Genomic DNA, 72,089 nt, shown 5'->3' on the forward strand with positions numbered 1-72,089 from the left:
GTTATATTATGTTTGTTTTTAACTGTTTATATTACGTTCACATATGCAACTTGAGGTAGATGGAACCCAGTTGGATAGCTTGCTTGGCCCCCATGTGGCAAATGAGGGTCCTAATACCAAAGTGAGCCAATTTTTCATTAGCACAGTAAAGTTGGGATAACTGCTATGATCCCTTTCAATCTGTTTGATAGCATTTCTAATTGCATTATTTGAACTTTCAGATCAAGATTGCCCATCTTATTTCCCAGCAAATTAAAAGAGTTGCATTGATGCTAGTATCAGGTGTGGTAACAGCTTTAAATTGGGCTACGTTTTTTTCTTTCAGTGCAAACCCAACTCTCTCCCCTTCTTTGTGCCCTTTTGCAACCTCTCAATAGGAATGACAAGAAATAGAACTATCATCTGTCTATCAGAAAATATTGATGGTATATCGATATTGAAATAAAGTTCATAATTAAGAAAGATAATATTGAAACAAAATAAGACCCCACCATGTGGAATCAAATAAAAATATATATTGTCAATGATCTAATCTAATCGGCTTATAAAATTAAATTTGTTAAGGGGACCGTATTATAATTAGGCAAGGCTATAAATATATATACATATATATATATACACACACACACACACATATATATATGTTTACTTTAAAGGGTATATATGCAGGCCTCTACATGCGTAGCTAGTTGTGACAATTGCATTGCAATTGATCAGAATTGAAAATGAGTTATTACTAGTACTACTACTACGTACATAAAATGCATACATGCTAAAAGTAATTATGTGAACTAATACATAACTGATACATGAACTAATACATAACTGAGTACTACTGGAACTATGTGATACATTGAGTTGGTCTCGTATCAACCTTCATAAAACTAAGTAGCCTGATTTTTATCACTTATCTGCCAACTTTTCTTTTATCAGATTAGCAACCAAACTAAGTAGTCTGATCTGGTTGGTTACATTCATTGTTTCGTCTGCAATATTGACATATAAGACATACTTCCTAAAAATGTTGATCCCTTCAAGTTTTACTTTTGTTCTCCTGGATGAGCTATGTGTGTCAATGAAGAAGAGTTGAAAAATGAAAAATCAGTACATACCAGTTCGGTCCTAGATTTTGTCCAAAACCAGACCGGACTGAACTGGTTACACCCTACCAGCCAAATAGCTTGTCTAGCCCCCAGTTTGGCGTTTCAGTGACTGCGACTCAAGAAAGTGTAGTTGATCTTGGTTTATTCCATCAGTTTCTCTAAAGTGATTGAACTTGTTATATTATGTTTGTTTTTAACTGTTTATATTACGTTCACATATGCAACTTGAGGTAGATGGAACCCAGTTGGATAGCTTGCTTGGCCCCCATGTGGCAAATGAGGGTCCTAATACCAAAGTGAGCCAATTTTTCATTAGCACAGTAAAGTTGGGATAACTGCTATGATCCCTTTCAATCTGTTTGATAGCATTTCTAATTGCATTATTTGAACTTTCAGATCAAGATTGCCCATCTTATTTCCCAGCAAATTAAAAGAGTTGCATTGATGCTAGTATCAGGTGTGGTAACAGCTTTAAATTGGGCTACGTTTTTTTCTTTCAGTGCAAACCCAACTCTCTCCCCTTCTTTGTGCCCTTTTGCAACCTCTCAATAGGAATGACAAGAAATAGAACTATCATCTGTCTATCAGAAAATATTGATGGTATATCGATATTGAAATAAAGTTCATAATTAAGAAAGATAATATTGAAACAAAATAAGACCCCACCATGTGGAATCAAATAAAAATATATATTGTCAATGATCTAATCTAATCGGCTTATAAAATTAAATTTGTTAAGGGGACCGTATTATAATTAGGCAAGGCTATAAATATATATACATATATATATATACACACACACACACACATATATATATGTTTACTTTAAAGGGTATATATGCAGGCCTCTACATGCGTAGCTAGTTGTGACAATTGCATTGCAATTGATCAGAATTGAAAATGAGTTATTACTAGTACTACTACTACGTACATAAAATGCATACATGCTAAAAGTAATTATGTGAACTAATACATAGCCGATACATGAACTAATACATAACTGAGTACTACTGGAACTATGTGATACATTGAGTTGGTCTCTTATCAACCTTCATAAAACTAAGTAGCCTGATTTTTATCACTTATCTGCCAACTTTTCTTTTATCAGATTAGCAACCAAACTAAGTAGTCTGATCTGGTTGGTTACATTCATTGTTTCGTCTGCAATATTGACATATAAGACATACTTCCTAAAAATGTTGATCCCTTCAAGTTTTACTTTTGTTCTCCTGGATGAGCTATGTGTGTCAATGAAGAAGAGTTATATGTGTGTGTGTGTGTGTGTGTGTGTGTGTGTGTGTGTGTGTCAGTGTGTGAGTGTGAGAACTCATCATAAATGTGTCTTTGAAATTTTAATTTGTAATAGAAGGTACAAATGGTGGCATATGTGATATGTTTGACATTTACTGCAAATAGATTTATATATTTTTTCTTTTACAAATAATGCCAAGTGGTGTGCCATGTGTAACCTATTTGACATTTACCGCTGAGTGATACTTGTATAATTTTCATTTCAAGTATGGGGTCTCTGAAGTCAGATCTTTCTACAAAGCCCTTCATCCCCATTCTAACATTTCTTTTCCTTGGAAGAGTATTTGGAGGAATAAGACTCTACAGAGAGTAGTTTTTTTAAACTGGCTGCTCTCGGAAAGAATTTTAACGGATAATCTAATTAAGAGCCAGGTATTGGTGGTGGATCGGTATTGTATTTACAAAAGTATAGGAGAATATGTTGACCATCTTTTACTACATTATGAATTAGCTAGTGCTCTCTGGAATTATATGTTGTATCTTTTTGGAGTAGATTGCTTGAAGAGTGGTACTGGACCTCCTTGGGTCTTGGAAAGGGCAATTTGGTAGCCACCCTTGTGAATTTTTGTGGAAATTGACTCTGTCTTGCTTAACGTGGTGTATTTGAAGAGAAACAAAAAATTGGAACTTCTAAGATTGTGAGAAACCAGTGGAACTTTTGTTTCAGTACATAGTTTTCAGGATTTTCTTATTCATTTTCCTTTTGTTGCTTAGGGGTAGATCTTCTATGCTCACTGTGTACATGGGTTGGATCTTCTTGAATTTTGGTAAAATCTCACTGTGTACTGTGTACATGTCTACCCAAATCATTAGTGGCAAAGAGAGAGGTCAAATTTGCTCAAAGTGAAGCAAATTTCCCTTAATGCAAATAGTCCAATGCAAATTTCTCCATTCACCATCCACTGCTCAGAAAGCATTTAAATAAATAAGTATTTATAAAAGAGTAGGAAAATTGATTAATAATAACAGTTGGGGATTAAAGCTCAAGCACCTGAGACTAATGAAATGAGGTTAAAAGGTGCATTTCAAAACAAAAAGGAAACCCAATGTTCTTACATATCAAAATGCAATAATGTAAGGGGGTAGTGCATCACAAATAGCATTTATGCAAAATTCATCAGTGACAATTGTCAGCTACCTTAATTTTTTGGGATAAGGAAAGTTGATGCAGTAACGTATAACAATAATGTAATAGCAAAAAGTTTTTTCATCCTTAAGTCAGAATATAACACAATTCACCTTTTCTATACAGAAATTAGGGTCACAGTTATGGTTAATGAAACAGCCCAAATTTTCTTTGCACATGCATCTATTACCTGAAATAATGGAAATCATGAATGACTGATAATCACGAGAGAGAACTTAACTATGCAATTTTATGCACAACGTGATGCAGATCAAGATATGAATAGCTAATGCCAATAGTGATTATCGCAAAATCACGTCGAGAGAGAGAGTAAGAGAGAGAGAGAGAGAGAGAGAGATACCGAAGGGGAAAAGTTGGTTTAGCTTTCGTCTTTCGTTCCCGGGAGGGAGGAGAACAGATGGAGTGTTTCGTTCGCGGGATGGAGAGGAGTAGACGGACTGGGCAGTGGGCACTGCGATTTTTGTCTTCTGCTCGTGGGATGGAGAAGAGCAGATGGAATGGGAAGGTGACGGGGAATGGCTAGCTGTCGATTTAGGAGAAGGAAGAAAGCGGTGCCCACTGCCGATCATGAACTGATCGATAGTTTGAAATTTCTTCCATCATTTCCTTACAATTTCGTCTCCCGCTAGCAATGACCCGCACCGTTTCATTTTCTGCTGGCATGCCAGGTACGGGGTGCGCAATACGAGTGCGCGAAAACTTTAGATTTTTCCTTTTTTTTTTATAAAAAAAATATATTCATTATCCATTTTCATACATTTTATGATGTGACATTAAATAATAAATTTATAAATAAAATATAATAAATAATTTTCAATTATCTAATATCACATCATGAAATTATGAGAAGATGATGAATAGCATTATTCTTTTTTATAAGCACGAAAGCAAACACCCCCACCTAGCTTTTGAGAGTAGAGTAGGGCTAGTACAAATTCCACATCTTATTTTTCCTTTCTTTTCTTTTATTTTTCATATTTTTAAAACATGTTTAAATATTTTTAAAAAATAATATATATATATATCAATACATTTAAAGTCTCTTTTTTAATTATTAAATAAAATAAATTTAAAAAAATTTAAATACATGATCAGTCAAAATGAATGAATAAACTCATGAGACATAATAGCATTTTCCTTTGAAGGTATGGGTGCTGCTACACCCACCGATCAAGAATCTCTACTGAGACAACCAATTTTGTTTTTGTTTTATTTTTCTTTCAAATACTTTTTTAAACTCCTTAAATATTTTCAAAAATAAAAAGAAAATCACAAACTTATTAAAAAACACTTATTTAACTACTGAGAGAAAAAAAAAACCAATCGGTGGCTTTCGTAAGTTGAGAGTATCAGTGAGAATATCATTTCTCTTGAGAGTATATATATATATATATATATATATATATATATATATATATATATATATATATATATTGGGATATGAAGTTTCTAATTAGTTAAATTCACATTAAGATATGGAGTTATAGTTAGAGATATTTTTGGTATTGTTTGAAAGAAAATATTGAATAGTTAAGGAATTTTTATTATCAACTTAGGATAATTGGAATTCTATAACAAGAAAGAATAAAATGTGTGAGATTTACTAGGTGAAGCCAAACGCTCTAGATCTATTCTTATTATTTTTAAAATCTTAATTCTAATGTTCTTTTCTTCAATTTAATTTAAATACTCCACTCTTCAAAATTCGGTGTTCCAAATATTAATTAATTTAATCAATTTCAATACTCAATAGCATAATTATTCCCTGTGGGTCAATTTCTGTTTTCTTTAAAATATTTTACTACTTGTTACGATTATGTGCACTTGCAGATATATTTTTATGCATACATTGGCCCCTATAAGCATGAGAAACTATCTAGTGACCACAAGAATCCATGAGTTGCCTTGCATCTGCTATCAATAGTCCTCCCAAGCTCAATTAGAACACTGACTCTATAGTAGACCCACCACTTGCTTTGTATCACCTTCCAAACAGACCTGCTTTAGTCCTAGTTCCTTTTAGAATACAGGTGCTAGTAGGAGGCCATGTGCTTCAGCATCAAAAGGACTTCCTTTTAGACATCTGGAGGCATGGAGAGCTCCTATAACTTGGCCTTTATGATCCTTAATAATCACTCCCACCCCAATTCTGCGTTTTCATGCAGCATCCCAATTTACTTTATAAAACCCTCTACTAGTTTTGACTATTTGTGCACCACATGTGGTTACTACACAGGATCATGCTGAGAAGTCTTGTTTGTCTTTTCCCCTCTATCTCAGACTCCAATTCTCTATGTACTATTTTTAACTGTGTACTAGCCATTGTTGGTAATCTGCCAAACCATTTTGTCTGCTCTCCCCTCTAGACTGATAGGTATAACTTTAATCGCCTCAATCTCTTGAGTAGAGAAAATTTCTTGTAGGATATCCTCCTTCCACATTTTCATATTAAGGTCACTCACTGTTGCACACCAACAATCATCAACTCTAAGATATGAGATCTGATAGAATGGGAGAGTAGGAACCCATTTATCAGTCCAGATATTAACACTGTGACCATTCCCCACTCTCCAAATAAGGCTCTTTTTAAGCAAGGACAAACTTGCATGGATACTTCACCAAGCATAAGATGGCCCTGAACCTAGCTTGGCCTCCAACAAACCCACCTGATTAAAGTATTTATGCTTGAACACCCTAGCAACCAGAGAAGAGGGATTCTGTAACATCCTCCAGCTTTGCTTTGAAAGCATAGCTAGGTTAAAGTTTCGAAAGTCCCTGAAACCAAGGACCCCTGACTTCTTAGCATGGTTGAGTTGTTCCAAGTTAACCCACAGGATTTTAGATGAATCTTTATTATAACACACCAAAATTTCTTTAGCAACTGATTGAATTTTCGAGTAATAGATGTTGGCAAGAGGAATATCCCCATTGAGTATGTTGGGATGGCTTGAAGAACAGCCTTGAGGAGTATTTCTTTACTTGCTACTGATAGATGCTTTGTCTCCAATTCACTACTCTAGCCCAAGTTTTGTCAATGAGGCTGCAATTTTTGCTCTCCCCACAACTGCAGGCAATCCCAAGTACTTTTCAAATGTCCCTATTGATTTAATCCCAGCTAACTGCTAGATCTGTCTTTGTACCACCTACTGAGTGTTCTTACTGAAAAAAACTGAAGACTTCTCTTTGTTAAGTACTTAACCTGATGCCTGTTCATATAAATCAAGTATCTTGAGCACTCTAGTCAGTTCCTCAGTGTTAGCTTAGCAAAAGAGAAGGTTGTCATCTGTAAAGAAAAGATGACTAACACTGGTAGGGCCTCTCCCAATAGGAACATTGGTTATGTCACCACATTGCTCAACTTTATGCAAAGGATGAAAATGTAGGGGTATAAAGGGTCACCTTGTCTAAGGTCCCTAGATGGATAAAATTTCTGTTGAGGCTCACCATTGACTAGAATGGAATAAGAAACTGAGTTTAAGCAATTCTGGAAAAGGGACACCCAATGCTGAGGAAACCCAATCTTCTTCATCACAACCTCCACAAACCTTCATTCTACCCTATCATAGGCCTTGCTCATATCCAACTTAACAGCTATGAAACCTTTCCTCCCTTTCATCCCTGAAATCATAGAGTGTAGGACCTCATAAGCCACCAAAGTGTTATCAGAAATTAGTCTCCCAGGCGCAAATGCGCATTGGTTCAAGGAAATTAACTTAGGGAGGATACCTTTCAACCTATTAGCAAGTGTTTTTTACACTATTTTATAAAGAACATTACAAAGGCTGACAAGCCTATACTCAGCAACTCTCTTAGGGTTCTTAACCTTGGGTATAAGAGAAATGAAGGTGTCATTAACCTCTTTAAGGGAACCACTCTAATTAAGAACCTGTAAAACAAATCTGCATACCTCCCTACCACCTCCCAATGCTTGTGACAAAATTGAGCTGGAAAACCATCAGGACCAGAAGAAACTAAAGGATTCATCTAAAAAACTGCAGCTTGTACTTCCTCATGTGTGAACTACTTCATAAGGCTAGTTGACATCTCAGTAGTAATCTTGGGACTCAAAGCATTTAAATAGACCTCAATGTTAGTAGGCAAGGAAGTAGTGAAGAGAGAAGGAAAAAAAAAAAAAAAAAACCTGTGAACACAGCTCCAATATCACCCTGCACAGACACCACCCTTCCATGTATATCTTCAATACTCTTAATAGCATTTGCTCTCCTCCTTTGACTTGCCTGCATATGAAAGTATTGAGTGTTTTTATCTCCATTATTTAGCCAATATTGTTTAGCTCTCTGTCTCCATTTCATTTCAATTTTTGCTAGTGACACTTCCACAGCTTCTGCATGTGGGCCATGTGAGAGCCATCACCAATATCTTGAAGGTGACTAATAGCAGCCAAAAGTTGATGTCCCTTTGCTCTTGTTGTTTATGCTTCTGTTTCCATTACATCAATCCCCTTTGACACTGCTGAAGTTTGGTTCTCATTATAGATGCCCCAGTCTCACCCAATTGCACCTTGTTCCATGCCTCTTTCATAATACCCACACATTCCTACTTTAATTCCCAAGCAAGATTTTGCATGCTAACATGAAGGGGAGAGTGGTTAGATTTTACAACAGCCATAGCATTACATGATGCATTATTAAATACCTCATTCCACTCCTTGTTTGCCAGTGCTCTATCAATTCTTTCCTTAGTAAACTCCCTTCCATTTCTGTTATTAGACCACGTGAACTTCTGCCCTTGAGAGGGGATATCACAGAGACCACACAATTCACTAACCTGTCTAAAATCTTCAATTTGCTTGTAAGGTTTACTAGCAACACACATATTCTCCCTTTGATGCAGGATTTCATTGAAATCACTTGCATACAACCAAGCCATTGGAGTAAAGGGTTTGAGCATCTTGAGAAGCTGCCAACTGCTACTTCTTTTCAAAGTCTCTGGGTGGCCATAGAACTCTGTGAACTTCCCAGTAGGTTTGTCTCCCCTTCCTCCACAAATGCACTAATATGCCATCGAGTATAATTGATGAATTTCACACCCCATCTGTCTTTCTAAAGCAATGCAATACCTCTACTAAGCCTCACACTATCGACAGCAAAACAATTGTCAAAATGCAAAGACTTTCTCACCTCATCCATCCTATTATTACTGCACATAGTTTCCACAAGGAAGACTAAGTAGGGACACTTTTCCTTAGTCAATCTCCTAAGAATTCTAACTGTCTGAGGATTCCCAAGCTCTCAACAATTCTAAATTAGAAGACTCATTGATATTGGCAGGGCTGGAACCCAGTCACTGCCACTGAATTTTGGTTCTCAGTCCCCCCATCACAGCCCTTTGACTTCTTAGGATTAGACTCAACACCCTTATCACCTCTATTGTCCCCTCTTGCAACCTATTCTTTGCTGATTATTAGAGATGTCAGCAAGAATCCAACCTGAAATACCCCTTCCTCTAGCCCTTCTTTTCCACTTGCCAGCCTTAGGACCCCATCATGCATACCAGGAATGTTAACATCTTCTGTGCCAGGTAAGCAGGTAAAAGATTGCACAGAATTGGGTTCTCCCTCCTCATTAATACATGGACCCCCTTCACAGAAAGACACCTCAGCAGTTACACTATTCTCTCGAGTCCCAGCAGGTAAGGAAAGTATTGCTTGGTGAGAAAAACTTTCCAAATTAGCTAGGATTGGATCTAAGTCCATCCAGCAAACATGCTCAGCTTTACCATGCATATCAGGCTCACAAAAGGAAATATTTACCTCATTAAGACTTGAGGCCTTATTAGCAACAGAATGTTGACTCTCAAAACTTTCCTTATGGGATAACCTAGGATTAGAGGAATCCTGCATAGTTGGAGCTGCACTGATTGGGATCTCTTCCTGTGACTTAACTCCATCATTCTCTCTAATTGCCTTAACCAGCTCCTCCATCGAAGGAAACTCCTGCACTTAGCCTTAACATCCTCCCTCACCACCTTCTTTCCTAAAACAACCTCTCACCTCCCCTCCCTTCTACTTGTTGCCCCCTCTGATGGTGGTTATGGCTAGAAGAGCCACCATACTTACGACCATCAAAGATATTAGTATTCATAGGTTGTGCTCTAAGCCAAGGGCCACACTGTTGGGATTTCAGATCATCCTTTTGTTGTTCAAATCTTGGCCTTGAGCAACTCTTCCCCTTTATGAAACAAGAAACCACACTGAAAACAGAAGTTTTGCAGTCTCTCATATTTTAAAGATATCCAATACTGTTGTTCCTTGAACACCAACCACTTTCCTCGCAAGAGAGGTTTATGGAGATCAATTGCTACCCTGACACGAAGACATCTCCCCCATGCAGAACCATCAAACTCAACATCAACCCTTAGGACATGTAACGTCCGTCCTTGTGGTGAAACTTTTTATAAAATTTTTTTAGAAAGGACAACAGGAATTACCGTTCGATTTAAAACTTTTTACTTGCATACCCAGGGTGCAAGACTCTACGTTTATAAAATAAAATGTGCTTTTAGAATAAAAGAGGTTTACAGCAAAAAACATTAATCTTACAATAAAAATGTCTCTTGTACGATTAAAACTCATGCCTAGACTTCCGTGCTCTTCCCCATGGGCCGTGTCCATCCTGGTCATTCAGTTCCTATGGGGGAGGGACATGCATAAAAATTAAAATGAGTCAATGACTTGTAAGCATTACTTCATAAAGTTAAAATATAATAACATAGGTTTTCATTCATGCATTCATCATTCATACATACTATACGTACATGCGTACATGCATATGTGCGTTCATTTGAAAACATCACTGGACGGGGTTTTATGTTCAAATGGGTTTTCTTTTCGTAAAACGTGTCCCCCATCAGTGCCTTCATTTCTGCAAGAGTGCGTGCGTTCATGCATACGTGCGTTCATTTGAAAACATCACTGGACGGGGTTTTCTTTTGAAAATGGGTTTTCTTTTAGTAAAACGTTTCCCCCGTCAGTGCCTTCATTTCTTAAAAGTTCGTGCGTTCATGCATACATGCATTCATACATTCTTTATTGTCACTTTCATAGGCCAGTACACACTATTACACCCCATGTGTTGGGGTTAGCGGTCTTCCTTTGGACCCGGACTCCGCCCATGGCCACGGGTTGGGAATCCCTTTTCAATCAGAGGGCAGCACTGGGTGCACTTCCAGTACTACTTACCCGGCATTGCAATCTGCCCATTCATTGGTACCCTTTGCATTCATTCATGTGGCGGTTACGTATCTTCATACATTAAAGCATTCATTCGTTCAGTCCTTTCTTACAATTCAGTCCTTTTCATTTAACAGTTCAATTCATGGAAAAACATCGTTTAAGGCATGGACTTAAACTTTCAGTTCATTTCAGCTCTATCCTTCATTTAACAGTTCATTCGTGGAAACGTCATTTGAAAACATACATAAGCTTAAACATCGTCTTCATGGCATACATAAGCGTCACCTTAAATGTCGTCTTTCATGGCATCCATAAGCATCACCTCATGGCACTCATGAAAGTATCGGTTTGTAGGATCCATAAAAGCATTAGTTTAATCTCATCTTTCATGCATTTTCGTCAGTTCATGGATTTTCTTAGAAAATACATACAATAGATACAGCGTATAATCATCCATTCACATGCGTACAATTAATACTTTCGTTGCGTAAAAAGGGGTTGCCAAGGAGGGCTGTACATATGTATACCTTTGAACACTTAGCATTTTCTTTCGTAAAACGTCTTTCGTGTCTTTTCGTAAAGCATCGTAAGGAAAAGCGTTTCATTTTCGTTTCTTTATATTTTAGAAAACTCTAGAAGGGTATAAACGTAACAATTACCTGGACTCCATGCTACTTGCATATCATGCAATCCATTCATGTGCGTGTCAAATGACAACCTACATGCATACACATAACCTTAACGTCATTCTCTATCTAATGCATAAGCAACTTAAACTAGAAATAGAGCTACAAATCATTTGGAACACTCTTTTTCTATCTCATGGTCTTACGTGTACTTTACTATGCTAAACCCTTCGGGGACCACTTACGGTCACTACCTCTTCTCAATTCAACGTTCTTGCCTCAAGTGCTTATCTCTAAAATAAACCCGTGATCTACCTTAGGATTAAGATACTAAGACATTCATCTTACTCTTCTTACTAACCACATTTGACGCATGATTCCGACCGATGGAATCACGCATCCCAATCCTAAATAATACACCCATCACTACCTCCATGCACCTTAGCTCACACTAAATCCTCATTCTCATCCATACAAGCCACACAGCTCTAAGCCAACTTTGAGGCTTAAGCACCGTGTAACTGTGCTAAGGATAGATTACCCATTACATATGGTGAATCTGTCCAGCACATGTGTCTAACCAGATTACACATGTACCTTACCCCTTTATCACCTGAAACCAACATATAACATGTTGATCACCTGCTCGTAAGGACAAGGGCCATACTCCAATACCAACCTTCTCTTAACCCGGCTAGCATGACTTTTCATGCTACCCGTCCCTTTTGACAGTTCATCCCAACACTTAACACGACAAGACTCCGTTCACAACCACGCCTTATGTCACGTCATATAGCTTCAGACTACACCCAAGTTACACCATGACCTTGTCACGTCACCTAACATCCCGCTATGTCATTTCTACGCCAACTCCTAACTCATCACGTGTACGGTTCCTCATGCACTCCTGTCACATCGTGACATCTCATCTCGTTCCTACTACACCATTTCTACACTAACTCTTCACCCATCATAAGCACGACTACCAGTGATCATGTCACTTTGTGACATTCCCCAGTCATGCTTCCGCTATGCACTCTTACACTTGTTCTACTACTTCACGCATACTCCTAGACATAAGTCAATTACGGTGACACTTGGCACCTCAGACTATAAGCCACATCACAGCTACTTCGAGACACTGTTCCACAGTTCCCGACACTACTCATCACATTCCACGCCCATCAATCACACAACCATCCTCATCTCTGCGACACGCCACACGGAGTGTCGCTACCTCGTGGAGTACACACCACGTATACTCCTTTTACACACGCTACGACCCATCACCATTATGGCATAAGCGCCACATGGTGCATTACTCCACCACATGGAGTACACTCCACGTGTACTCCCTTCACACACACCACGCCACATCACCATTATGGCATACCTGCCATATGGTGCATCAGTCCACCATATGGAGTACACTACACGTGTACTCCCTTCACACACACTACGTCACATCACCATTATGGCATACCCGCCATATGGTGTATCACTCCACCACATGGAGTACACTCCACGTGTACTCCCTTCACACACGCTACGCCACATCACCACTATGGCATAGCTGCCATATGGTGCATCACTCCACCACATGGAGTACACTCCACGTGTACTCCCTTCACACACGCCACACCACACAGAGTACACTCCACGTGTACTCTTCCCATTCCACAATATGCCAGGAGGGTATATTTTACATATACTCTCTTTATCCCACACTACGCCACACACAAAGTACACTCAGCATGTACTATTCCCATTCCACATGCCACGTCACCAATACAGCACATACTCCACAACCACACTACACAGCACAGTCCACAACACTTCACAACACACTTCCCAACTACGCCCAACACTTCACAGCGCACTACACAGATATGCCCAACACTTCACTACACAGAACGCCCAACACTTCACTTCACTACACAACACATCACAATACAACGAACTCCACAATACTAACAACATAGTCCACAATCTAATTAACTAATCAACATCTAACATAAATAACGAAGGATAAATGGTTATACCATCGATGAGATAACCCGTGCGTTGCTTGCTAATCGTCAAGGTCGATGATGCCGGAAGGGTCGTACATGGCAGCTAACCCACGTACAGTGACTGTTTGGGCATTTGGATAGCTAAGTGTGGTCTTGGAAGGGCTCAATGTGGCCTTGTGATGGTGGCAAGGAGAGTAACACGGGGGATCTAGTCGTGTACAGTGGCGGTCAGCCACTCGTAGTGGCTACCCACCACATAAAGTGGTGGTTTGGACCTAAGGTTTGACCAAGGGAGGTCAAAGGAGGCTGAGGGTGGTCCCATGGTGGCCAGGGTGGCGGAACAAGGCAGAGCTGTGGGTTTCCAAGGGGAACCCGTGGGTCTTGAGGCATGGAGATGGGAGAAAAGCTTGGTTGGTCGTGGCTGACCATGTAGGGGCTGAGAGAGGTGCGGTGGAACTCGGGGTGGCGCTAGGGTGGCGCCACGGTGGCGGATCGAGTTTGGGAAGGAGGGAGAGTCCGTGAGAGAGTGAGAAAGAGTGTGCATGCATGGGTGGCAGATCGGGACCATTGGTGGTCGAGATGTGTCGGCGGTGGCTGAAGGAGGCTCATGAAGGTGGCTGGGCATCGTGGGTGGTGGCGTACGGTGGTGGAATGTGAGAAACCCATGCGGTGGATCTAGGGGAGGCTACCAGTCGTGGGTCCAAGGGAGGAGGAAGGGGGAGACCAGGAGGAGCTTGTGGTGGTGTCCGGTGGCCAAGGTGGCCGCCCATGGCGGCGCTAGGGACGTGCATAGTGAACCCGTGCATGGGTAAGGTTGTGTACGTGCAGGTGGAGAAGGTGACTGCATGAAGGAGGCCGAGCTCGCTGGAGGGTGATGGCCGGTGGGAGGAGGAGCTACTGTGGAGGTGGTGGCACCGGAGGACTGCGTAGTGCAAGCCGAGAGGGAGAGGGAGGAGAGAGAGAGAGAGTTGGAGAAAAGTGAGGGAGAAGGAATAGGGGTCTAGGTATTTAACCCAGTCCCTTCGTCTTGGGATCTATGCAACAATCTAACGACGGATCTCAAACACTGATTTAAAATGTCTAAACATTAACTTAATTAAAAGCACTTAGAGGAATTAAGATATAATATTATTTAAACTAACTTTAGTTTATAAAATAATATTCTTTCATCATTAATAAATGATGAAGTCTTATTTAATATATTTAAAAGGATAAAATCATTTAATTAATTAAAGCTTTCAACATAATTTAAATCCCGTAATATTTTAAATAACTGAAATCATTTTAATAATAATATTAAAATGATTTCCGACAATTATAATATTTTTGGAGCTCTTCAAGAATATTATAATTTTCGCATTTAAAATCAAACTTAGTTCAATAACACTGAAAATACTCCTTATAAATATTTTCAGTACATTTAAAACACTGGACATGCCTTAGAAGTCACCTAATATCTTTTGAAACACGCCATCATGGTTCGGCAGGCATGACGAGGCTCGCAGTCGTTAGAGAGAAGGACAAACTGTTGCATAATCTCATCCTTGGAATTTGCTAACGTACGTCAAAAGGAAGGAGCGGGGTTTTACATGACATGCCCAAGTCAGGATCCAAATTGTTCCCCCACCTCTTCTGTCATTGTTGCCAAAGGAACAAGTAATGTTGAAATTCTTACGAAGGTTTTGGGTCCACGTTTGGGCTATTGAGCGGTTTGAGTCATTGCATCAAGCCTTCTGCCTCGTCCTCATCGTCCAATAATGCCTCCAATACTTCTAGAGCATTAGAGGAAGCGAGACCAGAGATCAGAGAATTGAAGACAAAACAGCATGAGTTAGAGGCTCAAGTGGCCCGAGTTGACTTGGAGATGCAAATGAAACAACAAAAAGAGCAACAAGCGGAGTTAGGAGAGAAATGCAACTCCAAATACAGATGCTTATGCAACAATCCAGGCCTCCAAACAACTAGTTTAATTTATAGATAAGATTTTCAACTGTCTTTTGTATTATGAAACTACTGTTTTATTTTGTTGGTTTGCACCAATGAGACTACTTTTATGTTTGTTAAATATGTACTATTGTATTTTTAGATGTTATCTATGTGTATTTTGTTTTCTATTAATGGGTTGGAAAAAATATTATCTCATTCGATCACAAAAAATCCTTTGAACAGTTAATAAGTGCCAACCATTTGAACAGTTTAATAAAACATTCGAATGTAATTTGTAAATTGTGTTCAAACAACCATCGGATAAATTGAACATTACGTAACCATTTGAATAATATGTTAAATGTTTGAACGAATTTGAATAGTAAAAGGTTCGAACATCAAATAGTAAGTTTGAACTATCAATTACATATGTTTGAACATGAATATCTTTAGTTTGAACATTCAATTATATATACTTGAACGTTATAGAAAGTTCGAACATAAATTGTGATGTTCAAACAGACTCTCTTTTGAATCGAGTTTATTCAATCGAACAAATAATCTAATCCGTTCGATCAATTTTAGATGTTTCAACCGGTAAATTTGACCATTCAACTGTATTTCTGGGACGAAATAAAATCGTCCCAAAAAAAATTTCAATTTGAACACTATCAAATGATTTTCTCCAATTTCGTCTCAAAAAACCTTATGAGACAGTGATGTTGGGATAAATTTGGAACACTTTTTTCGTCCCAAAAGCTACTTTGGGATGAAACAGTAGTTTTTTGGGATGAAAATTTTCATCCCAAAAAGGTCATTTTGTTGTAGTGATCAGTCAATTTCTATCTCACCTTCTACACTTCATCTTTGCGCATGTGAAATGCTTTGATTTGGAGTTTAAAATTCGATGTCTAAGGCAAAGGTGTTGCTATCAAAGACTTCGACAGCAGCTGTGTCGCAAGTTTGTGTTTATTTAGGTGTCATGCTACGTGTGCGTTTTAGTCATGTAACATGCATTTAAACCTTAGGCTATTGATGCAATGAACATATATATATATATATATGAATAATGGTTTGAAAGTTCAAAAATAACCGATCACGCATGAAACTAGTCAAATTTTTGCTAAAATTTTCATCATGCATGCTGTCGATGTAATGGCAGTGAGTAAAATCTGGTTCTAAACAGGCATACTTCACCACACACTATCATGTATACGTGTATATACAGATTTTAATGTTTTTGGCATGCTAAAAAGTGCATGTAATTCATAAAACAGTGGTGCTGACAGCAACCCTTTCATGCATTACGAAATTTATGAGTTGTTTTAGTAAAATCGGTGCTTCCACGATGAAGACTGGGCCTGATCTATGGTCATTTGCGGTTGTTAACAGCACTCCTTTTTAAATTTTAATGAGATTTTGACAAATTTTTCAAAGAATTATGGTGTCAGGTTAGGGGCTTCGTAAAAAATTTCACTTTATGTCTATGAAAAACCTAAAACCTAGCCGTCACCTGATTCCAAAATGCTACACATGCTTGGATAATGATAAGCTTACTATTTCCCACCACTCATTTATTACTTTCTTTTTTTAAAATTTTTAATTTTTATTTAATAATTAAGAAAGTGGCTATTAAAGAAGTTATATATTTTTTTTAATTTTTTCTTAGTGATTAAGGATGTTAAAAAAATACTTAAAAGAAAATAATAAAAAAATAAAAATTTTAAATACACTATAGAGTAGTAAAGAGATGACATGAGGATAGTAAGCTTATCATTATCTTTCTTTACATACTCAGCCCTCCAAGTCCCTGGCAGTGTGATGGAGATGCAAGAATGGCCATTCGTAATGCCACTAAAAGGGCTAGGAGTGCCGAGACTAGGAGGGTGGCATTGGGGTGCATGCAAGGCTCGAGTGATGGGTCATTGGGCACCCAAGACAAGGTCAACTAGAGGAGGATCAAGTTGTTAGCCAATTCTTTGATTTTAGGAGTTGGTTGGCAAATCCCTTAAATTTAAGGGAGGAGGCAAACCCCTTGATTTTAGGGAATTGGGCGGTTGCTAGAGGATTGGCCGAATATCTCCTTCAAATTAGGGAGATTATCTATTTGTTAATTTGTTTAAGTTTGTTTCCTTTATTTAGGTATTGGATAAGATTGTTTCCTTAAACTTAAGAGTTTGATTTATATTTGAGATTAAGGTTATTAGAGGGAGTAATTAGGGCAAGGATAGTCGAAACCCTAATGAAACCCTACTATTAATTTCGATTTTTTGCTTGTAATTCATTATTATGTTATTTTGAATGAATGAAAATTTTCTCTTCCAATCTTTCGAGAATTGAGTGCTAGCTCGAGTTAATCTTAATTTTCACTATTATACCAAGTTGATCTTGGTGTTGCCTTGAGGTAACCCTAGATTCAATCACCCAACATGCCACAAACACTTGAGTGAGAGTGAGGCTTCCATCATTAGTGCTTTCATTGAGAGTGTCCAACCCAAGGAGAGGAAGCTATGGCCGATCGACAACCAACTCATAGGGAGCGGATTGAGAACTTTGAAGCCACTTTGGAAGCATAACAAACTGCCACCAATGAAAGGCTTGTAAGGATAGAGGTGTTCTACCAATTGGTGGATCAAATGAGGAATGGCGATGGGAGGCGCCATAGGAGAAGAGCCAAGATACATCATAGTCTTGAGGGCTCCGTGGGGTCTAGCAGAGGCCAACACCAGGAGAGGATGGAGGACTCGGATTCATCCACTCAAGATTCCTCAAGCACTAATGTGGAATCAATCGGGAAAAGTGAAAGGGAATAAGGGAACCGAGGTGAGAGGAGAGGTGCACGTGGGGGGAAGTTCTTAAACCAAAAAAAGATTTTTCCAAGTTCAATGGTGATGACCCGAGCACTTGGGTTAGTAGAGCCGAGCAATACTTTGAACACAATCACATGGAAGACCATGCTAAAGTGTCATATGCCGCCTACTTCCTTGAGGAGGAGGCCAACCAATGGTGGCAATCGATGAGGAAGACCTATGGGGCTCAAATGAGGGAATTGAAATGAATGAAGTTTGTCAATGACCTTTTAAGGAGATTCGGGCCAACCGAGTATATGGACTACTATGAAACTCTCAAAGATCAAGCAAACCGAATCTTTAAGAGATTATTTACCATGCAGAAAATGTGAGGTTGCAGCCCTAATTTAACAACTCAACCCATATTTCACCAATATTCCAAATAATTTAAAAATAAAATAAAATAATAATAACATAGAAATTACTGGCTGGCCCGTGGGCCCAAATTGAATTTTACCCCAACTTATGGGGCTCAAAAGGGCTCAGGGGTGACACCTCAGTATTTCTGTCTCTCCCATTCAGTTCTGAATATACAAATCTATGATCTCGAATACCACATGGAGCATGTAGAGTTATATGTAAAAAAGCATTTACTGAATAGCTGAGGCAAAACCAAGGAGCTCACTATTTCTTTGATTTGAGTTGTCTTCCAAGTAAGACAAGTCCTACGCTAGTAAAACCGGACAAAATGGTTGATGTGTAGCAGAGTGCAAGTAGAGCTCCCCTAAGAGACTGCATAAAAAAATCTTAGACGTTATGTAAAATTCTGGATAATAAGAGGAAAGTTCATATAACAGTCAAAATACATTGTTTTCAATCACCTTTGCCAACAACAAAGCATTATCATTTGCATACTGCAATGAACTCTCTGGAATATTCTGAATGCCCTGACTTAGGTTCCAAGAAAGGATCCTGCATTTAAAATTTTCCAGATAATTAAAGAAATATCTATCTGTTAGGCCTACTTAAGAATAAAAGTAGAAAAGAGAACTCACGGTTAAAATGATATAATTAATTACCCAAAAGCAAAGCCAATTACAGCACCAATGTTGGCTTTATCTGAAGTTAGTTCTACCTGAAGTTCCCCAAACTGCAATTGGCAAGAACATTATTTAATCAATATTTCATTGGAAGCGTTTACTGAGATTTCGACAACTACAGAGTTATAATCTACCTTCAGCATCCTGGTTTCCTCCTTTGGTTGCTCCTCATCTTCTGTAGATTCTGTACTTGACAGAAGCCTTCCAGTTGTAATCATCACTTTTGCAATCTATGATGGTTGAACAGTACCCAACAATACAACTACTCAGAGATACATAACAGCTAGTAGTGATATCACAATTATAAGAAAGAGAGAAGGGCAGAGAAGACAGATTGTTTCTTAAATTGTAAATCATAACTAGCAAGTTTGAGGCAATTATATGGGCATTCATACAATTCGGTCTCAAAATTTCTGCACATGGGTTTCCTGCAATGATGGCGACGAAGTGAATTTGTTTTCAGGAATGATAACAACAAAGGAAACTTAATTACATTTTTGAAGTAAAAGATGAAGAGAGAAGAAAATAAATTGGTTGAGAATATTTAGGTTGGCGAGTATACCAGGATATAATTGAAGTTTTTAGACCAAGGATCAAGATGTCAAAGCAATCACCAACAAAGCCCAATTCAGCTAGTATACAACTAATATTGGATTTAACACCTGTGTAACAACTCCACATTCCACCCATATCCAATGTACCACAATAACCCCCATTAAGTCCTAAACATTCTCCTCAAGCTATTTATTTAGTGTCACATGGTGTAACAAGTATGCTTTGCTATCATTTGTCACTCCCCATGGAAGTGTTAAACACATAAGCTCTATGCCCTAAAAGAATAGTCATAGGGTTACCAATAAAACCCTATTTCACCTAGTATACCAAAAATGTGGGACTTACCATCCATATAAATCCTTCACATCCACCCACCCAATATAGGACTTAACACAGGCTCTTCAGTGTAGTATAAGTTTAGAGTTTGAAGAAGAAATTTCGCATAGAATTAGAATAATAATACATGGTTGTGGTGATGAAGTAAAATGTTGCGAATGTTGAACAAAAGAACAAAAGCAATATTCTAGACTTCTAGGAACAAACAAAAATAAACAATGTGTATATAAATTCTCCTAGGTAAACTTATCTTCAACTATTGGTTAGAAATTTTTTCTTTGTGTCTGATACCTTGCGAGATAGTTTTTGTACTCAAACTCAGGATCTCTACTAACTATGATGGAGAGAAGCCTCAGCAGGGGATTATGCTTTGAACTCCCATAATTCTCACACTCCAATTTGTACTATAAACAACATCTACTTTCAATGAATGATTATTGTTCCATTACTAATTAGCTCAAAAGTTGAGCAGATAGGAAAGTGAAATTAATCATTTGATTTAGAATTAACACTCCCTTTCACATGGGAGCCTAGTCTCCCCCTCAATAAATAGTCACAATAATTGGGATGTTTAACTTAAATGGTATCAATAATGTGGATTCAAAGTTCAGACTTAGGACCACTATTATAAGTCTATACTAAATTAGTAATTGTCATAGTGATTTATGTTAACATATACAATTTAGGAGTTTATACAATTTAGGACTTCTCTATTAATATTAGCTGTATAGATATATTACCATGTATATAAGCTAAATATCAGGGATCAGTTAAATGTTTCCTGTGTATAGCATTTGACCTACTTTCCTTTGTATACGGTTTTTCATGTTGATAATGGAACTGACTGATACACAGAGTCAGTTTTTCCATAGTTCTCTTGGTTTTGACATGGTATCAAGAACAGGTTCGTAAGGTTCTTCTCTTGCTTGAGTTTATTTTTTTCCCTTTTCTCTCGGTTTCGTGTTTTGGTGTGTTCTGTGCTGCTCTCAGTGAACCCGACGTGTTCTGTGCTGCTCTCGGTGAACTCGACATGTTCTGTGCTGCTTTCGGTCTTCTCTTTCTGGGTTGGTGTTGTCGGCACCTCCTATTTCTGGTTTGAGAAGTTTTGGCACCCTCTATCTCGGGTTTGAGCAATTTCTGGTTCCATTCTTCCTATCGGCGCCTTCTGTTGCATCTCTTTGGTCTGATTCTTGTTTCGGTGCAGTCTGTTGGGGTTTTTGGATTCGACAGCGCACTTTCTGTTTCAGTTCTTGTTGGTTTGGTACTTGTTTCAGTGCAATCCTCTAGTTCAATTTTCTTTCGGGCCCTTTTGTTCCTAGTTTGACTACAATTTTGGCACTCTCTGTTGTGGTTTTCTGGTGTGGTAATATTTTGCCAACTGTTTTATTTTCTAGTCTGGGTTTTTCTCAGCACTTTTTTTTTTGCTTGTCGCAACACTCTTCTGGTGGGTTAATTTATTCTTGGTTCCATCATGTCATCAAATCAATTAGACTCGTTCCATATTCATTTTACTGGCAAAAATTTTTCTGCTTGGGAATTTCAGTTTCAATTATTTGTCAAAGGGAAAGAATTGTGGGGTCATATTGATGGGAGTGTTCCCGCACCTAAAGATGTAGAGGCATTGTCTAAATGGGAAATCTAGGATGCTCGGGTTATGACTTGGATCCTTAGCTTAGTTGAGCCTCACCTTGTTCTCAATCTGAGGCCTTATAAAACTGTCGCTGACATGTGAAATTATCTAAACAAGGTTTACAATCAAGACAGCACGGCTCGGCGTTTTCAATTAGAGTATGAGATGACTAATTTCACACAGGGAAGCCTCTCTATTGAGAAATATTTTTCTGCTTTTCAAAATCTTTGAGCTGATTATTCAAGTATTGTTTATGCTAATGTTCCCATTGCAACTCTCTCTGTTGTTCAAGCAGTGCATAAAACAAGCAAGAGAGATCAATTCTTGATGAAGCTCTGTTCCGATTTTGATATTGCACAATCTAATCTGATGAATCGTCATCCTATACCATCTCTGAATGCTTGTTTGAGTGAACTTCTTCGTAAGGAGAAACGTATAGTAACTCAGGCTGCCGTGGAACATCGGGCTAATGTTAGTGCACCTGTTTATGTGGCTTATGCAGCACATGAGAGGAATAAGGGTAGAAACATGCGTGTTGTCCAGTGTTTTAGTTGTAAAGCTTTTGGTCACATTGCTCGAGATTGCCCCAAGAAGTTTTGTAACTACTGGAAGAAACAGGGTCATATCATCTCTGCTTGTCTCATTCGACCTGAAAGGAAGCAGGGTACTGCTTATCATGCCTCCACTGGTGCCTCTAGTTCTGCTGCATTGCCTGCTGCCTTGCCAGTTTTTCCTATTCCTGCTCCTACAGCCTTAGCAAACTCGAACACACTCACTCCTAAAATGGTACAACAGATGATCATTTTTTATTTTTCTGCTTTTGGGCTCTCAGGTAATCATAACGTTTCTTCCAAGCCATGGTATTTTGACTCCGGAGCCTCTAACCATATAACCAATCCTATTGTTCCTCTTTCCAATATCAGAAATTATGATGGAAATCTGAAAATTCACACCGTTAATGGCAGTTCTCTGCCTATCAGTGCTGTTGGTGATCTTTCATCTTCCTTAACTGATGTTTTTATGTCTCTTGACCTCTCCACAAATCTTTTTTTTGTTGGTCAATCGGTTGATAATAATTGTAATGTCCATTTCTCTCGTTCTGATTGTGTTGTGCAGGATCAAGTGTTAGGGAAAATGATCGTGAAGGGGCCTAAAGTGGGACGACTCTTTCCTCTTCATGTTTTTCCTTCTACCATTATTCCTAGTTTTCATTTACTTTCATTTGCATGTAATGTTGTTGGTTCTGGAAATAAGATGTGCCATAGACGTCTAGGCCACCCAAACTTTGATGTACTTCATACTTTGTTTAATTTTGGTTTATTGGGAAATAAAGCATGTTCTTCCCTTGATCTTTCTTTTGATTGTACATCATGCAAACTTGGCAAAAGTAAAGTTCTACATTTTCCTCATCATGCATCTCGTACCACACAATGTTTCGATATTATTCATAGTGATGTTTCGGGAATTACACCTATTGTTTCTCATGCGCATTACAAGTACTTTGTTACTTTCATTGATGACTATAATTGCTTTACTTGGGTTTACTTCCTACGGGCTAAGGCCGAAGTTTTTTCAGTATTTAAGCGCTTTCTTGCACTTCTTGAGACTCAATTCTCTGCCAGCATCAAGATCTTGCGCTCTAATTCTAGCAACGAATAGTGTCTAATGAGTTTCATGACTTTCTTCAAAGCAAAGGGATTATCTCTCAGCGTTCTTGTCCTTTGACACTGCAACAAAATGGTGTTGCTGAAAAGAAAAATCGTCACCTTCTTGATGTTGTAAGAACCCTTTTACTTGAATCATCTATTCGTCCTCGTTTTTGGTGTGAGGCACTTTCTACTTAGGTTCATTTGATCAATCGCTTACCCTCTTCTATGTTACATCATGTTTCTCCCTTCTTTAAGCTGTTTGGCCATTCTCCTTCATATTCTGATCTTCGGGCATTTGGTTGTGTTTGTTTTGTGCATCTCCCTGCTCTTGAACGACATAAACTTACTGCTCAATCTGTTAAGTGTGCTTTTCTTGGTTATGCTATACCTCAAAAGGATTATGTTTGTTATGATCCCCAGGCTCGTCGTATACGTGTTTCTAGGAATGTAGTTTTCTTTGAAAATCAATATTTCTTTCCATCTCATATTAAGCTGCCATCTGCATCTTTATCTCTTATGCCTAGTTTTTATGATTCCCCGACAATTGTGGAAAGGTTCAAACCTGATTTTGTGTATGAAAGACGTAGACGACATGAGTCTGGTTCCACTTCCTCTGTGCCCCCTCACGTTCTTGACCTGGCACCTGATCCTGCTCCTACTCTTGCTTCCACCACTCTTCGCCGGTCTACTCGCCCTTCTCGACCCCTTGATTAGTATGGTTTCTCTTCCACTGTCTCTCTTGTGGCTACTTTATCCTCTATTTTCATTCCCTCTTGCTACAAACAGGCCATAGAACATGAGTGTTGGCAAAATGTCATGCCAACAGAACTTCAAGCACTTGAGGAGAATCACACTTGGGATATTGTTCCTTGCCCCCCTACAGTCAAGCCTATTGGGAGTAAATGGGTTTTCTCTGTAAAGCTTCATTTTGATGGCTCTTTGGATCGGTACAAAGCTCGCCTAGTAGCTCTGGGAAACAAACAGGAATATGGGATTGATTATGAGACATTTGCTCTTGTTGTCAAAATGATCACGGTTCGAACTATCTTAGCTATTGCCGCTTAACAGTCATGGCAACTGCATCAGATGGATGTGAAGAACGTCTTTCTTCATGGTGATCTCCAAGAAGAGATCTACATGAAGCTTCCATCTGGTATGACTGCTTCTTCTCCTCATAATGTCTGTAAGCTAAGGCGTTTTCTATATGGGATCAAGCGAGCTCCCCGGGCTTGGTTTGAGAAGTTTCGCAGTACACTTCTTACCTTCAGTTTTACACAAAGTCAGTATGATTCTTCTCTCTTCTCCCACAAGTCTGCATCGGGTATAGTCCTCTTGGTTTATGTGGATGATATTATCATTACTGGCACTGATTGTGGTTTGATTACTAAGCTTCAGCAGCTATTGCATGCGACTTTCCATATGAAAGATCTTGGCCAGCTCACATACTTCTTAGGATTGGAAGTACATCATCGGGCTAATGGTATTTTCTTAAACCAACATAAGTATATTCAAGATCTTATTGCCTTAGCTAGTTTGAAGGACACTTCTACTGTTGATACTCCTATGGAGGTAAATGTCAAATACAGGAAAGATGAAGGGGACCTTCTGGATGATCCTACTCTCTATCGACGCCTGGTTAGGAGTCTCATTTACTTGAACACTACTCACCCTGATATCTCCTATGCCGTTCATCAGGTCAGTCAGTTTATGTCCTCTCCTCTGCATCTCCATCTTGCTGCAGTTCAACGCATCATCCGCTATCTTCGAAGTTCTCCTACTCGTGGGTTATTCTTTCCTACAGGCTCATCTCTTCAACTTGTTGTCTATAGTGATGCTGATTGGGTTGGGTGTCCGGATACACGTCGATCTACTACGGGTTGGTGTATGTTTTTAGGTGATGCCTTAATTTCTTGGAGATGTAAGAAACAAGATCGTGTTTCTAAATCCTCTACTGAGGCCGAGTATCGTGTCATATCTACTGCTTGTTCTGAGATTGTATGGCTACGCGGTCTTCTTGAGGAGCTTGAGTTTCCTCAAACTACTTCTACCCCTCTTCATGCTGATAACACTAGTGCTATTCAAATTGACACCAATCCCGTTTTCCATGAATGCACCAAGCACATTGAAGTTGATTGTCATTCTATCCGAGATACCTTGGAGAGTCGGGTGATATCTCTTCCTTACATTTCTTCGGATCTCCAAGTGGTCGATGTCTTCACCAAAGCAATGACTCGACAGCGGCATCAATTTTTGGTTGGCAAATTGTTGCTGGTTGACTTACCAGCATCAATTTGAGGGGGGATGTTAACGTATACAATTTAGAACTTTTCTATTAATATTAGCTGTATAGATATATTACCATGTAAATAGGCTAAATATCAGCGATCAGTTAGATGTTTCCTGTGTATAGCATTTGACCTACTTTCCTTTGTATACGGTTTTTCATATTGATAATGGAACTGACTAAATACACAGAGTCAGTTTTTCCAAACTTCTCTTGGTTTTGAGAATTTAAACTAATGGGAAATGTATCCAGCATTACCACTATAATAGTAAGAACAAAAACTCTTTCAAGTAAGGTAGAATACCTTCTGTAGTTCACCTTGACCATACTGCCCCATGGACTGGAACCTCATCCCAGCACGTACCAACCGCTTGCCAAGTGCTAAAACAGCTAAAAAAATCCAAATAAGCTTTCAAACAATCTGTTAAGAATGTATCAAAAAATGAAGTTTACATATTATCTTGCCTGATTTGGCACTATCCGTTAAAGACACCTCCAACTCAGGGAGCTTTCTTAATAAACTATAGGAGGTTGATGTGTCAGCTGATTCCCAAGCTCGACAAAGATTTAACAATATCTCTCCCAACTCTTGGCCACACTGAAAGAAAATGCAAATCTAATATTTTTCTAGGGTTTTAACTACAAAGAACTGCATTGATTCCCATAAAATTCACGAACCTTGGATAAATAAACAATATATTTTTTCATAAGTAATTTGAATGACAAGTTTATTTATTTTTTTATACATACTCAAAGATTTTATTAAATCCACAAAAGGCCTAGCCCAAGTACACAGAACATATACAAGAGGTATACCGAATTATAAACAGTACCAAAATGGATAATAATATGCCAACAATATTAATGTCCACTGTTTCTTCTCACATTGTTAATTAGGAAAATCTGAGGAAAATCATGATACTTCAAGAAGTATTCTGAACTCAATCATCGCAATGGGTAGCACACCGGTAAAAGATAAATGAGCAGTAAAGATATTGACATTTTATTGGAATACGTAGGCAAGAAATCCAAGAAAATGTGATATCAATGTAAGCGTTATATACTTGAAATCCAGCTTCTTGACACTTGTTAATCCATAGTTTATGAACGTGATGTAACTGGATGGTTAAGACTGATAGAGATTATGTGCACTAGCCCACCAATAGCAGAAAGTGACAAACCACAAAACAACTATTGGAACCACCAATGCCTGAACATCACTAACCAACCAATTTAAGAATGCAAATGTTGTGTTTGACTGCATATATCCTTTGTAAATAGACAAGTTCGCAATTTAGCATCTTGAACGCGTCTTAAATATCACAGCTCTATTACCTATAAAAAAAAAAATATATCACAGCTCGATCTAAAACATCGGTGTCTATAATGATCAGGAAAAATATGCCTTCTGAAATGCATTCAAAGGAAACCATCAAAATCAAGATAAGTGATCCAGACATATAAGATACTGAGGACCATATATCATATAAGCCAAAGAAAACCAACACGCAAGAGAGATATAGAGAGGGCAGGGGTCAATTAGCATTTATGTTGACTGCACATCAACATGATTAAGATATTTAAAAATGTTCAATCCATGAGATTCAATAGAGGTTGCAGTGTACAAGATTGACAAGAAATTGAAATTTGGATCCTCTTATATTCACGTGTACAAACATGACTCATGCTAGCAAAATCTCAGCTATACATAAATATACCCATGAAGGATATTGCAGTGCCATAGTACGACCTATCTACGACCACATATGAGACCAAGTTGTAGTCAAAATCTCACCGTTCAGGAGTCATTTTGCGCCATGAACGTCATACCACCCAAATCCTAGGACACTATAGTGAGTCACATGAAGTGGCTATTCTAACATTTTAAGAAGCAATAAGAATAACTAACCTCATTGATTACAGGCCCACTCGAAAGATCGAAAGCAGCATCATTCAGCTTGGCCGTTCCCAAAGAGACAATAATTAAACAAAACAATATTCAATTCCAAGAGCAAAAGATCCAACCACACAAATTTGAATAAAGAAGAGTTAAAAAAAGCAATGCCTACATCTAGACGAAGATCCCGCGGAAGCTGAGCAAAATAGTCTTGGGGCAGATCAAAACTATCCTGCACAAACCCAAAAAACAATAATTAAGAACCAAATCAATAATAAAAAAATATATGGCGCCAAATTGAAACTGAAAGTGCGTTATGAAGGTGGTGGCTTACGGCGAGTTGTTTAAGGAGATATTGAGGGTTGTTGGGTTCTAGGGACTTGGGGGAGTCTGAAGACTCCGTGAGAGCAAGTGGGACTGTGGGGGATTTGTAGAGCAGGGGTTTCTTGGTGTTGGACGGTTTGAGTGAGGTCAGACAAGGGATATGCAGAGGATATTGGGGGAAGAGAGGGGTAGAAAAGGAAGGGGGACTGGAGAAAGGTTGGATGAGAAGACGAAGAGAAGCCATTTTGGAGGGTTCAGACCCAGCGCCAGACACTTAATATTTGGTGGCTTTGGGATGGGTAAGGTAATAGTAGCTGTATCGCGCCAGACAAGCCAGAAAATACAAACCAGACGCAGCCACCCTTTGCAGCTCCAAATATACATCTGTTTAGGCCCCTCGACTACCTCCTCTCATTGTTTCCACCCTCTACGAGACATTTTCATCTATATTTCTATAATATAATCTTATATAAAAGGAGAGAGCGGCGTAGCCACCTTGGAAATAAGTTCTACAAGCAGAATTAATTATATCGCTTGCTTTGAGATCGTGTCTAATTTTAAAGAGAATGAAATCCGTTTATAGAGAAGTGGTGGGTCCCATGACTCATTTCTACATTGATCGACCACCAAAAATACGACATAGCGTACCAAATATATTAGTCCAAAGTTCGATATACGTTGTAAATAGCTGTAAGAGTCGGCTATAAATTTAGTAGATAAATTTATTTACTTCTTAAGAACGTCGTGAATTCCAGAAAGATTTCACGAATTGAGGGTCGAGCATCACACAAGGGACCCAGCTAGGTTGGCTCGAGGGTCGGCAAGTCAAATGACTTGTGTCTAACTGATGTCTCGCAGCGAGTCAAGGGACTCGACTTTGTTGGCGCGAGGGTCGGCAAGTTAAGGGACTTGTGTCTGATTGTTGTGTCGCGACGAGTGAAAAGACTTGACTTTGTTGAAGAAGATGCTTGTCCGACTAAAAAAAAAAATAACCCGATCAGCGTAAATAACCCAAATCACAATGTGAGGTTTGCAAACCTAAATCGCTCCACTAGAGCTTAGCAAAGGTTGGAGGCATTTTGGCAAGGCCTATGGGCAGCCATATTTCGGCAATGGAGAAGATTTGGGTGCTCGCGATGCCAAACAATTTATTTAGAGAGTTTTGGTTGCTGTAGTCAATTCTTGCTTGACTGAAATTGGGTGAGCAAGGTTGGGCGAGCACGTTGAGCAAGCAAAGCATGTTGGGCGAGCATGGCTTGGTGAAGCATGTTGCATGGCCCATGCAACGTGTGTTGGAGGCTGCTCGTGTGATGGACTTAGCTGTCTCTTAGAAAACTTCTTGTCCAATTTCATTTAGGTGCTAGGGTTGTTCCCTGTTCTCCATCACGTGTATGGTGCCTGGCTCATGCATGGTGCACATTCCACATACGTAGCATGCGCATAAACACTAGTTGTTAACTGTTGGGAAGTTGCCCACTGAGTGAGGTGACTGTGCTCGCCATGCATGTGGCTGAGGAACTCTCGGAAGCACGGGATGTGCGTGTGGCGACCATGCATGTGATGCTCAAGGAAAGTGGTGCCCCCTCTGTCACATGCTCGCCCATGTGTGTGCCAGTAGCATGACCTAGATATACAAGACTAAGAAGAGAGGTTGCCCGCGTGCATGGTCAGGTAACTTCTGGCTCAGACTGAGGTGGATGTGGCCGAGCAGAGTTGGTGAAGAGCTAGCTGTGGAGTTGGAGTCTTGACCGAGGATGATGACCGAGTTATTAGTTGCGACCATGTAAAGTGATTGTCGAGATATTTTGGATAAAATATTTGCATACAAAGGGTAAATTGAGTCTGAATTGGTCCAAAACTGAGATTAAAAGTGAGATTTTTAGACAAAAGCTTTGACCTTTGGTTTTACAAGTTTAAAAGAACAAATCCATTATTTACCTAGCTACTGATGGGCCAAATGTTTTATCTACAAGTTAGAAGGCCCAGTTCCATGTGTTAAGCCCAAGAGGCTCATCAAACTTTCAGAGCTCAAAAGCCATCCAAGGAATCTGCTGTGGGTTTTCCTCACTACAACAAGAAGTATCGAGAAGGATCCCAGCCTCTAGAGGGCAGAAACAGGAATCGAAGAGAAACGGTTAGAAGAGAGAGAATGAATGAGATGATGAGAAAGGAGGATAAAAGGAGAGATGGCACATGAGAGAAAGGGGGTTCAGCACCACATTTTACAATCTTTATTATGTTTTTGTATTTTCAGAACAATTGTTGGAATTCTTTTTGTTTGCTACTAGGGTTTTCGAATCATCTATCTCATGATGATTCGTGGCTAATTTCTATAGCTAGGGTTGCAAAGGAAAGGGTTTTCTTTCACCATTGCGGATTGTGATCTGTTGTTGTTGCGTTTAACCTAAACTTCTTGTTGTATTTTCATGCCTTATCTGCTATCGGGTTAAAGGGATTTCTTGTTCTTAACCTGTTGTAGACTCTTGGCACAACAGGACCTTGAAATAATCAAGGATCCATCAACCTTTGAGTCTTTAGATGAATGTGGATGACAATACAGTGAGGGTTTTATTTCTTTCGGTGTTTTTAATCTGAGTAATAACGGGTGTTTTATTTCAAAGTGTTAATTTCTTGATTGAATTAGCATAAGCAGATGCACCCAGCAATTATAACCTGATGGAAGAGGAAACCCTAACCCTGTAATCCTAGTATTTACACTCTTTGATAAATACAGTTTCAGTTTATGAGATCTGGAAAGTTGTTTTGTATTCTTATTCACCTCGTTCTAAACATTAAGACTGCAGTTCTGGTTTTATACTAATGTTTTCTTTAGGTTAATTACCAACCCATGCTTAATTTGTCAAACCATTACATCATCCCACATTTTGCATAAATTCAGTGCTCTCAAGTTACCCTTGATCTTTCGGAAATTAAGAACAAATCAACTTCGAAAAGGAGATTTATTCCACCATACTCCAACTCCTCTTGATTGAATTCATTTTATTTTGTTGGAACTTTACTGAATTATGTTGATATAGTCATCCTTGTGGAAATGACCTTGGACACTCTCACTATATCCTAAATCTGCTTTTATACTTGGAAGCACTATCTTGGAGAGTATCATAAAGAAATGTAGCCAGGCAACTAGAGGCTCGGACACCGAGGTTGGGGAACCTCTGGCCGTGTAACTGTGTCTAAGCAAGTGAGGCTGAGTAATTTTGCGTCCAAGGAATCGTCACTATGGGTGAGCAACTTCGCCTCGACTAAGCATTTTACTGGAGCCATGCACCCCTTATGACCGAGAAGACTTGGGCGAGTATGTGAGAGGGGTCGAAGAGCTTTGTGTTGTGACCAAGATGGGTGACCGAGTGCATGGTAGAATGGTTTCCGAGCAACTTGCTCCGACCAAGCAGTTGCTCTGAGATGGAGCTCAGGCCGAGCAGTTGCTCTGGCCGAGGGGTTGTTCTGAGATGGTGAGATCATGATGCAAAAGGGCGAGACAGCTATTGGCGAGATGCAGATCGATGCCAACCACTGTGTGGCCGAGGAGCTTGTGACTGGGCAACTTGTTCGGTGAGCAGTTGCATGCGTGCCTTTAGGTGGCCGAAGGACTAGTTGCCCGCTATTGGTTGGCCAAGGAAGATCCTAGGTTAAGGAGGGATGCCCGCTACTAGGTGACCGAAGAAGATCTTGGGTTGAAGAGGGATGCCCGCCATTAGAATGACGAGGAACTTGGTCCATGGAGCATCCCACCGACGACAGGAATCGTCGGCATGCTTGTAGTTCCAGGTAGTGATCGTGCCAACTTACGGGTGCTATGGGAGGGGGCCCGATGCATGCACGGCATCGTGCTCCGTTGCCTGCTGCAACGCATAGCGTGCACATCCACTGTGGATGGGGGACGTCTGGACGGAAACAGAAATTGTCAACGGGCTACTTGGTAGCCACCAGCAGGTTCAACAAGCTCACGACTAGCTGACGTGAGCCTCCAGATGCACAGCGAACCGTGCTCAATATCCAACGGTGGGGATGTCACAACCCAGTTCCATTACTAGGATGGGATCGCGACTTGAGACCTATTCTTTCCTTATTAATATTAGTATGTATTTTTTTTTTTTTTTTTGAAAAGGGATAGGCGCGAACATGACATGCATGTACACTGCGTTCCTAATTTAAAAGCAAGCACCTGATAGACAATCTGTTCAACATATTACCCAAAGGACTCTCAGAGTCCATCACTCATTCATTTAAAACATTGCTAGTTCCAATAAAAAGGGGACTCTGTCCCCATAACACATACAAAAGGCATTTAACCTTCTTATGTGGGGTTACCGTCACCCCACTATAGAAGTTACACCATTACCATCACCCCACCATAGTACTTACATCATACCCAATGACATATTGTATTAAAGTCAAACCAACAAAACGTCCCAACATGGGACCCATCATAAAAACATAAAGACATAACCATTATCATTAAAATTGAACCGACAGGGAATTCTAAGCATCAGCCCCTCCCTCCTCAGCAGTGCCTAGCTCCCCAGCCTCATCATTCATACCTGGACATTTAAAACATAAACACAAAGTGAGTCTAATATTCAGTAAGCAGTACACCATGCCGTTAACTTATTAATCACATAATCCTTCTTTTGAAAACATGCATACATAGACAATTGCAAGTTCTTGACAAGGCTTTCATGCATAAACAATTTAAGGAATAGCTATACTTTCATGCGTAATATTTCTATGACATAACTTTACTTTCATGCATAAACATTTATTTGCTTTCATGCATAAACATTTTTTAGAAATGACTTTACTTTACATTTCACTTTTTTGACCCAGTACACACTATTATGTCCCGTGTGTTAGGGTTAGCGATCTTTTGGACCCGGATTCCGCCCGCGGCTTCAGGTTGAGAATCCCTTTTCATAGGGGGCAGCATTGGGTGCACTACCAGTACTACTTACCCGGCATTGCAATCTGCCCATTTATTTGGTACCATTTTCATACATGTGGCCGTTACGTACATTCATACATTCATGCTTTCATTCCTTTCCTTTTCTTTCTTTAGAAAATCGACGTTTTCATTATCTTCATTTAGTGCCAATGCATATGCGTTTCTTTTAAAAGAATGTTTCATGTCATGCTACATATAGGTAAGGCATAATTATTTAAGAGAGCATGCATAAAATCTCATGATGCATTACCTTACATACACACAATGATAATTAATAGGGTACTTAACAGGGGCTATCAAGAAAGGCTTATACATACTATACATGCATCTATTCTTTCATAAGAGAAACATTTGGAAGGAGAGAGAGAGAGAGAGACTTTTTCATAAGAGTGCTTTGTGTGTAAGGAGCATGGTCATAGCTACTTACCTCGATGCTTTACAAATAGGTTCCTTGAATCTTGAAATACACTTCTATTCAATGAAATGAAATGAACACATTAAAATTCATTCCACATTAAGCCTTACTATCCGACACTCTTACGCGCTCACTTAAATTCCAAATTGTAAGTACCTTCCTTAACCCATTTAGCTACATACATGGCACTAAGTCAACTCTTAGTATTCTCATTCCGACATTTAAGAAACCCATGAAAATATAAAGCTTGCTTGCTGTCCCTCTTTAAAGGCTACTATTTTCTATACAAGAGATGGGTAGGAATCATAAGTTAAAATGTATAGGATGGTAAGAATTTATTCAAAAGTGGAAGGGAACAAGGGAGTGCTACAAATCTAGAATTTTCATCAAAGAGAGCATTTTAACAGCTTTGCAACCTCATATGGAAATAAATCTAACAAAAGACAATGCTTGCAAGAGGTTGGTTTTTTGTCACTTGTTCTTCAAGGGTTCTTCCTACTAAGGTTTATCTTTGGTTAGCCAAGGAGTGAGGTTGAGCAAAAAGGGGTAAAAAGGCTGGTTTAGGCTTCCATGATGGAACATAAGTTCAGAATTTTACAAGGCATGGGCAGCTAGCAAGTTCTAGTATTTTCATGGCTCAAACATCCTTCACTTAACTAAAATCCTATCTATATAATTAAACAATATAAGGGTGGTAAAAACTCAAGAAAGCCTTATATATGTATACATATTCTGAAAACCGTTCCAATAAAGAGATACAACTCTTGGTAATTTACGAATTCCTAAAGTAAGCTTACTAATTTAATTTAAAAGTCTTGGTAGCTTACTTAGGCCATAAATCTTAGGGAAACATGTTTAAACTATAACTTTAACTCCATTAATTTAACACATAAATACATGACTTTAACAAGGTTAAAACATGGCTTAAACTTGATAAAACACAAGGGTGGACTACAAGTTTGCTTTGTGCAACACACGGTAGGACACTAAAACAGAACCTACACACACACACACGGCTTCTTGTCCACATACATATATCTATACATCAACATACCAATTAATCAACACTTGAGACTAACAAAGTTAACTTAGGAAATATACCATTTCAAATAATAGGAGACACACGGCAAAACACCCAAAACAGAGTAACCAACACACGTTTTCTTCATATGCATATATACACCACAACCAATTTGTCATCACTTGTGACTAACCCAGTTAAACATGGAGTTACACCAAAACAGAACATGACCCATAGCAAAACAACCTCAAAACAGAGCACACACACACACGGAACCATAAAACAGAACACTCACACACACGGCTGGAACCAAAATTCGAAACTCCCAAATCACAAGACACAAATTGCTTAGCAAAATCTCAATCGCAAGAAAAATATTACGGTAGGAACATCACCTGTTTTGATCCCCTTTTCAAGCCATGGAACACAGCAGATGAACAAAAAGAGGGAATCCGAAAGACCCAAAGCTGATACATGGTAGAAAATTTCAAAAAGAAACCCTAGGTTAAACCCATAAATCCAAGGCTTCAACTAGAGATTAGAGCCATAGAATTCACTTACCAGGTCGATTTTTCTTGAAGGCTTACAGTGGAAATCTTAAGCTCACGAAATGAGAGAGATCGGCTTGAGGAGAAGAAGGAAGATCGCACGGGTTGGGAGAACCCGAAGGGTTTCTTTGTGCGAGGAAAGCTTGAGGAGTTTTTCTCTCCTTCCAGTGCCTTAAGGTCGACGGGTGAAAGAGGAAATGAAGAAGGTGCTTGTTGGTTTTTGCCTTGGAGACCGTCGGTGGTGTAAAGGAGAATGAGAGGTTTTTGTTTCTCTTGTCCCTTGGAACCAGCGTGTAGGAGAAGAAAGAAGAGTCTAGGCAGCTTGTAGAAGAAGCCGACTAGTGAAAAGAGAAAAATATCTGATTAGCTTCTTGAGGAAGCTTCGGCTAAAGAGTAGAAAAGTCAATAAATTTCAACTCAACTTGTCCAATGAGTTGGACGGTAGAGATTAAAGAGTTTGGACCCCTTTCTTGGGTAAATAAATTAAAGGGATTGAAAGGAAAAATTGCAAGGTCATAAAATCACACCCTTGAATTATTTACTAACCCACTTTAAAAAAAATAAAAGCACACCCATCTTAAAATAAAATAATAAACAATAAAATAATAAAAGTCTTTATCTCAAAATATTTAACTTAAAATATTAATAGATGACGTAAATACCTACGTAGTAGGATTCGGGTATTACAGGGGATGAGCCAGTCCTTTCCTCCTAACACCTTCACTCTCTTGTCCCCTCTTTGTCACCTCTCCCTCTTTCTTTTTTTGTCTCCTAGTGGTGGCCTTTAGGGCTAGCTAGTCTTGGGTCTGGATATTTTGTCCCTTACAATATCAATCGGGTATTAGCATTTTATTTTGTGACATGCTTTGATCTTTCCTTTCTCATTGATGGTTTTGAAAAATTTAACAGATTTTTGTGATGATGTACATTTTTTGGATTGTTTTTGTCGAACTTTTAAATTGTAGAATTGAATAGGCTTTTGTGATCATGTTTGGTTTTGTATTGTTTTTTTTCAAACTAATAAAAGCTAAATAACAGTTAAGCCACAATGCAAGGTCGGGAAAGAATTAAAAATTTCCCACATATGTATGAATAATCATTTTGCATGTTACGTTTGAAAATTGTTTATTTTCTTTATCTTATTAGATTAACATGCCGTATTGGCAGTGTGATTAGTAAAGGGAATGGAAAAATTTGGCGACCACGCCGATGGCGATGATGAATATTCTGATGCCATTGCATATGAACTTGAAAATTTTAATAAACAATTAGGCAAATTTTTTGTTTAACGTTCTAATGTAAATATTTGAACTGAGATATACATTGTACTCAAAAGCTACTTAAATATTATTATCTGGGAGGTGCACTGATTGGCAATGGAAGTTCGACAATTAGCCTCAGCACGACAAGTTACTATTCTGACTGGGAATAGTGATCAAATCGGTATCCTCCATCATTTTACACCAATAATTGTTATTTACTTATAAAAAGAAGTTATGGGTAATGCAAGTGCTATGCACTCATTTGGAAAAAAAAAATTCTACTCAACCTCCTGTTTATAGTATCACACACCACACACTTGAGCTGGTGAACCAGACTGGTCAACCATGTCATGGTTCAATAAGCCCCCTCCCTCACTCGACATCTCTTTCTCCCCCTCCCTCAGATCCCTTTCTCCCCTTCCTGAACCTCTCAGTTACTCCTCCCAACGAACAACCCCTCACACCGTCACCCCTCGGCAGAGCCACCTCGTTCAACAAACCCCCTCCTTTACTCGACAACATCGCTTTCTCCCCCTCCCTCAGATCCCTTTCTCTCCCTCCCAAACAGACTACTCCGAGATGACACGTAATACTCTTGGACTTACATTTTCCTTTAAGGACTTTTATTTTCGAATTAGAACTTTGTTTCGGTGCTTTTGTTGCTGGGTTGTGTTTTAGGCTTCTGGGTTTGTGATGACTGTTTTGACTTTTTTTTTTTTTTTTTTTTTTTTTTTGCATTATGGGTTTAGGTTTTTCTTTCAAAATGGTGTTTTAGATCTTTCTTGAGTTTGTAATGGAATTATTTGGATTGTAGGAGAATGTACCAATTGAAGAGGTTTTTTAGATGTTGAGGTGCAATAAAGATGGTCACAAAATAGAGGTTGCTCAAGAGAGGTTGGCCATTTTCTGCTACAACAAGCTTGAGGAAAAAAAGGTACACTCCTTCTATCCTTTATTCTCTGTTTGTTTCAAAGGAAAAATATTTGAGCAACTTTTTCGTTTCAATTTTAAGCAAAAATGATATTTTTCTGGTGTCAGATATTCACTTTGAAAGTTTTCAACAATTTAGCTGAAAGGAAAATAAGAGGTCTTTCCTTATCTTTACTCTGAGTTTTGCACCAAGACGAACTAAAAGGAAATTCTTTGAAATATTTACGAATGGAACAAACAGAGAACAATTTCCTCTTACATTGTTCTCACTCTAGATTTTGATTGTTTTGGTCTTATGGATTGTTTTTATATTTTGAGTTCACAGGAAAGTAAGATATTGAAGTTCTTGGGCTTTATATGGAATCCTCTCTCATTGGCCTTTCGTTAGCAAGCCGGAAGTAGACAACCACCTGTAAAAGGGTTAGGTGATGTGGAGTTCAAGAATGGGAGCAGAGAGGTCAGGCCGTGCGGAAGGACAACGGGCTGAGGGTGGAGAGAACGCGGAGGGGGAATAGAGGAAAATGAATCATCATTTTATATTAAAAACAATAAATAAATAAATGCCAAGTGTGTGGAGGTCAAGAAAGAATGGGAGGTTGTGTAGAAGAACTTTTTGGAAAAAGAGTAGAGTCCATTATTAAAAAAAATGAGTGTGTGGCGCTTGTACACTCTATAACTATAAATATAATTTCTCTATAAAAAAAAAATACATTAACAAATTCTATTTATGGTACACGGTTATTACTTTTTTATGACTTCTAGTTTTTCCTATATAGCTACATGTTTCTCAATGCATTATGTCTTTCCTTTTTATTATGACATTTCTTAATTAACTATGGCCATTCCAATCCATTTTGATTGTATCCTTGTTGGTAATTGTTGTTCAGTTGTGTCTCCTCTCTTTACCTTGTAGGTAACTTAACATTTCTCATAGTTCTAGTTGCTACCTTAACAAACAAAGAAATTCTTCCCATATTAGCAATTGAGTTTATAGGTCTAAAGTTTTGGTCTGTATTTTGGATGGAAGATTTCTCTCTTTGTGATACTCCATGGCTTTGAAGTATACTTTACATCTCAATTAATGCGTAAATGTGGCGCCCTCAGCCCCCATTGGGATTGGACGGTAACTGAAACGCCGGGACATGCAATATAAGGCTACATACCCCTCGTACATGACAAATAAGATGCAATGCACCTATGTATACTAGTAGTATGCAATAAATATCGCAACAAAAAATGTAAAATTCGTATAAAACTATGCAACACCTAAAGCTGTTGCTAGGGGTGTAACCGGTCCGGTCCGGTTTTAGACAAAATCTAGAACCGAACCGGTATGTACCAATTTTGTATTTTCCAAAACCAATTACGCAACGGTTACCTTCCTAAACTGGTATTTCCAGTTTTACCGGTTTCAGTTCCGATCTGGTACGATTTTTCCCTTTTTTTAAAATGTAAGTTTCACAGTTTGTCATTAAAAAATTGTTTATAAAAAAAATTTGTCTATGGCAATTAGTTAATCACTAACTCTATGCAAATTATAATTGCATGCATGCTTGGATAAGAAAAGTATTACCAAAACATCAGCTAAGAGACCGTAACCTAATCGAAAAAAATAAGATAAGTTATTTCTATGGTAAAAACTAGATGAAGAACCAGTTATATATATATGTATATATATATATATATATACACACACACACACACATTTACCTCTCGTATAGCCTAGCTGCTTGCATCTCTCATGCATCAAGCATTACGGATTCACAAAAAGAGCTAAAGCTGGATGATAGATGTAAAGGCAAATTTAGAAATGGAAACAGTGATTTTTGCAGCAGCCATATTGACAATTACGAATTCACAAAACCCAATCAATCCAATCGGCAATCACATATTCACAAAAATCTCAATATCACAAAACCCAATCACAAAAATCATAGTAAATCATAGTAGGCTAGTATGTAATTTCAAAAAAATAAAAAACTTACCGTGGGGGGCCGGGGGCAGATCGACAAAGAGAATGAGATAGGGGCTGAGAGAGTTGAGAGAACAGAGAAGAGAGATTGAGAGTGATGATGAAAGAGTTGAGAGACGAGAGAGTGAGAGGTGGGAGAGTTGTGAGTGAGAGACGGGACGAGAGACGGAGAGGGCGAGTTGCGAGAGGCGAGGGGCGAGGCTGCGAGAGCAGAGGGCTGAGAAGTGAGAGACGAGCGGCTGAGAGGCAGGAGAGTTGAGAGTGAGAGACGAGAAGAGAGACGAAGAGAGCTGCGGGGGAAAGTGAAATCAGTGAATCACGGACTTACGAAGGCGGAAGGAGATGAAGTTTTCAGATAGACACATTTAGGGTTTTCAAATAGATGAAAACGGCGCCGTTTCCTTTGGCCATTTCCTATTTAATTCAAATTTAATTCTTTTCGATGTGTTTTTATTTTAAATGATAATTAAAATTTATATATATTTCATATTTGTAATACATTTAATAGATTATACTGATTATACTGATTTAATATAACTATATATATATTTGTAATACATTTAATATACCATAGTCTAATAGTATTAAAATTAGCATATTACTATAGTTATATATTAGTATTAGTTATAGTGATTTAGTATAACTATATTAGGATAACTATAACTATAGTCTATAGTCTATATTAAACTATTAGTATTAATTAAATAGTTATAGACTTATATATTAGTATAATTATAACTATATAATATATTAAACTATTAATATTAGTTACATAGTTATAGACTTGTATATTAGTATAGCTATATAATATATTAGTATAAGTATAATTATAGTCTATATCAGACTATTAGTATAGTTATATATTAATATTAGTTATAAAATATATATTTAATATTGGTATTAGTTATAAACTTTTAGTAAAAACTTTTAGTATTAATAATAAGTATAACTATAATCTATAGTCTACATTAGACTATTAGTATTAGTTAAATAGTTAAATAGTCTATAACTACTAGTTATATACTTATATATTAGCATAGCTAAATAATATATTAGACTATATAATAGTATTAATATTAGACTATTGGTATAGTTATAAGTTATAAGTTATATATAAGTATTAGTTATAAACTATATATTTAATATTAGTATTAGTTATAAACTTTTAGTAAAAACTTGTAGTATTAATTATAAGTATAACTATAGTCATTAGTCTATATTAGATTATGAGTATTAGTTATAAACTTTTAGTGATTTAGTATTAACATTTTATGTAATAATTTATAAATTATAATAACAAATTATTTCATATATGATATTATGAATATATATAATTTTATATATTATATATAAAAATTTCGCATAAAAATTTATAATTATACATAATATATAAAACCTATATATATTAATTATTAATATTTATAAATTATATAATATTTTGTATAAAACTTATATATACAATAATATAAATATTATTATTTTTATATATATTTTTAATAAACCGGTCCGGTCCAGTTCGGAAAATTCCAAAACCGGAACCGGACGGTTTTTACATTATAAGAACCGGTCCCGGACCGGACCGGTTCAAAACCGGTAAAATCGGTCCGATCCGGTATGGACCGGTTTTCCGGTTCGAAATTACACCCCTAGCTGTTGCGTTAGCACATGGTACCGTAATACTAAACATGACCCAAACATTGTCTTAACATAACATGCTTTTCAAAAAGTACCAAATAATATTTTCATTGTCTCCCAAAATATAAGTATTGATTCCCAAAACAAGGGATCATCTCCAATAAGAAGCTTTAAACCTTAATCCTTTACCTAGTACAAGCAACATGGTCCCTTTTCAAAACAGCAGGGCTGCCACCTTAAAGTCTTTTTTTTTTTTTTTTTTTTTTTTTTTCATTTGTCCTTGCCTTGATTAAGCAACCTCCTCAACTCCTTGAAGAGCTACAAAACCTCGGCGATAAACTGGTCGGCGGCCTCTAGTCTATCTCCCAAAGAGGGCTCCGATAAGCTCTCGGTTGCCCCTCAGTGCCTCCTTGACTGTCAGGGGTACCGACCTCTTGCGCTTTCGCATGAGGGATTTCTTCGTATCCTGTTACAACTTCTACCATTCTGGGTGGGGAATGATAGTGGAAACTACCACAATGAGATTTCAAGAAAGCTCAGCAAGTGAACATACAACATACAACAGTTAACATAAGCGTACAATGGTAAATCATGAAATGCGTGCATGGACATATACTTGACATAAGACTTGACTTATGCAACTTGACATTTTCCAAACATGAGAAAGAGATCCTTAGACTTTTCAAAAAAAATATCTTTTGACATTATTTTCAAGTTAATCATTACACATTCATATCATATCATTTTATGTGATGAGCTCATGGTCTTGTTCATTTCATATAACATATGGTGGACATATCATGACTCCCCTAAGTACCACGTGTTCCTGCTAGTTACCGCACAACCAGTGATCCATACACTGTGGTGAATACATCTTATTCATATTCATTATAACACGACAGTACTTCGTCGAGTTATTTGCCTTAGTCATAGCACCCACTAGCGTTATGTATTACCTCACTTCAGCATCCTTTCCAAAAAGATTCATTTGAGGCACGCCAACGGTTTTTTGTCGACTCAGGGGTTACCACTCCATTCTTAAGCACTCCAGAGTAGATAGAGAAGTTCCACTAGGACATTCCTCCGTCCCAGCATTTGGGGTCGTGATAAAACTTGTACTTAAATTTTTAAAATATCATTTACCCAAATACATGTGACATGAGACTTAAAACGCATTTTTTCTTACATAAAACATGTGACGTATGAAATGTCATGTATGCATGAACAAGCATATCGCATTCGGTTTCATGGCATGATAGCATATGAGCATAACATGATACATAGGCAATATCCGAAACACATTACAAATAAAACATCAAAACACTCAAACCAAACATACAAAAACATTCTTGGCCGAAACTCATAGGGCTCATTACCAAGTGAAACTCATCTTTAACATGCATCAAATCTGAAACACAATAGACTATACATCATGGCAAAGATAATCACATAATCCGAATCATGAAATATGGCAAATCATCACACAAGCCGAAACCCTAAATCACATAAAATCATGGCGTAACATCATGCAAACTGAAACCCTAATACGCGTGATCTTAGCATGGCATCATACAAACCAAAACATGTAATCATGGCATGTTCTTATACAACTTACAACAAGATATTTGTTCACAAAATCACTAAATAAAAAACTTACACAATACCAAACAAGATGAAAGATTCACACAAGTATATACATATGTTAACCGAAAATAGGTTGAGAGTCTATTTACAAAAAAACATTTGAAATTTTCACTAGTAAGTTGTAATAGAGTTGATATGACTTATTAGAACAAGGGTCTAACCCTAATCCGTGTGTGTGTGTGTTATGGAGTTGTTAGGGTTTATCATTTGCTCAAGGTGATGCTTCAAACGTTTGGTTCAAAGGTTTAGAACACAAATACCCTCAAGTTCATGTGACCGTGGCTAGGTAATGAACATGTGAGTAGTGTGCGTGTGTCATGGTCGAATGCCTTGAGGATATGAGTCCTCAAACTTTCGGTCTCCTCCCCTTGGAAAACCCTAGGGTATTTCAAAGATGAAATGACCCTTCATGTGAGTACGTATGTGTTCTAGGTGATCATCCCATTTGAAATTTTCATCGTCATGGTGTAGGCGTGTATGTGTTTGGGAGAAAGATAATGGAAATGTGAATCTCACCATGGGGTTCCTTCTTTGCTTGGAGTTGAGGCCCTTTTTGCATGTGGAGAGTGTTTGGTCATCGTTTGGTTGGAAGGAAAGTGTGAGAAAGTGAGAATATCACTAAGTGTTCATGTAGAGAGGTAGAGTGTAGAGAGAAATGGTTTAAATCTGAAAATACCAAGAAGAAAAGGCATGAGTGTGTGGCTTATGGCCTTCTTATGGCCTTTTCCTCTTGAAACCAATTGGTCACTCAAAAGTCATTGCATGTTGGACATGTGGTATGGCATTCTTCCCCTTTGGCCAAAATCCTCATCATTGGGTAGTTTTGGGAAGTGCAAAGGCCACCTTGGAAAGTGGCGTGTGCCTTACCCTAGATCAGTCCAAAGTCTCTCTTGCCCCTCTCCAAAACATCCAGGTTCATTGATCCTCAAGTGCAAAAACGTAATTAGCTTCAAAGCCCCTTCATCTTCCTAAGAAAGTGGGTGGTGCATGCATGCTAAGTGGCATGGGCGTGTGAAAGGTGTATGTGTGCCGCCCCCTTTCTCCTAGGGTTATGAGGGTAATTTCGTGTGGTGCCTCTTCCATTTTTCTAAGGCAAATCTTCTAGAACATCTCTTCCACCAATGCATGAGTGACAAATGGCATAATGATCTGAAAATACCCTTAGGTGGGCGTGTGACCTAAGAATCCAAAATGCCTCTTTGTGTTCCCCATGCAAATTCTTAGGAAGATTAACCTTTGCCATTCCCAAGGTGTCACTCCCCATGTAAAAATCTCTTGGAACTCTTCACAATGACAAGTGGCATGAGGTGGAGATGCTTGGGACTGTGAGTGGCGTGTTGGCCGAGTAGCCCTTGGCCTCCCTTAGGTAAATTTCATGATGTTTCTTCTAGAACCTCTATGCATGGATGACAAGTGACAAGTCCAATGGCTTGTCACTAAGGTAGGCATGCAAGCCTCCCTTGGATTTCCTAAAACCCTATTCTCTCTCCCCTTAGCCCACTATCACGTCCAGATACATTAAGTTGTGCATGCGCGACAAGTGGCACAAGTCACATTGTGTTGGGCGTGACCTATGATCCTTTTAGGCTTTTGGCCTTAAGCCCACCTAGTTGGCCGAAAATTCAAGGGCTTTAAGTGGCCCTTCTCTTGGGTTTTGAATGCCTAATATTGAGGCCCAAGGCCTTAATCATTCTATGCCTAATTCATGGCCCTTAATAAAATAAAACTTAGGCAATGAAATACAGACGAAAAATCTAGTTAAGTCCGGGTATTCACGATAAACCTCTTTTATTTTTCAATTACAAACACGTTGGATGCAGCAATGTTAGTGAGAGCAACAAGCTTGTGCATGCCCTCGCTCAATATTTTGAATGGTTTTGAAACTTTCTACCATGTTTTGCTTCAAAAATGTGTAAAAGCATATTTCTTCTAGTAACCATTCATGTTCTGAGTGAACTTTCTCTGATAAGTTTTCTTTTTTTTTTTCAAGTTTCCACCCCCCACCCCCACAAAGTGAGCTAGATTTGATTTGTTCAGTCTCTTATGAAGATAATAGTGTGGGTTTGTCCATGCACATGTGCATTTCTCGTCGTGCATAAATTTTGGGTAATCTTAAAAGAATGAGAAGTTGTGGTAATCGAGTCGCTCCTTCACCTCCAATCTTGTCAGTCAAGGTGCAAGCGCATCCTTGCTCATAGAAAAGTTAAATCATTATTTGTATATTAAGTTAAATAATGAGGGAATATTATCTGAGAGAATTTACTTTGTGACTTAGTTTGATTTATTTGTTGGTTGTCTATAAATGCTAATTGTGTTTACAATTATTCTATTGAAGAAACTATGAGGCACTTGACACGGTGCATAGCAAACTTGGATGACAAAATAGGAAAGTTAATCAAGCATTTGGAGCACACGAATTTTGAAAAAAAAAAAAAAAATTTAAATTATTCTTAAAATTATAACAATTTTAAGAATATTTAAAAAAAATAATTTAAATTTTTGTTTAAAATATTTGTTAAAGAGTAATAATTCAAAACATAAAAAAAAAAAAAAAAAAAAAGGACAAAAGAGTGAGTAGTTGAAATTGTAAAAAGAAATGAGAGAAAAAATAATAATAATAATAATATCATTATTATTATTTTAATATAATAGAAAAAAATAGAGTAGGACTAGGATATTTTGTAAAGATGAATAATTAAAATAAAAAAAAATGATTTTATAGTAAAATTTAATAAAAAAAAATTGTTGATTCCATTTTCCAACATGGATGCACTAAACCCTAAAATAATAAATTATATTAAATGATAAATTATATTTTCGACTGAAATTATTTACTATCGTATCATCTATTTTAGGTCTGTTAAGAGATAAGGGAAAACGAAAACGTTAATGATATACTCACATTTCTTTTAGTATTCAGTTATTTTATTTTATTTTTTTTAATTTGAATTAAAATTTTCAAGACATGACTTTGTTACGTAATCTAAAAAAATTAAATTTAATAATTTTTTAATTAATTTTTATAAAAATAAATTTAATAATTTTTAATTTATTTTATGATATTAGTATGCTTTTCTGTCCAAAGAGGTGGATTCTTTTTTAATCTTTTAAATAATAGTTTACATAATGGTCTGAGAGATTGAAAAAAATCTGCAACATAGTTGAGACTTCTTAGAAATCTCTGTAATTGATTTTTTTCTTTTATTTCATCTGAAAATTTATCAGTAAATTCTATTGCTCTACTAATTAGTGTAATAGTTCATTGATAAATTACATGTCCAATGAATCTAATTTTTTCTTGAAATAGTTTATTTTTTATGATGAGACAACTAATCCATTTTGTTTGATAACTTGAACAAAAATATTTAAATATTTTCAATGTTGTTCAATAGATGAAAAAAATATTAATACATCATCTATATAAACTATTGAAAAATAAGTGAAAGGAGTAAATATTTCGTTCATAATATTTTGAAATTCACTGGGGGCATTTTTTAATCCAAATGGCATAACATTCCATTCAAAATGTCCAAAGGGGACTGTGAAGGCTATTTTATATCGATCATTTTCAACAATTTGGATTTGTCAAAAATCAATTTTCATGTCGAATTTTGAGAATACTGTAGTATTATATAATCGGGATAATAAATATTTTTTATTAGGAATTGGGTATCTAATCCATTGTAATACCTTATTTAATGGTTTATAATTTATTACTAAACGAGGAACTCCTCTTTCTAATTCTGCCTGTTTTTGGACATAAAAGGCAGCACAACTCCATGGTGATTTATTTTTCCTTATTAATCCTTTTGTTTTTAAATCATTAATTTCTTTTTTACAATATTCTAGTAATTCATTATTCATTTGGATAGGTCTAGCCTTGGTTGGAATGTTTTTCTCAAAAAACTCTTTTTCATAGGGATAATTCAACTATGTGTTGTTTTCTGTTCCAGAAGGCATTGGGCAGGTTAGAGCATATTTTATTTTCAATTGTAAGTTTGAAATTATCAATTTTTTGGGTTAATAATGGGTCTTTTAGCTGTTCTCGAATTCTTTTATATTTTGATTCTTGTTTTAAAAAGTTTATTTGGTTTTCTTTTCTTCTAATTCTATTTTTTGTTAAAAAATTAATCTCTCTGGTTAATGAAATTTTCTTTAAAGAGTTAATTTCTTTTGGTACCGGGGGAAATAAGAATTTAAATTGTATCTCTTGTCCAAGTATTTTAGTAGAAATTTATTCTTCTGTTACAAAGAAAGGATAAAGTAGTGCAAGAAAGGGATTTCCTAATATTACTTTGGTATTAATATTTTTTACTAAAATGAATGTTGTGACAAGGTGAAGGATAGGGAAGAGATGGCGGCCGTGCGTATGAGGATTTGGACTTTGAAGATGACATGATTTTCCCTATAAGAATTCTTAGGATAGAAAATCAGGAAGAAAATTAAATTCTCCTTTAATATGCTCAATATCAAAATAAAAAATACTTAATATAGCTTGTCATCTGGCAAATATTTGCTTGGCAGCCAGGTTTTTCACATCTTTAATTAAAACTTCATTGACTGATTTACAATCTATTCTAAGTAAAAACTTTTGGTTCAACAAATCATCTTGAAATTTAGAAATACATAATACAATAGCTAAAATTATGCCCCTGATATTGGATACGGAGGAATTATGAAACAAAAATTATCATCCAACTTGGAACAGATAGTTCGATTCCATTCAGGATGTTGGAATCCTACTCAAAAGAATTAGGTCCGCTCCTGTATCTAATAGGGCAATTGTAGTAAAAGAGAATTCTTGATTAATTGAAACTGTTACTTCAACATACCATTTTTGAAAATTTATCTTATTAAGAATATTAATGAAATTGTCCGTTTTATCTAATGTTGAACATTCTCCCTGTTCAATTTTATGTTTTTCATCATAAAGATTCTTTCCATTTTTCTCTATTTTTAATAATATAATTTCTTGTAATAGTTGTTCGTTTGAAACTTCTAATTTAAGATTGGATGTTTTTAAATTTCTAATTTCTTGTTTTATCTCATTGATTTCTTGTTGTATATCTTGAATCGTAATTTTCTGTTTGTCAGTTTTAAATCTTCCTATTATTTCTGAAAAATTGAAAGGTGTTGATGATGAAGTTATTGTAGTATTTTGATTATTAAATGTATCTTTTAATTTTTCTAAATGATCTTTTCTTTCTTGAGGGTTGTTGATTTTGTCTATCAATTCTAGTATAATGTCTTCTTGTTTTGAAATTACATTAATGGTTTTGTTACAAATGCAATTATCCTTATCTAGACAATTACAAATATGTACTTCATCTTCTTCTAGTTTACTATCGGAAGATTGTTCTGAAAAACTTGATTCTTTTAATTGATAAATTTCTTCTTCTTCTGAAGAACTAACCTCATCTTCGCTTGAATGTATTATAAAAATGTCTATTAATTTGTCTTTTAATGTTTCGGATATATCTAATTCATTAATTTGTTGTTTGACTTTACAGTTTGATTTATAATGTCATATTTTTCCGCATTTATAACAAACAATCTGTTTTTTCTTTTCATTAGTCTTTTTAGGACTTTTTAGTGGCTTATTATATGTTGGTTTGTCTTTTGTCTTTTTATAAGGTTTTCTGTATTTTCGTTTTTTATTGGAATAATTCTTATAAACTCCTTTTCCTTTTTTGTGTCTTCTTGAGGGGGCTAATAAAGGAATATAACCAAATTGTTCACAAAAAGTACCTAATTCCTTTCTAGCAAACTTCTTTTCTTTCTCTATTTGCTTTTTTAATCTTAAATCGTTGCACATAGTTAATCCAGTTCTGTTAATCTTACTTATTATATCACCATATGTGAGATTATGAAAATCAATAGTACCGTCTGATCTTAATAATGATTCTCGTACCTTTTGGGCGAAGTAATATGGAAGTCCGGCTATGAACTTTTCCTTCCAGTATGGCTGTTGGCAATCATTTCTGATCATAACTTTAGTTAGAAATACATCTTTATATCAACGGAAATCAGATAATTGAGGGCATTTAAGATTAATCAATAAATCACTAGTTCTTTCTTTAAATTGAACTGGATCACCAACAAAATGTTTAGTTAATGCATATATTAATGTGTTGACAGCATCTTCTAGGGGTAAATCATTTTCTGTTTTAATTATTTGCATATTTTCATCATATTTATAAGTTGTTAATATTCGTGACCTTTCATCATATGAAAAGTAATGATCCCACCAACCCTTTAGTTGGCCAGTAAATCCTGTAACAATAATGTGTGCTACCTGATGATCAGTTTTTTTGTTACTTTTATAGACGTTGGCTACCATAATCATTTCTTGAAAATGATTTAGTATTTCATATTCAGATAATCCATCTATATTTCATTCGTATAATACATCTAGTGCAAAGGCTGATCTTACTATATGTTCTCTTTCCTCGAATTGCATATCCGGTGGAGTAGGTCTGGGATACCAATTACGAGTAATAGAGACATGTTGTTTTGAATCTCTAGCCGAAATTATTAACATGATCTCCTCTAATCTTGTTTATCTGTAGATCTAGATTTTTAAATTGGTTTTCAATATTACTAATTTCAGAGTCAGATATTACGGGTGAGTCTATTTTGCTTAATACATTAATTTGTGGTTGTTTTGAGGTGGTAGCAGTGTTACTAATAGTTAATTTTTCTAATTTACTAGAGATCTGTTCCAATAAATCATTTTTGTTTTTGGAAAAAATCGGTTTTAAATGGGATGGAATTTCGTGGGGAACAAATAAGGGAGTTTCTTCTATTTCTTTAATAGTGGGTTTTATAGGAGATATTTGGGTTTCAATCCTTTCTAATTGCTTACCCATGATTTTTAGATATAAATTAGTATAATTGTTTTGTTGTATTATATTATCAAGGTTTTTTTCAGTATTTGCAATATTATATTTTTTATTGGTGTAGCCAAAATTTGAGTATTCCTCTGATTGTACTTGATATGACTTCAAAATGGGGATATTTTTCATAAATAATTTGGTTATTTTCTCCTTTAATCCATTGATTAGTAGTCCTGTTTATGGTAGATAATTGATTTGATTTATATATCTCAAACCATATAAAGAAAGGTATATTGATCTGTATTTTTTCTAAATCTTCATAATATTTTTCTTGAATATAATCTCTTTCTATTTTTGTAAAGGTTGAGAAAAATGTTATTCTTTTGTGACTATTTTCTTTTTTCATATAATCTTGTTTGAGATATTCTTTGTTAATTTTAAATTCTTCTTTATTCAGGGTATAAATTTGGGCATCATCTCTAACTACTTGAGAATACGTTGGAGAATAGAGTTCTTTTTCAGGATTATGAGAGGTAGATGCTTTATCAGGATGGCTAATAGCATATACTGGCATATCAATAATATTTCCAGGAATGATTCCTTGAATCTGGGTGTCAAGATTTTGGGATCTAGTATTAAAAGATCTGGTGTCAAAATTTTGGGATTTATTTTTAGAGATTGATGTAAGAATAGATCTGGGTGTATGATAACTGGAGGGTGCTGGAGAGGAATAATGTGAAAAAGATCTTCTAAAAGGTTGAAAACTTATTTGAACCGTCCCATCCGTTTTTTTATCTATATATTCGAGATTATCTTTAGAATTATTTTCTATCTTGGGTGTTGGGGTAATATTCTCTAATTGTCATTCATTAGGAAATGTGACTTGATTCCAATTGATTTGTTTAGGAATTTGTATACTAGAATTTTGTGTACTGGATTGTAATAATAATGTATATCCTTTAGGGCTAGTAATTAGAGCTTGCGGTTCTAATGTTGTTTTCATTAATTTATAATGAATCCTATAAACTACTGTTAAAGCATGTGACCCTTTCATCATTTGATAGCCATCTGTCTTAATATGTAATGTTAAGGCGTGTAAAATATTACCATTAAATAATGATAAAAAATAATTGGGATAACAATTAAAATAGACCGGTCCTTGGAACAGGCTGGATTCTACCATTCCAAGTAATGAATCATGAAAGTTATAATGTTTTCCGTCTCTTAAACAAAGCAATACTGAGGTGTTTAAGCCATTTCGAGTGAGTAGCTTTATAGCTACTTGTACTAATCCAATATGAATAAAAGAATAATTTTGTTTTTTATGACGATTAATAGCTTCTTTTGTTAAGAGTTGTAATGATTCATAGTCATTATTTAAACTAATAGTTTTCTCTACTGTTTTAATTGCATAATTTGTAAGGAATGATAATTTAGAAGAAAAAGTGGAGATTTTGTATATTTTATTTTTTGGAACATCAGGAATTGTCCAGTCTTGTATATTTCTTTCTATATCTAATATACTGTAGTCTTCTTGATTAATATTATCAGATTCTATAGGGATGCTAATGGTAAATTCATTAGGTTTGAATAAAGAATTCATTGATACAGATTTTAAATAAAAATTTCCTATTTCCAAAGAGAAATAAGTAGATTAAGAACTTGAGGGAACACCACTGGGACCACCCTTATAGCCTTTTGGCTTGAATGGGCTAACCATCGGTTTTTCTTGGCTTACCAACACAAACTTCCTAATATACATTATTCTCTTTAGTTATGAGTTATCTTTGCAATTATCTTCAAATGGTTTCTTATACTATTAATTTCGTTCCTTAGGAAAGTGCAATCAGTTTCATAGTATTCTATTGCTGTTTGTCTACTTTGATATACATGATATTTAGACATCATTAATGTATAATTTTGCCTCATTAATTGTTGTTCTCTTTTAAAATCTTTTATATTATCCATCAAGATTTGTAATTCCATTCTTAAATTATATTCTGTACATTTTAACTCATACAAATCGCGAAAACTACTACTATGAGCATAATAAAAATCCATCGAAAATAGCAGAGAAAATAAGATAGTAATAACAATAAGTGGAATAAAATAGCAATAACAATAGCAATAACAATACTATCACCAATGGCTCTGATACCAAAGGCGTATATCCCAGGTAGAATAATATTATATTAAAATAACATGCGGTAAGACCGACCATATGCATGATAGCAAAGAAGGCAGGCGGTATAACCGACCATATGTATGAGGATATAAAAATTGAAGAAAATAGATATGAAATAAACTTCTTTATTAAGAACATAATACTTACAAGGAGATTAATTCTCAAAGGAATTGGAAGCTGAAGACATGAAGGAATGACGATTGAAAGATTTACAAAAAGATGAGGATAGGACTAGACTGGAGAGGTTTGGGCGAGAAAGGAAGGGATTTCAGATTAGAAATTCTGAATGCCTTTCTTGCCTCGTGAACCCCTTTATATAAACACTAAAACAGTAACTTTAATAATACATGAACAGTACCGGCCGTCATAAGAACAGTATCAGCCGACGCTAAAGACAAACACAGTATCAGCCGACATTAAAGACAAGAATAGTGTCAGCCGACGCTAAAAATAAACATAGTACAGAACATGTAATCTTGTACAGAATTATTTGTCGCTTTGCTGGGTAATAATCTGTCACGAATAACTTTCTAGAGGGATAATATTCTGACAATTTCTACATGTCATGCTGGTTAGTCAGATAATAATCTTTTGGAATCACATATTCTGAGGATCATAATTTGCTAATTCCAGTTTAAACGAATCTTGAGAATCCATCAGTTGTACCGGATGGTAAGGTGAATAATCTTGAGAAGGAGATGCAGCTTGGTTACCCTGAAATTGAGAGGCCTGTTGAGAAGGAGAGGCCTGATGGGCTGGTGATAATGCGGGTGCTGTAGTGGAGATAATCTGGATTGTGCTCCTTCTTCATCGTCACTGTCTGATATTTGTGACATTATTTCAGCTAATTTTTTCAAATCCTTCTTGTTTGTAATGTATGCTAATTGTGCTTGAAATCTGCTTCGTTGGACTAGGACTTCCGGAGTTTTGGTAACTTTTGAAAACATCTTCAATACATGATCATAATTGTATATAGTTTGAATGGAACAAGGAATTTCTGAGAGAATAATTGAGTCAGTATCTACTAATATAAATTTATAAAAATGTTGGGTTTTCTTAATGTTTTATAGAACATAATGTCAGTCTGGTAGGAGAAATGCATCAAGTAATTTCTGAGGGTCAGACAGATGTTGAATTTCATATTCAATAGGAAAGACTGGATACCAATAAGATTTGATAATAATAGGAAATAAAAAAGGCTGAGATAATAATGGAGGATTAATAATTTGAGAAGGAGAAGGAAAAGAAGGAGAAACGGCTTTAGAGTAAGTTGGTAATTTTGGAGAGATTAGTGGTGAAAATAAATTGTAAAATGATCTAATATTTTATGATAATGATTCTAAAATATTAATCTAAACTTAAATAATTGGATAGTAAAATAATAATAAAATCTTCATGGGAAGAGAAAAATCGGAAAAGACAACCGTACGCGGTCCATACCAAACAGCAAAACCTCTGAAAATAATTATCCACACGTCACCAGTGGAATCAAACGCTCACGAGCCTACGATGCAGATGTTGGTGCGATCTTCAGCCATGTTGAAATGCGTAACCCACCATTATCCCATTTGCATGCAGTTGTGATATACATAGAAGGATAGAACCTCTGCCTAGTGCCTTCTCCCCCGCCTGCAATTGTCAGTGCCCTCTTTCCAACGCGTGTCACAGAGATTCTTTTGGCAGCTCGTGCTGTCATGGTCTATGTTTATATTCGACTGAAATGAAGGTTTCAAAACTGGTATTGAAATTCTAGGTACCTTTCTCTCTCGCTGAAACATTGGCCGTCAGATCAAGTCGAGCAGAGAGTAGGTACAAGTGCCCATTGGGAAAGAAAAAAGGTCGTAGCAATTGCATCCTCGTTCTCTTTTAATCTAAGCGACTGCTCGAAAATTAAATGCTTCCAGCTTTTCTTTTCTCTCCTTTGCTTTCAATTATTCTATGAATTTCCAAAAAGACGATTAGGGTCTCTATTGAAGATGCATTTGATTGTTTTCGTATTGATGTCGAAAAGCTTAAGTAACATCGAGATAGTTTTCTAACCCTAGTAATTAAATTTCCTTTGTGTCTTCTCTTGTTCTTCTCTCTCTGTTTTTTCAGTAAAAAAAAAAATCTTCCAACAATTTGTTTGTCAGTCGCATGTTTATTATGCCTCCATTTTTATTTTCCCAGCTGCTTAACTACAAAACAATATCATGATTATATGCATTTGATTAGAATGCTATAGGATGGAAGACCCAAGTGAGGAGTGGAAGATTAAAGAATACTCATCTGAAGCTATTTGTGGCAAGGTCAGTTGGATGTTGAACAAGGGACTGCTACTAGGAAAGAATATTTTGATCGCGGGTATTGTAGTTTCGACCACGCCATTGGTTCTTCCTTCACTATTGGCTATTTCGGCGATCGGGTTAGCTGTTTCAGTCCCTTCTGGGCTGATTTTGGCAAGCTATGCTTGCTCTGAGAAACTTATGCGAAAGTTGTTCCCAGGGACAGCAGCCCCTCCACTTCTGCTGGATTTTGGACTGGTCTCTAATGATGAAGAAATATGTAGGGATGAAGAAAAGGAAGAGGGAGTTGTCGGGTTTGGAGGAGAAGTTGATATGGTTGATGGGGAAGAAGACCGTATGGAGGAGACAGAGAGAATGGGTGAGATGAGCATTGAATTGGTTGAGAAGGAAATTGAGGATAATACAGAAGGGAAAGCCACAGCAGGGGCTGATTATGGGCAAGGACGTGCAAAGAAGGACAAGAAAGAATTTGTAGAAGATGTTGGGGAGTATGAAGATGAGGAGGAGGAAAAGCCTTTGGAAGAGAGAATTGAAGTCAAACATGGACTGAAAGAAGAGAAGGAAGAACCTGAGATTGAAGGAAAGACGGATGAACAGCTACTGCAAGAGGGGCATGGACTTGTGGTTGTAATCGAGGGAGATGAGGGAAGTGGCAACAAAGTTGGAAAAGTGGAGACACTGTTTCAAGGAACAACTGCAGCTTTAGAAGAACTTGGTTGTCCCAAAAAAGTGAGTGGCATTGAAGAAGAGGAATTATTGAGAGAGACAAGGGTACTGATTGAAAGACTCAGGGATGAGGGTACAGGTGATGATGCAGAGAAAGATTACAGACGTCGTGTAGAGGAAAGGCAAGGTGGTGCAGAAGAGGGAGGTGATGATAAAGATCAGGATTTCCCTTTAAACAGGAACCTGGATGTTGTAATTTCCTTAAATACAGATGAAAGGGAGATTGTTGATGAAAGTGGACTCGATTTGTTTGATGTCAAAACTGTAGTCCTTCTCAAAGGTAAACATCTTGAAAAGAAAAAATGCTCAACATGATTATTCCCATCCGGATCTTCTACTTTTTCATATGTTAATCTCAATCCCCTTAACGGAAACTTACTGATGTCATCTGCAGAATCATCAACTAATATGGGCAGAGAAGCGGCAGAATCTGCGGAGCGTTTTGTTTCAGCTACAGTTCATGCGTCTAGCCTTCCCTCTGAGAAAGACATTATCGTTCCTTCAAGTGAGGTTAGGCTTAATTTATATTCGTCCAGATAAATCTTCTCAATTGGGTGGTGGACTGAGCGACGGGGATGAATGGAATGGTATAATGTCTAATTAAAATCCTGATACGCATTTTACCCATAAAAGAAACCCGAGACATATTTGTAAGTACGTCTTAAAACTTGAAACGTAAAGTGACTAGTCCCCTTCTATCAACTTATATCGTCTGTTTTCGGTGTTGTCTGGTATTTAATACATATGAAATAAATGTGTGTATAATGTAACATCCCATATAATGTAAATTAAAAAAAAATCACAGTAATTCTGTTAGACTGACTAATAAAAGATCTAGATTCTTCTTCAATTTGTTCATTGCTTTTGTGGTGTTCAATAATATTGTTTGTATTATGCATGTAAGTTCTATAGGTTGATATATATGTCTCAACAGTTTAAATCGCTATCTTTTGAACATCATTTATTCAAGAAGCGGGTATATTTTTATTTTGTTTAAGATGATATATGTTTAGAAAATAGTTCATTGGAAATCACCCTGGCTCCACCAAGTAATACTGATGCCAGTAGTTAGTTTAAGGAGCTAGACATCGCACAGTGCCTTCCGATTTGGGACACAGATTTATGTGAATTTGAATGAGTCTACACTAGAGATGCATACTTGTCCAAAAAAAAAAAATAAGTATACACCAGAGATGCAACTTTGGATCATATGAATTGTCCATTGTGTTGTTAGGGATAACCAATGGGGCTGTTAAGCCAGCTGATTTCTATTAATCTTGCCTGGAAAAAAAAAAACACATTTTCATCTTATGAAGCTTCACCAATCAAAATGCAATGCTCAAACTTAAGCTTCAAGATATAATTGCTGAATATACCATAATGGAAGTATTTTGTAACTTTGGTAGGTAGGTACTCTACAGTTCTTGTAACACCCCCCCCACCCCCCCCCCCCCCCCCCCCCCCCCCCCCCCCCCCCGCCCCCCGGCGGCGCCCCGGCTTTACAGATGCTGCATAGCTCTGTTACAAGAGAATTCCGCAAATGTCAAAAAACACTTCAGAAAAGATATATATATCATAACGAAACTCTCTACTGGTAGGATAAATGGTGAAACTAAGCCATGTTTGGGTAACCCAAAATCTGGGATGTTTTCACTCCTAAGCATGCAAGACACAAAATTATGACTCATAATTACTTTTCCTTTTACCCCAAACATTTTTTACTTTGAATAAACATGACAGTATTAATAATAGAAGGGGGAGATACAAAAGGCTCAAATATTCAAGGAGGTTCGAAGACCTATTAACATATTACAACATTTTTAGGTAATTTCCCTCCCATGAAAAAACCACAGTCCTTCTTGTGCCACATTATGAGCATGGTAATTTGCTTTCGGATCCATCTGGTATGCCAATATTTGAGCTGTTTTAAAAAATCCAAAAAAAATCACTTCATTAAAAGCTCTGATACTTCTATAAAATGTTGAGGGATGATAGCATGACTAGGGCTTGGATTTTTACAGGAGATGAAATTATTAGGGTGCGTTTGGTTAAATTTTGAGAAATTCTTCTTGAAAAATTTTGAGAATGTTTGAGAAGTTTTTTTGAAAATTATGAGATGTGGTTTTTATTGTGTTTTGTGAAGGTAGATGGGAAAACTCGAATTAAAATCTTTTTGAAATATATTTTATATTGGGATTTGTTAAAATGTATAGGTAGAGTTGCAAAGTTCTTTAAATATAATTTTTTTAAGGGTAATTTTTGTTTCGGTTTTTGTAAAAGCTGTTTTTATTTTTGTGGTTTTTACTTTTCATTGGAACCTAGGCAAGTGATCTAGATGAAAAGTTAAAATAGTAAATTCTTTTGGGATTAAAAGATGTTTGGTTTGAAGTTGAATGACTTATTAAAAATTTGAAAAAAACAAGGTGCTATCCAAACATGGCCTTCTGAATTGTAGCTGCTGAATTTCATGGATTATTTTATCCTGACAAAACCAGTCTTAACATGGTCCCGAGTATTTCTGCATTTTAATGTGGTCGGCATTATAATACAACCAAGATGGAAGAACAATGATGACTGAGACCTTTTGTTACGTTTTTTGGTTACCTTTTGGAGCTGAGCTCATGGATATGTTGCAAACGTTCCATAAATTATTTTTTTGATAGGTGATCATGCTATAAATTTCCCTTGTGTCTTGGTGATAGTGAGTTGAATTGAGATGAGATGAGATGAGATGAGATGAAATAAAAGTTGAAAGTTGAATAAAATATTGTTAGAATATTATTTTTATTTTGTAATTTGAAAAAGTTGAATTGGTTATTATATTTTGTTTGAAAATTTAAAAAAGTTATAGATAAGTTGAGTTGAGTTGGTTTCACTATCTGTTCATTTGTATGCAGATGGACAATAGGGACCATGCCCTTTCAAGTATTGGGTTTTTTTTCTCAGAAGATTGTTTTTGTAAATCCGTTCAGAGTTATTTAACCATAAAGCTCTACTTCAAGGTAGTTTAATGCTGGTTACTTGTGCTAGCTGATACAGATATTGTACAATGAGAAGGAGATCTGGGAAAAGATTGATGCCATGCGAACCATAGTAGGTTATAAGGCCACGCCCCAAAGAACGTGCATAGAGGAACTAAAATCTCTCTACATCTTCACTGGAGTGGAGCTACCTGCCTCTGCCTCTGCCTCTGCCTCGTTCAAGGACCCCTCTGATCTTGGAAAAGTTTATGAGAGTCTCCAATTTCTCATGTCCATAGTTGGAGTAAAGTAGATGGGGGATCTGTTTGTAGTATCTTTAGCTCTTTGAAGATGCTCAGAGCATAATTAATACGTTCATTTTGTTATCATTTTAGGTAACAGAGGACATTTCACAGGGTCCCAAAGTATATGCAGTTCATGCTACGAACCTATGTTTGCATGCGTTTTTGTTATGTTATGTTTTTGTTGTGTTGTTTTTTTGTTTTTGCTGCTTTGGCAGAGTACCCATGTCTAGTATCGACGTTCCTTGATTCAGAATGTTGTCTAGTAGCCCCAGTTTGGATTAGAAACTCACCTCAATTCATGTCAACCTATCTCATCATTACAATTTTTTTAAATTTTCACACGAAATATAATAAACAATTCAACTTTTTGAAATTTCAAACAATAATAATATTAAAAAAATAATATTCTAGTAATATTTTATTCAACTCATTTTTTAATCCAAATAGGATCTGTTGATCAACGAAATTAACTTCACCAAAATTTTCCAAAATAAACCAATATCATTTGTCCAAAATACATCATCAACAAGATGATAATGCAAAAGATCCAGATTCTGATTCAGATGAAGTCGCAGGCCATATTGGAAGGAAAGGGTTCTATTGGTATTAGTTATGATTGTTCTTCCATTACTAACTTTGATATCCCCACTCAGACTTCCTGAACAATCATGGGGCTAACCTGTAAGAAAAAATCAACACATCATGCATGGGTTAGACATCATATAATTGATGGAAAATGCTCAAAATTTGGTTTGTAATACTCATAGTGGTATCCACTACCCTGACTTTCAAACACACGTAACCAACCTAAAAATCAATATTATACTTATATCAGACATGGACGTATACATTATATATGGGGATTAAGGAATATCACGTAATACTACTTTGGTTTCTCAAGTCAGTTGGCCAATCTACAACAGTAAAATCCATCGTCATATCCAGCTTTTTTTTTTTTTCTTGGCAAAGAATACTAGAATAATATAGAGGTATCTTAAAGAGTTATTACAGACTGTTTTAAGAAGATAAGGGGGGTCATTTCCACTACGGAAGTCTAGTAAACATTGCGGTAATTTGATAAAGGGTATGCTACCGAACACATTGTTTGTTGCAACCCATTGCACTAGTTGATGCACCCATCAGTTTTGGTTTCGATGAATTTTCTGTGCACTCTAGCTCCGGAAGTACTTAAGTAGCACTAGGATGTCTAAGTATATTAGAGATGGTCAAGTCTGGATATGTAATGGGATTTAGAATTGCAATGGTAATCACTTGACTATCTCCTTCAATGATGATATCAAAAAGATGTCGATGTGTAGCTTCCTCAATTGCCAACTTAGCTGACATCGTCATTTCTAGCTAAACACACAAAAAGTGGATAAAAACTTAACCTCGCTAATATTAAAGTCTATGTCGTCTTTATACTGTATGGTGGACTTGGTGCCAAAATTTAGGAGATCCTATCACAAACAAATATGTTAATACTTAAAGGCAATGGTTACAGATATTTACCACAAACAAACATTGGGACTTAAAGGCAATACCCCTTAGCTCATGCTACAATGAAGCGAAGTACATGGTGGATCTCTTCTTATGTTTGGATTATCGCAAGCTTTTGTCGAAGGCTATATAAAGGAAACATATTAAGCAAATATTATCCAAATTAGCAAAAGCCTTATAAGAGTTCAGGCAACGAGTCAATGACAACAAACATGATTATTTTTCTTCCTTATTTTTAATCTATACTTTTCCACAGTAGAGACTTTTCGTTTTGTGGGCGTCCTAGCTTTGCTCTGTACAACTAAATGATTAAGCACTTTAGTACTACTTCCTTCTTCAGTGCTTCCATACGACATCCCAAGGCATGCATTAATAGTTGTGGTGTCTCGTTCCTTAGTAAAGAGTTTGGCGAAGATCCTTGGTGTCAGGAATGCTAGTAGTCGGCAACACCCTAGTGTTATTGTTAGTTCTAGGCGCGTAATCATGGATCGAATACGCGGTGAGCAAATTAAGTCATAGCAAAATAGGTAAGATTTTAGTCAAATACTAAATGCTAATTGTACCAAAAGTCTAGATTGGTAAAAGGTTTGTCCATTAACAATAATGATATCTACATTTTACTGTTACTTCCCAACTAATATTATACGACACCATTTGTTCATCACGTACATCCAAGTACGATAAATCGAACATGATTTGTCACTCGATTAAGTAACACATCTTAACAAAATATTAATAACAAAAAATGGAGACATGCCTTCGTTTCTTTGACTCAGGCAGGTTTAGTCCTTCTTCTTCTGGAAACTCTTCTTGGACTACGTCTACATTAAGTCATACTGTTCTGGTAGGTAAGTTAAACATCTATGACAATACTACCAATGAGAGATAATGGAAATGATTATGCATGCACTGCTTCATGTAAATAATTTGTGAACACATATTTATGCATGGCGAGGAATCACCCTCTAGCAGAAGCACATGTATTCATAACTATTGCGAGATACCACCCTCTGAATAAAACTCAAGTATATAAGCATGGTGAGGAGTTACCCTCTTATCAAAATAGATAAAGTCCATCATATCTCATCATATAAATATCATTCGGGAATCACTCCACCATTTGACGCCGAGACTCACTCCGTCCGGTCAACGTGCAAACTGACTCACTCATTTCAAGTCATCTGACATGGAGAATCACTCAACTTGGTCAACACATCCAAAGGCAACACACATGATCAACTTGGGTAATCAGTCTACCAAGTCAAACGACCCAAAAACACCACATAATCCAGAGAATCTCTTACACGTTTATCAAGTGAGTCCAATAAAAAAAGGTTCCACCCAGATCATCACGGGTGCTCTGTCTATCTGTATGAAACTCGTGGCAACATGCCATAAGACTAGCAAGATGACTCCTCACCTCATCCATGATGATCGACATATGGTAAGATTCACGTATATAGAAATCATAATCACCACTAACCTACACCATTCAAACTCATCATCTCAAAATCAAAATGTAAAGATAATCTATAAACATAATGGAGGAGAAGATATATATTATTTTCATGTAGAAAAAAAGGAAAGTTGCAGAATATGCAAAGCTTATTCTTACAACATACTCACAAGCATTTACCCCATATTCCAAGTACAATTTTAAGAGCTAGCATACTTGAGCAATATTAAAATACTACTGTAGTACTAACGCTGCTCTTCCCGTCATAGCCTTGAGATTACTTGCTTTCTTTGAAAACTTCAACTCCAAAGAAGATCAAACACTTATGATCTCAAAAGTGAGATGTTGTCCATTGTCAAAGTCTTTTATAGGGTGGGACAATTAGGTGTCCTTATTACTACTAATATGCTTGAATAAAAGACTTTTAATCTCAATTGTCCATCCGTCCTCTGGATTTGAAGAATTGTAGAAGCCAAGTGATTGATAGGACAAGGCACACATGTTTATGTAGCTTGCCTTGGGTCCAATCCTTCATAAGAATTTTTCACATGGCACTAGACCATACCTCTAAGATCAGACAATATGGCCTGCAGGTCCATACTTTTTTTCTTCTATAGGCTTACTCAAGACGTGATGCCTCATTTGGAATATGGGCCTCTGCATATGGCACCTACTGCCTTTGAACATCTCCACATAATCTAAGAGAGCCCTCACATCCATATTAGTCTTATCTTTGACTGGTATTCATCTTTTGATTGTTACTCACCCTTTATTGTGGACTGTCCTTTTCCAAAACTACTAACTTTTTTGACTATTCATGCTCGCCCAAGTACGATCAGCACAATTCTTGCTCACAAGTCACATAGTGAGATGTTCTTTATGACCCGGTGTTGGGATGTGTCAACTAGGATTTCTACATAATGTTGCTCGCTCTACTTTGAATTAGTTGCACTTTGTCTGACTCGTTATCTCATCTTTCATAGTACCTTGCCCATTGGAAGAAGTCTTTTCTCTTGCTTCGGCTCGATCCTCATAGTGCCATGTCATGTGTACCACTAGTATGAATAAAGTTTATTTCTAACCTTCCTAATTGACCCATAAGTCTCGCTTCATCATCATCAGTCTCTTATGCAACTACTACTATCTCGCTAAATGACTCGGTAAGCCTATCATATCTCGTAACTCGAAGATTGGACCCAGGATCTTTCGTAACTACTATTCACAAGAGTATATATTCGCTTAATGTCTTTCCTCCACCAATCAACAATATATTTTGAGGGCGAGTAGCTCTTGTCAAACATTATTAGTACACACAACGAATGTCTACATAATATGCCATTAATTTTAAACAATTTACAATTGTAAGTAATAGCCCAATCAACATCAATGTACGTTACCAAAAAATCAGACTTTTAATGAACCCATCACACACCTTGACCCCATCCATAATATTCAGCCAAAAATGAAATAACAAAATGAATGTGTTCACGTATTTCAATTATATTAAGCCACATAAAAAAAGAATAGACTAACACTGGTGATTCACTCCTACAAAAGGTGCAATCGGTATCTTATATGTATTGGTCAAGTAGGTAGTGTCAAAAGTTATCATGTCTCCAAAATATTCATAGGTAGTCTTACTTCGTGCATTTGTCCAAAAAAAATTTTTAAATGTGCACTCGTCATCCATATCCATAAAATAGTGGAAATATTAATTTTTCTATTGTGCCTAAAATGCTTTCATAGAGTTTTAGCACGTTATTCACCAAGCGAAAGCTGTCTTACCTTATCAATATAATTTCGACAATTATTTTCTCCAAATATTAGGATCTCATAATCCCTTGCATCAACTACAAGAAATGTAAACCTTTTAGCCACCCATATATCTCTCACTTCAAGTTGTATTTTTGTAGTTGCATTCATACTCTTGTTGCATCTAAAAAATCGTGCTTTTTCGGGATTCAATGTATGTGTGTGATCAAGCACAAAGGTGAAAAGTGTGTACCCTCAATTGATCTTGGCTTAAGAATTTTTTATGACATTGATTTGATGTATCTTGACAAACACGTGAGAGTGAAGTACCTTAAACTCCTATCATATCCAGGTCTAAAAATTTCTTCTCATCACACCGAACCCTGCTTACTTAGCATATTTCATATAATTTCTCTAATTTTTTCTTCCAATGCAAAGGTAATTTCAATCTTTAGTTCTTCAACCATTCAATCATTGTTGGAAACCTTTACAATACAAAAAAGAGATTGATTATAATCAATAAAATACTTTGCCACACATACAAACAGGGTATTACATCAACACATTCAACATGAATATGAATTCACTAATTTAGATTGGTCACAATTTATCCCACACTGATATAACAACAAATCAAACCACATATTTACATTCACGAAGGAAGCACGTATTCTCTTTAAGTTGTATCCTTTAAATAATTAAGCTTGTATTCTCATGATTTTCCTAACGAATAATATAAATCTCGAAATCTCATATATGAACCCAAAATTTTAATATGACCATTAAGGGTTCGTTTGGATGTGAAATGTATCTTAGTATATCTCAAAATATCTATTAAGAGCATTAGTATTAGATTATGCAAATGCAAATATAAAATTTGCATAATATGACATAATTTTGCATATGGTTATTCTACTCAAAACTTATTCTCACATTGGATTATCCATCTATTAATCAAAATAATAATAAAATATTATAAATTTAATAATATTTTTTTCAATTTTTTTTGTTCTATTAACCATATGCAAAATGTAGATGGGTCCTAGAGTGCAGCAAATACATTCTAAATATTTAATACAACACCATTGAAAAAAATACATGTCTATTACATTTTCACCTCAACTAAAACACCATTGAGAAAAACAAACACAAGTCATCACTAATGTTCAACACATTTCAGCCCATCACAAAAATAGACACACCTCCAAAAGTCAGCCCATCACAAAATATATATACACCTCCAAAAGTCAATCTATCACTAATGTTACTGCCCATTACAAAAAATAAAAATAATGTCCAATTACAAAGTTGTTGCCCACATGTGGCTGGACGACCATTAAAATCAGACAAAGTATATGTTAAACATATACTACTGTTAATTACAACATCGAAATAGGTTAGACAAATACTTACACACCTCCAAAAGGTGTGAATGGGTCCTCAAATGGTGATGTGATTGCAGACTTACTCATTAAACTATCTAAAATTTCATACTGAAGATGTTGGAAATAAACTTATTGCTTTGGTTTCATCCCATCAAGATCTAATTTCATTATATTAATTTCGAACTTCTTCTTCTCAAGTGCAAGATGTTTATCTCTATCCTGTTCTTGCTTACTGTAAAATTCTCTTTTCTCCACTATGAATGTATTTCTATCAGCACTCATGCGAGCTAAGGTATGGTTAAATTCAGCATCTATATCATCTCTAGACTTCCTTTTTCTTTCCTTTTCTTTCTCGGCCTTCTTGCCTGGAGGTCTTTCAAGGATAATCTCCACATTATCATCCAAAATATTGTCTTCATTTGGAGTTAAGCTAACACTGTCTGGACGTCTTCCAGGTAGTTTCCTCCTTGTTGACAATATTAACTGATGTTGTTACCATTTTGGTTGGTGTCTAAAAAGACACTAGCAATGCTCCATAGTAAAAGTTATCTTCTCAGTTTCTTTGTACATTATTTTTTTCTTCTTAATCTTAAATGAACAAAGTCATAAAGTTAGTATATAAATAAGTCCAAGCATATAAAAAACCTAAAGGAAAAACAAAATTAATACCTTATCGACCTCCCGGGTATCACTCGGATGCAAGGACTCTACTTGTGCTACAGTAGTACAAAACTTGTTTGTATATTTTTGGATCAATTACCATCGATTGGTCAATGACGCAATCGAACATTCAGGAGTGTTTTTTTTTTTATACTTTTGTATTACTTGTGTTGTTCCATACAAATATATATTTCTTCTGAAGCAAAGTAATCTTATGGTGCTTCTTGCAGAAAATTGACAAGAACTAGTCCAAAATATTAAATCAAAGGGCATGAGGCTTGGGGTGGCATTAAGCCTGGGACATCCATTAAGGAAGTTTATCCTCTGGTATAATTTTCACTGATTCTCATGTTATCAGATTGTTTAGTTTGAGTTTGATTTGTATTGAATTAGTTAATTATGATGACATGCAACCTTACTAAGATGACCTTACTGTGTGTACAATTGAGTAGCAGCATAATACTTCTGTAGAGGATTCTAAAATGAATATGTTGTTTTTCCTCCTGTGGAAATGGTCATGGTAATGACTATAGAACCTGGATTTGGTGGACAAAAGTTCATGCCAAAGATGATGGAAAAGGTTCTCTTAAACTTTGTACTTTTTCCAATTGCATCTCTTGTTCATTCCTTAACTTTTCTCTCAAATAAATTAGACAAATTAAATATTACTAATAATGCTTCCACTTCACATAAATAGCCACATGTTAATGTGTTAAGTAAAACAGATTCACCTACTTCATTATCTTAACCTAAAGTTAGTAATATTAAAAGTCAGTTTAAAGGATTGAATCTTCAGGTTAATAAAATTAAAGTAGATTATATTAATGAATATTTTGCTAGAGATTCTATACATCATGTTTCTATTACTCGAATTTGATATTTACGACCAACTTCTTTAGATATGCAATTTGAAGAAAGAGAAAATCATCATGGAATTATGCTGCATTTATATGAAAAAACAGGCAGAATTAGAAAAATGAGTTTCTAGATTAGTCATTAATTATAAATCATTAAATAAGATATTACAATTGATTTGATATCCAATTCCTAATAAGAAAGATCTATTATCTCGTCTTTATAATGCTACCGTATTCTCTGTAACACTCCGTTGAATTAACCATTAAGATTAACCCTTAAATACTTTAGATTAGGTTTTTAATTTTTGGGTTATTATTTACATTAAGGTTGATAGTTAGGTTAGCCTTAAGCTTGACACTAAGTACCATTAAGTTAAAGATTAGAGAAGCAAGTCCATTAATGATTTTGGTAAGACTTTTAGGACATTAGAGCATTCATGGACCCAACCTAAGAAGTCTTGAACCAAGTCCATAGAGAATTCAAGACTTGGTAGCTAGCCTTAAGCTTAGCTTAAGGAATGCATAAGGCCTTTGGGCCAAACTTGGTGTAGAATGGACCCATGCCCCAATTAGGCCAAATCAAACATTTTCAAGCTCATCTTAGTGGATCTCGAGATTTCTTTTCAACCCTAAAAATATGGAAATGAGACCTTTCTCTTTTCAAACCCAATGGCCCATAAGCATGAACCCACACACTTGGCTCTTTTTAAAACCCACAAGACCCAAAGTTATGTTTAGGTTTATTTCACCATTCAACACTAAAAGTCCAATACACCATACCATTGATTTTCTTAATTCCAAATCATATCCTATGTATCCAAATTAAGTTTTGAAAATTAGCCAAGACCATTAACCATCATACTTGAGGTTAGTGAACTTTAAGCAATACTTTGAAACTTAATTTTGTTTAATTTTTTCTTAAACATTTTAATTCAAATTTTCTTGAATTATTACTTCATTACATCATCATTAGATCTTGCTAATACCCTAGCTAAACCTCCCCACATGTCATTAAGGAAAATGACATATCAAACCTAAACATTACCTCAATTGGTTTTGTGTATTGTCCTTTGTATGCTTGGATTGTTTTGCCCTTAGGCCCAACATTTTTGTGGTTTGTCTCCAAGGGTAATATGATCCTTAAATACCTCATGGGATACCTCCAAACCCAAATTCAGCCTTGGACGAAATTAGTTACACAAACCAACTCAAATGACCAAACCGAGTGCACTTTAGTCTAATTTGTGTAGGAATCGATTGCGTTTGAATTTAACCAACCATCTTCCATGGTTGAGCCACCACCCCCACCTTCACCATCCCCAAGAGGTCCCATGACCATCATGAAGAAATTGACTCAGTTTTTTCCCACCCAAAACATCCAAAACTGAAGTCCACAATCTGCCAAATAAAACCACCTGAATTCGCCAGTTTGCAAGGGTGGTTTGAGGGATTTTCTGCCACCCAAATGATGCCCAATGACCTGAACACCTTTATAGGACCAATGTAGCTACAGTGAAGAGAGAAATTTAGTGATTTTAGGATATTATTCTCCCTACACAAGGTGACATAAGCCCATGGAAGCAATTTGAAAATTTCCAGACTTGTGCATCTTCCACTTCACCTAATCACCTTTCACCAAGGTAATGAAAATTTTCCAAATTGCTTCCATGGGCTTATGTCACATTGTGCAGAGAGAATAGTCTCCTAAAACCACCTTGCACCAAGGCCAACGTCTCCACCCCACTTAAACCTTATAAATACCTCCCCCACCTCCTCATATCCTCCACATCTCAGCTCCAAGGTTCCTCTTGAGCCTTGAGAGCACTTCTCCCTCTTAGAGATCAAAAGAGTGAAACCGATTGAATTCTTGGTGAGTTCTTGAGTGTTCTTGTGTAAAGTTGTCTTGAGCACTTGGAAAGTCATGAAATTTGTAAACTGTCTTGATTTTTATCTAAGTTAGCATGTCAAGTTTTGTTTCCAAGTGTTGGTACGAAATCTGGTTGAGTTTTGATAATGTTATCATGCTTAGTTCAAAACCGAGTCAATCAAGAGATGATTTGAATGATTAAATGATTTTAATTTAGAATTTAGCTAAGCATGATTTGATATAATTTATAATTGTCTTAATATGATTATGTAAGGTTTAAATTGTGATTAGAAGTATGACATCGTAGGTTCTGAATCTATCTTGTTTTGATCATCAAGCATGTATCGGTTTTAAACAAATTGGTAATTAAGGATTTCTTAGACATGATTAAGTGTTCGGATGAACTTGACTATCCAAAAATTAGCCTTCATTATTTCATTAAAGATGTTAGTGATCATTTATGATTAAATAAAATCTCATATGCATGTATTCATAGAGATCAATAGTTGAACATATAATTAGGTATCAACTAGGTTGCATGCCATGGGTTGGGACTGTTTGGGTAAGTTCCACTTTGATTTTTGAAAATCCAATGGAATAGATAGTTTTAGAATACAAAAAATATAAAACTCATGGAATTTAGTTAAATTTGAAATTCGTTTATAATTAGTGAAAATTTAGGGTCTAAATGACAATTTTTGAAAGTATAAGGGTATTGATTACACCCAAAGAATAACGCGGTAGTCATAGCACAATTTTGTGATGTAAATTTCACAGACAAACAAATTAAAAGAATAGCAGAAAGAACAAAGAAACTAAAAAAATATTAAATAATTAATGAAGAACAAAGATTAATTTTAAATGCAAATTAAACTGAAGTAAAGTGGCTAACGAAAAAAGTACTCAGATTTGACAAACAGTAAAACATCGGGAATCCCTTGCACAAATCCAATATTTTAATTATTCTTCATTCATTGAATAACTCAATTGGGAACTCAATTCCCATAATTTCTAATCGGAAGGTATAGATTTATAAACTTAAATTAAACCAAATGTAACCCTTTGAAAAATCATTTATCACTTTTAAAATACATAAATTATTATCACTATTGAGAAATTTCAACGACGACAATATATTCAGGGAGTGATATTGCAGTAAAGAATTAAATCAATATAGATAAATAATTGATCCAAACATAATCAAAGAGCTAATCCATTCAATAGAAAAAGTATGATTGAATTCATAAACAGAATAAATTCTATGATTATTCAGAAAAGAAAACATCAATAATGAATTGAGAATGAAAAAATAAAAGAGTTTTAGTAATTGAAAACCAAATACATAAATTAAAAATAAATTAAAAATAACATCTATGTGCAAGTTCATCCTTAACCCTACTTGAGAATTTAACTATCCATTTGAGCAAGAACAATAAAAACTCTCCAAAAGAACAGCCAAAGAAAAATCCAGAATAATCTAACTCCTTGTGCACGTACCTTCAAATGGTTAAAGAGTCCCTTGTACGTTGGAAGTCTTGGTCATCTTTTGAATTTTGAATTTACTTATGTTATTCATGTGTTATAGTCCCAACCACACATTGAATTTAATTAGAATTTGACAATCACTATTATCCTCACCAATCCACATCTAATTTTTCAAAAGTTCATCCAATGTTGAAAGTGATCCTCCTTGATTTTATCCACCTTAAATGCTATGCACACGTTTCCCACCTACCAACTTTCATAAAATTCAGTATATTTGAATTTACCCATACCTCACCAACCTAATATCCTCTTTTTGAAAAGTGTTATTATTTTCTCTTTTCTTTAAGATTTCTGGAGATCAAATCGTTTAAATCATAAAACTTGAAATAGTCTAGAACTTCCCAACAGTCAACCTTTCAAATTTTAGCACATCACCTATTCAACTTCCTTTCTGAATTGGGCTTTAGTAGGCTATGGGCTCTCATTTGAGTGGGCTCAGGTCTCTCCTCTTTTCTAGACTTTAAAATTAAATATAAAAATGTACTTAGAAACATCACAAAATAAATAGAAACTAAATCCAAAAATATAAATTAATTCAAAGAATTTCTATTCACGTTTTAGTAGTTTAGTCCAATAATAAGGTATTTCGAGTCCACTTTCGTACACTCATCAAGTATTTTTGTAAATAACCAATTTTTGAAGCCTTTGTTTATAAAAATTATCCATAAAAGTATTAATCCTAACTTAATACGCACTTGATTTACATAGCTACAACGTTATTTTCAAATTACTCTGGAAGTTTGTAAGTTGGCCTCTAACTTACATCTTGATAAATTATTTATGAATTATTGATAAATATTTCATTCATATTTCAATTATCATTTTGAGCATAAAATATCATTTTATATGATACATTGAGTGCATAATTACATGAAATGTGATATTTTTCACCATTTTTAGCATATTACATGTAAATGTTATTTTCACATGAAAACTTACTACATATATGCACATGTCATGAAATATATTTTTCAAGCATAACATAAAAATTATTTTTGTCACGACCTCAAATGCTAGAATGAGAAATTATCCTTGTGGAACTCCTATGTCCGTTTTGAAGTATTTAATAATGGAGTGATAACCCCTGAGTTAACAAATAACAGTCAACATGTTTCGAATCAGTTCTTTTTAAAGAACGCCGAACCGAAATCAATATATTATAACACCTAATAGTAGTGAGTGTACACGTTATGATGTTATGATATTATGTTATATTGTACCAATGCATTGAGAACGATTCTATAGACAACGCAGTTTCAATATAAGTTGTATTACGATCATCGACAGGTACTCACAGTGCATGTGGGAAACTGTGACGTTACCACACGTTATAATTACGAATTGCTAATAATAATGAAGGTTAATGATGAAAGTTAAAGTTATGTTTTAAAAAATGATGGCAAAAATGTTTATTGAAGGAAAACATGTGTGTCTATTTTTCTAAAATGTTGAGGAATCTGGATGGGAGACATGCATACTGATTTTCTTTCTGCATTTTATGCATTACATATTTATCATTCTTCATACCTAATTTATCTTTGTGCACGTTAATTGTTTAACTTACTGAAATTTCGAGTAAATTTTACCCCTTGTGGGACCACTACTTGGAATATAGAAGTTATGCTAGGTGTTTAGGAGATCGAACTAAATAGAGCATTGGATCCAACTAATTGAGGATGAGCCAGACCTTGAGAGGAAACTAGATTTAATCCTGATGTTTATAGCCCAAGTCTTTAATGCTTTAGATCGCATGAAGAGAATGATTTGACTTTAACTCTTAGTTATACTAAGTCTATGCTACGTTGGTATTTTGAACTTAATGATTTATAATGAAGTTGGTATGTTTTTAGTTATTCTGACATATTTTATACTTAAACATTTTATTTCCGCTGCGATTATTGCATACTAGGATTGCATTGCATATTAACTATTATGTACGGGGGTGTGTAACTTTGTGTTGCATGTCCCGAAAGCGACGCTTTAATTCTCCATTCCATCCCAAGCAGAGGTTGGGGGCGTCACATTCTCAAACTTTGATATGAAAATTGATTTTTGAAAAATTCATATTACAGAAAAAAAAAATTGTTATAAAACTACTTTTACAATCTCATTTAGACATTTTGAATGGAATGTCATGCCATTTGGATAAAAAATACAACCAGTAAATTTCAAAATATTATGAATGAAATATTTACCTCTTTCACTCATTTTCTATAGTTTCTATAAATGATGTGTTAATTTTCTCTTTATCTATTAAATAGCATTTAAAACATTTAAGTATTTTTATCCAAATTATTAAACAAAATGGATTATTTGTTTCATCACCAAAGATATAACTATTCAAATAAGTTTAGATTTTTTGAAATGATATTTATCAAGGAACTATCACACCTTTTAATAGAGTAATAGAGTTTGCTAATAAATTTCCTAATGAAATCAAAGATGAACAACAATTATAAAGGTTTTTTGGAAGCATTAATTATGTAACATATTTTTATCAATCTCTTAGACTATTATGTAAACCATTATTTAAGAGATTATAGAAAAATCCACCTCTTTGAACAGAAAATCATACAAGTATTATAAAATAAATTAAGGGCTAGTTGGGTTACACAAAACTAAACTATCTCATCTCATATAATCATTACAACATTTTCAAACTCCCATACAAAATATAATAAACAATTTAATTTTTTCAAATATCAAAATAAAAATAATATTATAACAATATTTTATTCAATTTTCAACGAAATATCTCATCTCAACTCATCCGAGGCCTAAATCTCGTGTTAAACAAAATCACCATGTTTAGGACTTCATTGTCCATATACTTTTAAAATTGTGGAGATAGATACTTCTGACCTCAATTATGGAAGAATATTAAAGCAACAATTATCATCTAACTTTGAACAGATTATTCACTTATATTCAGGATGTTGGAATAATACTCAAAAGAATTATGATGCTATTAAAAAAGAGATTTTAGCAATTAAAAAAGAGATTTTAGCAATTATATTATGTATTTTGAAAGTTTAAGATAATTTGTTAAATCAAAAATTTTTATTTAGAATTGATTGTAAGTTAGCCAAAGAAGTTTTGGTTAAACATGTAAGAAACTTGGCTATTAAAAAAATATTTCCTAAATGACAAGCTATATTAAGTATTTTTTATTTTAATATTGAACATATTAAAGAAAAAATTTTCTTCCTGATTTCTCTCTCGAGAATTTTTATAGGAAAAATCATATCATCAAAATTCAGAATAAAGTCTAAATCCTTATATGCTAGGCCACCATCTCCTCCATATCTTTCACCATGTCCTTCTAAAACTCTAAAACCTTATACGGTATTGAGGACATTACCTCCATCAAATAGGTCATCATATAACTATTTTTTTCCATTATCCTCTAAAAAATTACCAACGTATTCAAAAGTCATTCTCTCTTCTTACTCCTCTAATCCCTCTTAGATTATTAGTCTTCCACTACTCTCACAAA

General features: G+C 35.9%; 2 protein-coding genes and 1 long non-coding RNA gene across 13 annotated transcripts; 1 reads left to right on the forward strand and 2 right to left on the reverse strand.

Moving 5' to 3' along the window:
* Positions 1–18,561: 18,561 nt before the first annotated feature.
* LOC121260846 lies at positions 18,562–28,382 on the reverse strand. 3 transcript variants are annotated; one of them, XM_041162897.1, is made up of 9 exons: positions 28,233–28,382; positions 27,733–27,792; positions 27,573–27,620; positions 26,129–26,261; positions 25,968–26,053; positions 19,344–19,439; positions 19,189–19,259; positions 18,991–19,081; positions 18,562–18,901 (listed from the first exon to the last, which is right to left on the reverse strand). In XM_041162897.1, exons 1-9 carry the CDS (start codon positions 28,266–28,268, stop codon positions 18,794–18,796), a joined length of 729 nt encoding a protein of 242 aa, XP_041018831.1. In that variant the 5' UTR covers positions 28,269–28,382; the 3' UTR covers positions 18,562–18,793. The 3 variants fall into 3 exon arrangements, with proteins under 3 accessions (XP_041018831.1, XP_041018830.1, XP_041018829.1); XM_041162896.1 differs by lacking the exon at positions 28,233–28,382 and adding an exon at positions 27,895–28,226 and having other exon boundaries at positions 25,968–26,044; XM_041162895.1 differs by lacking the exon at positions 28,233–28,382 and adding an exon at positions 27,895–28,226.
* Positions 28,383–32,098: 3,716 nt separating this feature from the next.
* Positions 32,099–34,797, reverse strand: LOC121260847. Its single transcript, XR_005939798.1, has 4 exons — positions 34,679–34,797; positions 33,920–33,926; positions 33,275–33,315; positions 32,099–32,446 (listed from the first exon to the last, which is right to left on the reverse strand). It is a non-coding gene; the product is annotated as an uncharacterized LOC121260847 (long non-coding RNA).
* Positions 34,798–52,748: 17,951 nt separating this feature from the next.
* On the forward strand, positions 52,749–57,821 carry LOC121259061. Of its 9 annotated transcripts, none has more exons than XM_041160549.1 (4): positions 52,749–53,133; positions 53,465–54,586; positions 54,701–54,816; positions 57,346–57,821. In XM_041160549.1, the coding sequence occupies exons 2-4, from the start codon at positions 53,521–53,523 to the stop codon at positions 57,577–57,579; spliced, it is 1,416 nt and encodes a 471-aa protein (XP_041016483.1). In that variant the 5' UTR covers positions 52,749–53,133; positions 53,465–53,520; the 3' UTR covers positions 57,580–57,821. The 9 variants fall into 9 exon arrangements, with proteins under 9 accessions (XP_041016483.1, XP_041016480.1, XP_041016477.1 ...); XM_041160546.1 differs by having other exon boundaries at positions 52,916–53,133; positions 53,520–54,586; XM_041160543.1 differs by having other exon boundaries at positions 52,917–53,133; positions 53,510–54,586; positions 57,337–57,821.
* The last annotated feature ends 14,268 nt before the right edge of the window (positions 57,822–72,089 follow it).

This window comes from Juglans microcarpa x Juglans regia, chromosome 4D, assembly GCF_004785595.1.
Source record: "Juglans microcarpa x Juglans regia isolate MS1-56 chromosome 4D, Jm3101_v1.0, whole genome shotgun sequence".
In the NCBI taxonomy this organism is placed as follows: domain Eukaryota; kingdom Viridiplantae; phylum Streptophyta; class Magnoliopsida; order Fagales; family Juglandaceae; genus Juglans; species Juglans microcarpa x Juglans regia.

Excerpts from the sequence above, each read along its gene's own strand:
- LOC121259061 (XM_041160543.1), top strand. The coding sequence starts at position 53,521 with ATGGAAGACCCAAGTGAGGAGTGGAAGATTAAAGAATACTCATCTGAA. Across the intron at positions 54,587-54,700 it reads AACTGTAGTCCTTCTCAAAG|AATCATCAACTAATATGGGC; the intron begins GTAAACATCTTG and ends TGTCATCTGCAG. Across the intron at positions 54,817-57,336 it reads TTATCGTTCCTTCAAGTGAG|CTGATACAGATATTGTACAA; the intron begins GTTAGGCTTAAT and ends TACTTGTGCTAG.
- LOC121260846 (XM_041162895.1), bottom strand. The coding sequence starts at position 28,128 with ATGGCTTCTCTTCGTCTTCTCATCCAACCTTTCTCCAGTCCCCCTTCC. Across the intron at positions 26,054-26,128 it reads AACGGATAGTGCCAAATCAG|CTGTTTTAGCACTTGGCAAG; the intron begins GCAAGATAATAT and ends GGATTTTTTTAG. Across the intron at positions 19,260-19,343 it reads AGGAAACCAGGATGCTGAAG|TTTGGGGAACTTCAGGTAGA; the intron begins GTAGATTATAAC and ends TGCCAATTGCAG.